Source organism: Leopardus geoffroyi, chromosome D2 (genome assembly GCF_018350155.1).
Source record: "Leopardus geoffroyi isolate Oge1 chromosome D2, O.geoffroyi_Oge1_pat1.0, whole genome shotgun sequence".
Lineage (NCBI taxonomy): Eukaryota > Metazoa > Chordata > Mammalia > Carnivora > Felidae > Leopardus > Leopardus geoffroyi.
In genome coordinates this window covers 20,439,735-20,504,240 of record NC_059334.1, presented here as the reverse complement: position 1 = coordinate 20,504,240, position 64,506 = coordinate 20,439,735, and the positions used below count along the sequence as shown (strand labels likewise).

The 64,506-nt window shown below is 37.6% G+C and overlaps 1 protein-coding gene across 2 annotated transcripts; it reads right to left on the bottom strand.

The window, feature by feature from the left end:
• Positions 1-13,420: 13,420 nt before the first annotated feature.
• Positions 13,421-49,565, bottom strand: UBE2D1 (ubiquitin conjugating enzyme E2 D1). 2 transcript variants are annotated; one of them, XM_045437450.1, is made up of 7 exons: positions 49,311-49,565; positions 21,567-21,630; positions 21,443-21,474; positions 19,303-19,380; positions 17,883-17,988; positions 15,048-15,141; positions 13,421-14,297 (listed from the first exon to the last, which is right to left on the bottom strand). In XM_045437450.1, the coding sequence occupies exons 1-7, from the start codon at positions 49,332-49,334 to the stop codon at positions 14,252-14,254; spliced, it is 444 nt and encodes a 147-aa protein (XP_045293406.1). In that variant the 5' UTR covers positions 49,335-49,565; the 3' UTR covers positions 13,421-14,251. The 2 variants fall into 2 exon arrangements, with proteins under 2 accessions (XP_045293406.1, XP_045293407.1); XM_045437451.1 differs by lacking the exon at positions 49,311-49,565 and adding an exon at positions 28,123-28,475.
• Positions 49,566-64,506: the final 14,941 nt, after the last annotated feature.

Sequence of the window (64,506 nt, the reverse complement as noted above, 5' to 3'; positions counted from 1 at the left end):
GGTGTACTTTAAAAATCTGTATGTATGTAGAAAGGAGTTATATGACACAAATCCAAAAGGTTGTGAAGGTCTGTGTGTAATATGCTAAGGAGTTTGTTAGCAAAAGATAAACAACTTTTTAGGTAGGTTAAACTTGTTTTTAGATAAATCTCTTTGGTAGGAGCACAGAAGGTGATGGGAATGAGGAAACTTTAAAAAAGAGGAGTGAGGAGATTATTGCTATAATCCAGGAAAGAGATTGAAATTCTGAACTAGCATGCTGCTACAACTCAAAATCCAAAGGCATTTCTCAGTACAACCAGCAAGCCAAGAATGACTTTGAGGATTCTGGTATGACAGACTGTTCCAATTTAAATCCTGTACTGTGGTAAATAAATATCCCTAAACAAATGCTCTTATTACATAAGTTTCTGGCTAAAAACTTACACTGACTTTTTATAGGCTATCAAATCAAGGTTTCACATCCAGTAGATCTGCCTTCTCCGCCTAATCTTTTCTCTCATTAATTGCACACAGACCTCCAAGGCCACTATTTATTTCTCTTATTTCTACTTCTACTTTATTATCTTTGCTTGGTTTCACTTATCTTAATTAATGCCTTCCCCATTTAAATATGCCATTAAAAATTGCAAGTATCTTCTGTTGCCTAATTTATTTATTTATTTATTCAATTAATAATTGAAATCTTATGTGCTAGATATTGTGCTAAGTGCCAGGGAGTAAAAAGTGGAAAACACAAGGTATTTCACAGTTAATGATACTGATAATATAGCATGGTAAGGGCAATTATAAAGATACACACTGGGGGTGGAGTGATGTCAGCATTATGGCTGAATAAGACATCCCTCATCTGTGTCCCCAACAATTTGACATCCATCCATGAATATAAGTGCCTAGGTGGGAGCTGTGGAATCTAGCACTATTTGCCAAGGGATTTGGGAGGAGTTCCACCCACCTGTGTGATGGGTAATAGGCATATTGACCTTAGTGTCAGCTGTGGACACTGCAGTGGCCTGTGAACCACTCCAGCCCCTCTAAGCCACAGTCTAGGAGTCCCTGCAAAACACTGCCTTAGACAATCAAGGCCAAAAGAGCCATTGTAGAAGTCCAGGTTTCCAGAAAAAAACTTCCAGCAAAAAAGCAAACAAACAAACAAAAAAAAAGTTTTGACACATTGGAAAAGGTAAGAGGAACAGAGTCATCACCTCTTTCTTAAGACAGCACAGCATAAGGCCAAGAGAAATCTGAGCCCACACTTTCTCCAACAAGGGAAAGTGACAGTATGTGAGTGAGCAATCCACTTCCCCAGCTGTGTAGAACACTGTTAAAGGAGCTCATTTTCCTCTCAGCCCATCCAGAACACTGAATCATAAACTTCAGGACTGGGGAGTAGGAAGAGGCTGAGGGAGTGTCAGATAGGATTCTCAGAGGGCATTAAAGGTATGTGAGTATTACCAATGGTGTTGTGGACTCCAGCAAGAAACCAGCCCATCAGCTATTGGGGATGCCTCACCCATGGATCCTCCCAACTGCCATGGGCACCCCCCAGCCCTCGTTGCAACACACACACACACACACACACACACACACACACACACACACTACACACACAAATTTATACCCTGTGTCCAACTTCCTGTGTGCACTTCTGATGACAGCAGTAAGAGCAAACTTTGACATATGGCTAGTGAGCACTCATGGAGAACCACGTGGAATCTACAGGCCAAAGAGAGTCCACAAACTTGAGCTTTAATGCCACCTTTGGGAAAACAAAACAGAAGCTATCAAGCACTCAACCTGGTGCATTACAGAATCAAGATAAGGCATATAAGTTTAAGAATTCTGCCACAAGAGGGAGCAAGAAGCATGGAACAGGTATATCCATAATCTAAGAAAGCCTCAGAATCCCTAGCAGGGCTGATGGAAGTTATTTCTCTCCTGAAGGTAGTTAAGTAAAGACTAGAGGAGGTACTATGTCAGATGTGAAGGTGGCAATGCAAAACTTTGAGGAACATAAAAAAAATCAAGGAAAACAATGCCACCAAGGATCACAATAATCATCCAGGAACTGATGATCCCCAAAACATAGAGATCTGCAATTTACCTGGTAAAGAATTCAAATAGCTATTTTAAGGAAACTGAATGAAGAATTCAATGAATGAAATGCAAAATGCTATGGAGAGCATCAACATCACAATGAACAAACAGAAGAAAGAACCTGTGAGTCAGAAGACAAGACCTTTGATGTTGTTTAGATGGAGAACAACAACAACCACAATAAAAACAATGGAAAAGAATGAAGAAAGCCTACATAATCTATGGGATATCATATGAAGAAACATTCTGAAAATTATCGAAGTTCCAAAAGGAGAAGAGAAGGAGAAGGGGAAGAAAGCTTAAAGAAATAATTGCTGAGAAATTTCTAAATCTGGGGATATTTGGATTTCCAAGTTCATGAAGCTCATAGATCACCAAAGACCTTGAGGTCTTTCATCCATTTTGAATTTATTTTTGTGTATGGTGTAAAAAAGTGGTCTAGTTTCATTCTTTTACATGTCATCATCCAGTTTTCCCAACACCATTTGTTGAAGAGACTGTCTTTTGTCCGTGGATAATCTTTCCTGCTTTGTTGAAGATGAGTTGGCCATAAAGTTATGGGTTCATTTTTCGGTTTTCTATTCTGTTCCATTGACCTATGTGTCTGTTTATGTGCCAATACCATACTTCCTTGATCACTACAGCTTTGTAATATAACTTGAAGTCCAAAATTGTGAAGCCTCCAGCTTTTTTTTTTTTCAAGATTGCTTTGGCTATTTGGGATCTTTTGTGGTTCCATATAAATTTTGGGATTGTTTGTTCTAACTCTGAGAAAAATGCTGGTGGTATTTTGATAGGGATTGCATTAGATATATAGATTGCTTTGGATAGTATGGGCATTTTAACAATATTTGTTCTTCCAATCCGTGAGCATAGAATATTTTCCCATTTCTTTTTTGTGTCATTTCCAATTCCTTTTATCAGTATTTTATAGTTTTCAGAATACAGATCTTTTATCTCTTTGGCTAGGTTTATTCCGAAGTATCTTAAGGTTTTTGGTGCAGTTGTAAGTGGGATTTATTTCTTGATTTCTCCTGCTGCTCACTATTGGTGTATAGAAATGCAACTGATTTCTGGATATTGAATGTGTCCTGTGACTTTAGTGAATTCGTTTATCAGTTCTAGCAATTATTTTGTGAAGTCTTTTGGATTTTCTGCAAATGTCATCTGCAAATAGTAAAAGTTTGACTTCTTCCTTGCTGATTTGGATGACTTTTCTTTATGTTGTCTGATTGCTGAGGCTAAGACTTCCAGTACTGTGTTAAATAAAGAGTGGGCATCCCTGTGTTGTTCCTGACAATAGAGGAAGAGCTCTGTTTTTCCCCACTGAGGATGGGTTTTTCATATGTGACCTTTATTATGTTGATGTATGTTCCCTTTTTCTCTACTTTTTTGAGGATTTCTGTCATGAATTGATGTTGTACTTTGCCAAATACTTCTGCATCCATTGAGAGGATCATATGGTTCTTTTATTTTCTTAATGTGGTATATCACATTGATTGATTTGTGAATATTGAACCACCCTCGCAAACCAGGAATAAATCCCACTTGATCATGGTGAATGATTATTTTAATGTACTATTGGATTGATTTGCTAGTATTTTGTTTAGAATTTTTGCATCTGTGTTCATCAGGGATATTGGCCTGTAATTCTCTTTGTTTTAGTGGGGTCTCTGTCTGATTTTGGACTCAGTATAATGTTGGCCTCTAGAATGACTTTGGAAGTTTTTCTTCCATATCTACTTTCTGGAATAGTTTGAAAGAATAGGTATTAACTCCTATCTATCTATTATCTATCTATCTATCTATCTATCTATCTATCTATCTATCTATCATCTAGCTAGCTAGCTATAATTAATTTTATTTATTTTTAAAGATCTTATTTTTAAATAATCTCTACACCCAACATGGGGCTCAAACTCATAACCTCAAATTCAAGAGTCACATGCTCCACTGACTGAGCCAGATACATGCCCCAGTATTGACTCTTCTTCAAATGTTTGGAAGAATTCCCCTGTGAAGCCATCTGGTCCTGGACTTTTGTTTGTTGGGAGATTTTTGATTACTGATTCAATTTCTTTGCTAGTTATTGATCTGTTCATATTTTCTATCTCTTCCTGTTTCAGTGTTTGTAATTTATACGTTTCTAGGAATTTATCCATTTCTTCTACATTGCCCAATATGTTGACATATAATTTTTCATAATATTCTCTTATAATTGTTCAGATCTCTGTGGTGTTGGTTGTTGTTTCTCCTCTCTCATTTGTGATCTTTTCTTTTTGATAAGTCTGGCTAGGAGGTTATCAATTTTATTTTTTCAAAGAATCAGCTCCTGGTTTCATTGATCTGTTCTGTTTTTTTTTTTTTTTAAGTAGTTTCGTTATCATTTATTTCTGCTCTAATCTTTATTATTTCCCTTATTCTGCTGGTTTTAGGCTTCATTTGGTGCTTTTTTTCTAGCTTCTTTAGTTGTAAGTTTAGGTTGTTTATTTGAGATTTTTCTTGCTTATTGATGTAGGACTGTATTGCTATATGCTTCCCTCTTATGACCCCCTTGCTAAAACCCTTAGGACCATCGTGTTTTCGTTTTCATTTGTGTCCATGTATTTTTTTTTATTTCTTCTTTAATTTCCTAGTTGACCCATTCATTCTTTAGTAGCATGTTGTTTAAGCTCCATGTATATGTGGTCTTTCCAATTTTTTTTGTGGTTGACTTCAATTTTCATAACATTGTGGTCAGAAAATACACATGGTATGATCTCCATCTTTTTGTCCTTGTTGAAGTCTGATATTTGACTTAGTATGTGACCTATTCTGGAGGACATCCCATGTGCACTTGAAAAGAATGTATATTATGCTGTTTTAGGATGAATTGTTCTGAATATATCTGTTAAGTCCATCTGGTTGAGTGTCTCATTCAAAGCCCTGTTTCCTTGTTGATTTTCTGTTTACATCATGTATCCTTGTTGTAAGATGGCTATTGAAGTCTCCTATTATTGTATTATTATCTATGAGTTCCTTTATGTTTGTTACTAATTATTTAATATATTTGGATGCTCTCATGTTGGTAGCATAAATATTTACAATTGTTAGAATCTTATTGGATAGTCCCCTTTATTATGATATAGTGCGCTTCTTCATCTCTTATTATATAGTCTTTGTTTTAAAATCTAGTTTGTCTGATATAAGTATTACTACTCTGGCTTTCTTTTGACATCCACTTGAATGGTAAGTGTTTCTCTATGCCCTCACTTTCAATCTGCAGGTGTCTTTAAGTCTAAAATGAGTCTCTTGTAGGCAGTATATAGATGGGTCTTGTTTTCTATCCAATATGATACCCTTGTCTTTTAATTTGAACATTTAGTCCATTTACATTGAGTAATTATTGGTAGATGTATATTTAGTGCCATTTTATTACTTGTTGTTTTGTTGTTTCTGGAGATTTTCTTTGTTCTTTTCTAGTCTTTGTCACTTTTGGTCTTTCCTTCCCATTAGTCCCAATTAGTCCGCTTTAATATTTCTTGTAGGGCTGGTTTAGTGGTCAAGAACTCCTTTAGTTTTTGTTTTTCTGGGAAACTATCTCTCCTTCTATTCTGAATAATAGACTTCCTGGATCGAGTATTCTTGGCTATAGATTTCCCCCATTCAGCATGTTGGATATATCATGCCACTCACTTCTGGCTTTCCTAGTTTCTATGGAGAGATCTGCACCTAGCCTTATGGGTCCTTCCTTGTAAGTTAGGGACTTCTTTTGTCTTGCTGCTTTAGGATCTTTTCTTTATCACTATATTTTGAAAATTTAAGTATGATATGTCTTGGTGTTGGCCTGCTTTTGTTGATCACGATGGGAGTTCTCTGTGCATCCTGGATTTGGATATCTGTTTCCTTCCCCAGATTAGGGAAGTTTTCTGCTATTATTTTTTCAAATAAACCTTCTGCCCCCCTTTTCTGTCTTGTTCTGGGACTTCTATGATACAAATGTTATTATGCTTGATGGAGTCAGAGTTCCCTTATTCTACTCTTGTGATCCGTCATTCTTCTTTCTCTCTTTTGTTCAGCTTTATTATTTTTCATAATTCTATCTTCTATATTACTTATTCATTCCTCCACTTCTTCCATGCTTGTATTTATTATGTCCATCTGTTTTGAATCTCAGCTATTGCATTTTTCTTTTCTGTTTTAATTCTATCTCTGCAGTAAGGGTCTCTCTGATGTTTTCCATGCTTTTCTCAAGCCCAGCAAGTATTCTTATGATTGTTGCTTTAAATTCTCCATCAGGCATATTACTTATATCTGTTTCACTTAGATCCTTGGCCCTGACCTTTTCTTGTTCTTTCTTTTGGGATGAATTCCTCCATTGTGGCATTTTATGTTTCTTGCTCCTGAGAATGATGTCTTTATAAAGGAGGGGTCATATAGTGTCCAGGGCCTGGTGCTTCAGAGAATGTCTGATGTGTGCTGTATGCACTCTGCTGATATGTTTTGGCAGCCTGTCCCTCAGGTCAGTCATATGCAGAGGTTCTCCTTGCCAGGAGTGGGTATTTTTGGACCTTGGCCAGAGTATGATGAGTTTTAACTAGGGGTACTATGTCTCCTTGTTAAATGACACCTGATGCTACTTCCACTAGAACTGAAGCCTTGTAGAACTCTATGGTTGGTAGGCAAGGTGCATGCATGGTTTGTTCTATTCTTCTGGAGAAGGGGTCTGCTGCTCTAGTCCCTAGGCACACTTGCCTGAAAAAAAGCAGTATCAGCAGAGCACAGCAGGGCAGGACTTGCTGTAAGCCAGTTAGGCAACCAGTGTTGGTGTTGTGCTGTTTATTGAAGTTGGTTGATGCTGAGGGGTGGGGAAGGGAAATGGCACCAGCCAGCTGCTTTGTCCCCTAGAGGGGAGCCCATGCTTCTTGCTCTCAGGGAAGCACTCCCAGAAGAGTGAATAATTTCCCCTCCTGCATCCCAGGCATTTTTCAGATCATTGTTTTCATGCTGTCTGTCTCTGGGTTGCTTGCCCACCTGAAGCAGAACAGTGCACTTTGGGCTCTATCCCAGCCAAGCCTGGTGACTTTATAACTCCAAACTTTAGGGTCCTTGAATGGCAGGGATACTTGCACTAGTCTTCTGGGGGTGGGTCTCACCATGCTGCAACTGATGCAGGTTTGACCAACAAGGGCAGTGGCACTCAAGTTCAGGGGTATGGGATTTGGAACAAAGCAGACTAAACAGCCAATATCTGGGTTAGTGGTCCTCAGCAGGTCTCTGCACCTATTCTGAGGGGCAGGGGAGGGAAATGGTGCCCCCCTCATTCTTTGGTCCCAGGAGAGGCTTCTCTGTGAATGCTGCCTCTCACAGATGCACTCCAAGCAGAGCAAACATTCTCTTCCCGCGCACCTTAGGAGATCTTCAGATCATGCCCTCTGCCCCGAGGTTGCTTGCATGCCTTCTCTCCTGGAGCAGGGCAACACCTTCAGTGATCTATCCCAGCCAAACCTGCTGACGTCTGAAACTCCAGTCTTTGACCCCACTGGTTGCAAAAACTCATGAAAATACCAGTGCCTCTCGTTTTCCCAGCCACTGGCTTTGGGGAGGTGTTCTCCTTATGCATATCCCTGTGCACTCCATTCTGTCTTGCCTTTCTCCTTGACCAGGGCTCCCTCCCCTCCGCAGCACTTACAATTTGTTTCTTCTCCCACTTCCTTCCTGTGGCTGACCTCTTCTCTCTGTCTAGTTGTGCAGTTTGTTCTGTCAGTCCTCAGGTCAATCTTGGATATTCAGCATTATTTGATAGTTATCTAGCTGTGTTTGAGGATGAGCCAAGCCTAGGGTCCTCCTCCTATGCCGCCATCTAGCTCCCACCAGAAGTCAGCGGTTTTAGAAGAGGATAATGCATCTCAAAGGGGGTTTAGTCCAGAAATGTAGAGATAACTTAACATTTGAACATCAGTTAATGTAATTCATACTACATTGAGAAAAGGGATAAAAAGCACAATAATAATCTTGATTGATGTAGAAAAAGTACTCAATAAACTTAACATGTAACTCAACAGTGGTAAAAATGATCCATAAATTAGGAATAGATGGTAATTTAGTAATAAACAGACACCATACTTAATACTGAAAAGATGAAAGCATTCCCTCAGAAATCAAGAAAGGATGCTTGCTGTCATCATTTTTATTCAGCATGATACTGGAGGTCATAGCTAATGCAACAAGGAAAGAAAAGGAAATAAGAGACATATATATATTAGAAATGAGGAAGTTATCACTATTGACAGGTTACATAAATATAATTGCAGAAAACCTTAAAATTCTACAAACCATTAAAAAGGAATTTAACAAGGTTGCCAGATACAAGGAAAATATTATAAATTGATCTCTATACAGTAAGAACATAGAAAATGAGAAACATTTTAATACATTTTAAAAATCAGATACTAGGAATAAATCCAGTGAAAAATATGCAAGACCTCTATGCATAAAACTATAAAACATTCAACCATTAAACATGAATATATATTCATGGAATGGAGGAATTCATAAGATGTGGTAGTGACCCCAGATTTTCTCATGGAAAGGTAGGAGTGTATGTCACCTTCCCTTTGAGAGGGCTTATAACTGCTTCAACCAATGAAGTACAGCAGAAGTGACACTGTAACTTCAAAGGTTAGATCATAAAAGGTCATGCAGCTTTCTCCTTGTTCTCTTGGAACACTGCTCCCCAGATGCTCCCTCTTAGAGCTGAGCTGTCATATTGTGAGAAGCTCAAGTCACATAGAAAGTCTTTTAATAAGTGCTCTAGTAGACAATACTTGTCCAGATGCCAACATCTGAGTGAAGAAACCTCCTGATGGTTTAAGCCTCCAGTCCCTAGTTGCCCCCAACTGAGGCCTAAGTATCATGGAATAGATAAGCCATCCCTACTGTGCCCCCATCCCAAATCCTTACCAACAGAATCCATGAGCATAATAAAAAAAGATTTTTCCTTTACACTACTTAATTTGGGGTTATTTGTCATTCAACAATAAATAACCAGAACAAAAGATGTCTTTACTAAAACCTCTCTATAGATTCAATACAATCCCAATTAAAATCTCAGCAAAAGTGGAAAAGCTGACCCTGAGATGCATTTGGAATCACAAGGGACGTGAAGAGTCAAACTATCACAAAAGAACAAATTTGGAAGACCCATAATTCCTGATTTCAGAAGTTACTACAAAGCTACAGTAATCAATATAGTATGGTACTAACATAAAGCATGTAGATCTGTAGAATATAGAGTCCAGAAATAAACCTGTGTCTAGTTGATTTTCAACAAGAGTACCATGACCATTCAAAGGGAAAGAAAAGTCTTTTCAACAAACGGTGCAGGCCTGATCTTTAGAAGGGCTTGCTTACAAGATTGACCCTCAGCAGGCATCTAGAACTTGGTTTTGAAATTTTCTTTATGTGCAAAGGTTGTATAGGCTGTGCTAGCCTGATAAAACTGTTTAAAAAACAATATGATTTATGGTGAATACTTGCTTTTCTTTTGGGAGATTAGGATTTTGGAGGGCAAAATGTGCCTATATGATTTAGTCTCCAATAAAAACCCTGGACTTTGAATTTTAAACAGGTTTCCCTGGGGAGAAACAGTGTGCCCAGGTTAATGCATTGTTGGAGGGCGTGCACTCAATGTGGCCCCTTCAAGGACAGCATAGGAAGCCTGCACATGGATTCCTCTAGACTCTAGTCTTTTCCTCTTTCTGATCCAGCTGTGTATCTTCACTGTGTCACTATAATAAATTTTAGCTAGGAGTATGACCACATGCTTAGTCTTATGAATTACATTGACACGTTGAATGTGTGGGTGCTCATGGGACTGCTAAAATGAGTGGGTCAGAAGTGCTAACACAAGTGGTGTCACAACTGTTTCTCATAATGTGTATATTAAGAATTTACAATATTGTATTTCATACACAACTCATCGTGATCCTTTGCACTAAAGAGATCGTCACACAAATAAATTATATGGGGAAAGCATAACTCAGAATAATAAAGGCAACTTCCTCCTGAGGTAAAAAAGGCACATCCCTTCCTCTACAAGTAGAACCTAATAGAGTGCTAAAGTAAGTTTTTAAATTTTTTTTTTTCAACGTTTATTTATTTTTGGGACAGAGAGAGACAGAGCATGAACGGGGGAGGGGCAGAGAGAGAGGGAGACACAGAATCGGAAACAGGCTCCAGGCTCTGAGCCATCAGCCCAGAGCCCGACGCGGGGCTCGAACTCACGGACCGCGAGATCGTGACCTGGCTGAAGTCGGACGCTTAACCGACTGCGCCACCCAGGCGCCCCTAAAGTAAGTTTTTAAAGAAATATATCTTCTTATATAAAAATGCCTCCAAATGCTAATATTTTAGGTGAATATTCCCTCCTCCTATTAGTTCAATTCATTTATAATTTAAAACTACATTTTATATATAACAGGATAATGGCAGCAGAAATTTAAATGTAATATAATACAACTAAGTGATTTAACACTCAGGTTGTCCTGAAGATACTTTTACACTAGATTATTTCTACAACCAAAAACATCAGCTGTCCACAAATTTTTAATTATCACTACTACTGAAAAAACTTCTGGTGAAAGCACATCAATTGTGTAGGAAGTTTGCCAACATCACTCAACGCACACACACACACATGACTAGTTATCTATACATAGCAATTTTTACAAGTGAAATCAGATGAATCTTCTCTCATCTGTGCAACTATTAGAACTATTAGAGAAGCACTATTAAAAAAATGAGAAAGGGGCACCTGGGTGGCTCAGTCGGTTGAGCAACTGATTTCTGCTCAGGTTATGACCTCACAGTTCGTGGGTTCGAGCCCCGCGTCAGGCTGTGCTGACAGCTCAAAGCCTGGAGCCTGCTTTGGATTCTGTGTCTCCCTCTCTCTCTGTTCCTCCCCTGCTCGTTCTCTGTCTCTCAAAAATAGATAAACGTTAAAAAAAAAATGAGAACTTTAGGGGTGTTTGGTGGCTCAGTCGGTTAAGTGTCAGACTTCAGCTCAGGTCATGATCTCCTGGCTTCTGAGTTCGAGCCCGTGTTGGGTCTATTCTGACAGGCTCAGAGCCTGGAGCCTGCTTGGATTCTGTCTCCCTCTCTCTGCCTCTCCCCCACTCACACTCTGTCTCTCTCAAATTAAATAAACATAATAAAAAAAATTTTTTTTAAATGAGAACTTTCACAAGTTATTAGTCCTTTAGGGCTAATGAATTGCATTTAAGCCTCTGTTTTAAGCAAACATTTTTTGAAAATCCTACTTTGATAGAGTAGGATACTCTATCAAACCAACAATCTCTTTCATGACCAACAATCTCTTTTAATCTAAGAGGAAAATTAATATCCCCAATCTTTCCATCTTAAAAATACAGAACTGTGAGAGCAGGATCCTGCATAACATCAATGACTGAATCATATACAAAGATAAACAGATCACTGTGATAAAGTAATAAAAGAAATGAAAAACTACGTGACATTTTTTTCAAGTTTTTTTAAAAGCTACTCTTTTGAATATTAACTTTCAGGGTTCATCTTGTTTCTGTTTCTTTCTCACCTGATGCCTTATGATCCTTTGCAATTTATAAGTAGTTGATCTACAAAGTAAATTTTTCACTTTCCTTAAATAGTTTAAGGATGGGGGGCAAGGGGATAACTTAAAGCAAAAATGAATAATCATATATGGTTTACATAGGTTGGTGTAAAACCTGTACCGCAGGAACCACATGCTTTTGAGTTAGTTGGGGGATGCAAGTCAGGTTACCCTTACAACTTGTATTACTGATTTACTATATGTGGCAGTTACAAGTGTCCAGAATCCAATTTGAATATGGTTTCCAACTGTCTTGGACCACCCAAGACTTCAAAAGGTTAAAATCTTAAATCTCCAAAGACTATTCATTTTCCTCACTCCAAAGCAGTCCCTAAATTAATGGTTAATCCATGGAGGAAGTTCCCTGCTTTGAACTTGCAGTTGTACAAGGTAATTGATGCACTCTTTGTCAGAATTAAGCAAAAACAACATAACCAAAATGGTGACCTGGCTAATCATTATGCCACTATTGAACTCTTAAGGTTTTTATTTAATTATGGTAACTTGTGTTCACTCTTCCAGAATCTGGTCGTATAATTCAGATGTAAGCAAAGGCAAACAAGAGTTAGACGACTTTCAAAAACTTTAATAAAGAAAAAAAAAAGCCACTTCCAAAAATAAATGCCACACAAATCAAAGTTTTAAAAAAGTGGAAGATATTCAAGAAACAAAATCCTTTACTATCAAAATACACTGAATACTGAAATCTAATGATGTTGAGTGTTCAAATTCTGGGTGAATGTAGCTTATAATCATATAGGTAGTAAAGCAGTGTTTTTCATGATATGTCTGTTTCAAGACATTACTTAATAGTACTTTTTAAGCCTCTATTTTCTTAAACATCCACTTCACAATTCATTTAATTATTTTTACATTCATTTATAAAAACACATTTTCTAACAACAGGTTATTTTGTGCTTTAATAATAATGATCCATGATAAAATACTTAAGTGATTTAAATGCTTCGCTAATGACTACATCAATCACAGATTCTGGTACACTTACACAGCTACTGCAATAATCCAAAGAGCTACAACTCTTCTTAAAAATGACACCCACTCAAGTTTGGTAAGCATGCTAAATAATTAGAAATGTATTTTTTTCAAGTTAAAACATTAAACTTTCTAGCTTTCTTTAAAATCTGCAAAGATAACCTGTTTATTTAAATCACTTTTTAACTGGAAATTTATAAAAACAGAGGAAAGCATCATTTGAGAATTTTCTTTATAACATCTTTAGTAAAAAATGGATGTCCTCTTTTAAACTGTGATGACACCAAATGATAAAAATTCTAGCTTTTAAAATGTTAAGAAATACAATGTCCATTTCATCTAGAGGGGCATTTTAATGAATTAAACTAATGTATTTTTCAGGTCTATACTTTCTTCAATGTGGGTGACACTGCCTTATACTCATCACAGTACTTTAGTAAATAATCCATTTAAAATGTGATCCAAGACAAACCTCAGCGTATTCTAAATTCTCTTCTATAACAAGGGACCAATGTATATCATCCTCTAGACTTTTAATACAGTAAACAGATACAAACCTAAAGAAATAGAATTTTAAAAATCAATGGTAATTAATGCTAAACACAACAGACCTCATTCCCACAATTTGGAATTAATTTTCATGCAAAATTTTATAGTTTTTATCCTTACTTATAATTTATTTCTTTAAGTAATCAAGACAAATAGTAGAAAAAGCATTTTATTTATATGGAAAAAGCTACATTAATATCTGTAAAAGATGTCAATATAATATTGCCTATACAGAAAAAAAAAATTCAAATGTGAATAGCAACAAATAAAAGTTACACATCTTCCTACTTAGCAGTGCAATTAATTCACATTGCAATAAAGTTAAGTCAAGTATAACAAAATCAAAACAAGTGTTTCTCCATAATCAGGATACTGAGAATTACAGTGTAAAGATCATTTCAGGTTTAAGAAATCTGCACTCAATCTACAGAATACCCTAAAACAAGGGAGACAGACAGTTAATTCATTTAATTACCAGTTGTTGGGTTTTTTCAATACTGTTCACAGGAAAAAGGTAACGAGTTTAGGTACATGTACATAGAATATATTTAGTCTATACAGTAAAAAAATACAAATTATAAAGTGAGCTAACAAAGAATGAAATCTGAATACAGATTTATAAAACTGATAACATCTTAGACAACACATACAGTATTTCTCATGTAAAAACATCTAGTTTCAGCAAAAAATAATTTGGTTGCTTTTCAGATGCACTGCAGATCTTGTAAGCTGAAGATGCAGATGTCCAAGTATCTTAAAAACCATAATAAATGTCTTTCTCAATGCATACAAAATGACAAATGCTCTCATCACAGTCTTAAGGGTATTTTTGGAAGTCTGTCTTGCTTCAGAAATACATGTAAAATGGATAAAAATCAAAGATTTCATGGTACAATGAAACAGTAAACAGTGCTCAATTTACTGCTAATGTTGAAAAAACCTAGATTTACAGTACTCTGGTATATATGAAAATTTTTTTTGTTTTTACATTGCATATTTCTGAGTCCATTCTCTTGCATGTCTGTTGTATCTGTGGGCATACAAAAGGGATATAGTAAAAACATACAAATTGAACCTTTTAGAAGACCTATTTATATAAAACTGTATATTCTACCATCTTACACTTAATTGCAAAAATCATTCATATGCCAATTATTGGGTCAATGTGAGTTAGACCATACATTAAATAAAACAGAAAACAAGTGATTTTTTAACTGATGGATTTCTCTACAACCAATATAAAAAAATGCCTAAGTTATAAACAAAAAAATGAAGAAACCAATTTCTAACAAATCTATAAAAGCCAACCCTGAATGGGCATTAATCTGTAAACTGTAAATGAATCAATGGTACCAGCAAAATGAGGCAGCTTGAAAATTAGGTCAGGGTGGAGGCAGTTAGGGATATCTTCTCTTCTGGGGAGAAGATAAGGAATATAGTATTCAATGCTTTCCAATTATCAAATACTTTTATTTTAAATTTATTACCTAGAACTATGTATAGTTCTTTCTATCAAAAAACATGACATATCATGCAAATATAAACATGTACTATTAAATAGTAAAGGATTAAACACTATGTAGGAAGGAACAATATTTTTTATAAAAATATTTTTAAAGGATTTAAAAAAGATTTTTAAAAAATTTTAAAAGGAACAATATCTTCCATTGGAAAGATAATAAGCACAATTAAATGGACTTAAATATATTAATAATACTTATGTTTTGGCAGACTACCTAGAAATACTTCTAAACAGAAACTAATATCAGTAAACACTTACTTTTCTTTGTCTGATTTATAGATTTGTGCAATATCTGGTACTAAGGGGTCATCGGGATTAGGATCACAAAGTAGAGAACATATGGACAATAAAACTAGATTGAAAAGAGAACATCACATTAGATAATGATCTATTTTATACAATCACATGTATGAAAATGACTTTACTGAATACAGACAATGAACTTACAAAGAAAACAAAATAAAATAAACATATTAAATTACATTTTAGATTATCTTTGGTTAGGAGCAAGTATTTTTAATATTTAAAATTATAAAATTACCATACAATGTATATAATAAAAAATTACTAAAACTTTTGAAGTTTTAAATTCTATTTGAATTTATACTTATTTAAAAAATGTGCATCTCTAAAGTAACTATTAACAACATTTAAACTCAAGAGTTCTCTACAAAAATATTTTTAGGTAATACATATACACCCCAAATATGGTACCCAATCAAAACATTGTTAGATCGTATCCTAACTTTAGATATTTCTTAGAGATATTTTTGTATTTTAATGAGAAAATTATCTAATGCAGAAGATCTATGTTCTAATCAATTCAAATTAAAGCAATCAAATTACAGTTAACAGTCCAAAAACCATTTCGGACTCATGTTTATGCACTTTTTTACTTTGACTTGGTGCTATAGTTTGCCTACCAAGAAGAAACATTTGTCAGATTTTTTAATGAATCTTTTATTCCATACACATTTGTATCACTCATTTAAACATAATGTGAACAGTTATCAATACATAGCTTGTATAGTATATTAAAATATAAGTGAAAATTGAAAAAGTAGTTGTTTACTGCCATGTCAAAATACAAATTCAAATAGCTACATTTAAAAAAAAAATCTAAGTATCTGAAAAAGTAAGGAACAAGGACTCTGGTTCCTCATTTGTCTGCTTCAATTGCATGCTACCACTTCTGAGGGGGTACAAGGAGTCTTTGGAACAATATTTCATCTTCACCCACCTCTATGTTCCTTTACCTTTTCCTACTCTTACAAATCCACAAGTGAATGTATAAAGCAGAGTTAATTCTTAAATGATACAGACAAGGGGTTGCTCAGGGCTAATGAGAAAACTAATATTTTATTCATCTTCCTTATCTGCCCAGTGAAATTTTATGCCTTGTATATTAAACCAATAGGGTAGATTATCTGGGCCCACATCCCTAGAAAGTTTCCATACTAAACTCATGATAAAAAGCAACATAAACCATTTAAAATATTAAAAAGTGAAAAATGCACAAATGAGCAAAAGTATAAGCTACCCTATAAAATAACCAAGAGGGAAGTTCTTCATTCCCCACTCTTGCTGTCAAGAGCCAGGTGCCCTGATTTCATGATCATGCACACAAATCAAATGTTTTAAGATAAGGAAAAAGGTAGTAATAGTTAACATTCATTTGAGTGCTTACTATGTGCCAGATGAATAGTGACCTTATATGGTTAATACTATTATAATCCCCATTTTACAGATGAGGAAACTGAGGCTATTAGAAATTCTTCTTAAAGGATAGTTTCCAGAAGCCAACCATACTAATTAATATTTATAAAAAGCTGCAAGAGTTAGGAGATAAATGCTTAACATCTGGCAGTCTGCCATTTCTTTTATATGTGTAAGTACTTAAGCACTTATGCCAAATGAATTTCATTTTGTGATACCATTCCAGGAAAAGAGTATATTCATTTGAATAACCCTTCGACAGAAAATTTTTCCTACATCTACTGCATAACAGTTACACTATGTGAGATTTTTTAAAAAGACACTAGAATCGACATGAACATTTTAAACAAATATTTTAGGTCAGAAAAGCTGCCAGTCATAATAACTAGCTGACCTGAAGGGCTACTACTTACCTAATATTTAAAATAACTATGGCTGTGGATGCTGCTTCCTATAATCCTTATCACTTTTATAAAAAATAAGTTAAACATTCAGGTAGCATTTATTTAAAAGACATTTTAAATGACCATAGATTCCTCCCCTGAATCCTTCAAGAGAAGTAAGTTTTCCTAAATTTTAAAAAAATTTTACGAAAAGGGAAAACTACCAAATTACTTCAGGGGCAGATGCTTGTAACTCAAAACAATATTTTGAACAGTCAGGTTCTCTTCTGCTAGAGAAACAAGACATGAATTAAGAGGGCTGGCACAGCAAATAGTATTGGCTAATAACAAAAAGGCTTCAGATAGTCTAGGGTACATATCTGATAATTTAGCAAAGAACAAAACTATATATCTGTGAAAGATGAGAATCCGCAGGGATTATGTTATCAGTCATTACAATAATGTTATTGATTATTCAAAGTTTAGACTAACATGCTAAATGTAGTGCATTATTCTAAAGAGTGAAATGTGTCATTCATTTTAAATCAGTTATCAGCCTAATCAGGTATTTCCTAGATGAAGTAAAAGATACAAAGCTTTACTCATTACATCAACAATCCCACATAATAAATGAGGCAGCTGGTCCCAAAATCTTATTTTTACTCTATCTCTGTCTCTCTCTTTAAAGCCCAAACTAAAGGGGCAAAATGTCAACAGGCTTATCCAAATTTCTAGCTCTAACATTTAAGATTTCTCTCATTTTATCATTTATATTTGCCCATCAACCCCTCCCCATAAGTTAACTGCTAAAAGCAAAAGAGTAATAGAAGAACTAGGTAAGAAAAGCAAAATCAAAGCAGGAGAAAACACAGATTTTTTTTTTTTAACTTTAGTCCCTGAATACTTCTGCTAATACTTCCCTAAATATTTAGTCCCTAAATATTTTTTCTGTCTCACTGTTATCAGCTGTTATAAATCTGATAAATGAAATTACCTTTTGATACAGTCAGAGCTGGTGACCATTGTGACCTCAGGATATCAAGACAAATACTTCCATTACTGTTTATGTTTGGATGGTAAATTTTTGTTGTGAAAGCAATCTAAAAACAAAACAAAAATGTGACAATCCATTATCTATGAACAAAGAGAACCAATTTGCTCTAGAATTTTATATGACCTTAGAGGAGAAATGTATTCAACACAAATTGAGCATCTACTTTGTGCATACATAGCTACTGGGAGTATGAAAGCAAAAAGAGTCAGTATCCCCTCCCCCCCCCCCCCCCCCCCCCCCCCCCCCCCGGGAATTGAGAACTATTTTTGGAATATAATAAATAAGCCTATAATAGCTGGTATGACTGGCTGAGTAGTACCTGAATAATTAACCATGGCTTCCATCATCCCTCAAAGTAATCCTTTTCTTAATTTGAAAATCACTGATACTTACAAGTGACGCCTGGATCTACAAATAGAGTGCTGACATTGTTCCAGAGGGAAGTTGAGGGGCCTCAGCCTGTTACTTATCCTAAGGAATCTGCTAACAATTCTAATCTTCCACAAGAGTTATTGTCATACTGTTTCATAAATATAATGTTAATCAGGTGTTCTTAAAAATATAAAATAATTATTTCAAGTGACAGAATTTGTTAACAAATCTGTCCCTCCTTGATGTCACCATCATTTATTTTCTCTTCAGGTCTAGTCTAAATTTAATTTAATAAGAACATGTTTTTATTTTCCCTACCATACTTAATAAAAGGGCTGTGTCATATTTACTTTTGTAGTCCCCAATGTAACAGAACATTGGAGGTGCTCAATAAATTTTTGTTGAATACTTAAGAACTGAGAAATAAGGTCAACTTTGGAAAGATAATCCTCTGAACAGAAAAGTCTGATTTTTGGGGGCACCTGGGTGGCTCAGTCGGTTGAGTGTCCGACTTCGGCTCAGGTCATGATCTCACGGTCTGTGAGTTCGAGCCCCGCGTCGGGCTCTATGCTAACATCTCAGAGCCTGGAGCCTGCTTCGGATTCTGTGTCTCCCTCTCTCTTTGCCCCTCCCCCGCTCATGCTCTGTCTCTCTCTCTCTGTCAAAAATAAATAAACATTAAAAATAAAAATTAAAAAAAAAAAAAGTCTGATTTTTGACCATTAAAAATTTCCCAAACTACATATATATCTAATGAGGAGGGGGGAAAAAAGGTAAAGAAGCTAATTTATAGTATATCAGATACCACCTTTTGTTTTACAGATATAGTCCAATATTTGAGTAAGAAAGCATATTTTAGATTCAGTGATTTTACAGAATAGTTTGAACATGCTAATCTACCCAAAGTCTCTGACATCATGAACATATCTTGGGGTAGAAAGTAAAATCCCTGATAAAGGAGTCACACCAATCATAAAACTAAAAATACCTTTGGTGGCTTAAAAGGATAGTCTGTCGGAAAATGTACAGTGAGAAAGAAGACTCCACCTTGATAGGCGCTATCAGGCTGAAATTACAAATATTTGCATCAGTGTTTGGTTATTATATTTATTTAATAACCTAAGATGATTTCCCCCCAAATATATTTGAAAAAAAATGCCATCATTTTGTCATAAGTTCAAATCATTTACCTTGAAAACAGGTTTCCCTTTGCAGGTATGAAGGAAGACAACAATCATGATGGTTAAACATAAAAATCGCATACACACAGTGGTGTGACTTACTCAAACAGGTCTGTTTGTGAGTAAAGATTTTTAAAGATCAGTATACACGCAAGATTGCTTTGAGAAAAGAAGAATTTTCTGCAACAGTAATCAGTATGGGAAAAAAGGTTAGGGCTATGTTTACCTTTTTATTTATAAAACTTAAGTTCTGATAGTCCTATAAGAAAGGGGCAAGAATAGAGATAAACTAAAAAGACCAAGTTATAAAAAGGAAAGGCTAAGTAACACACAATGCAGACCTCCAATCTTCACTTAGTAACAGTTAAACCCTAAAATTCTGTTTTGAGTCCTTTATATTTAATTAAATTTATCATGTTAAACTACCACTTTGGTAATAACAGCAAGACTATCATTACTTCCTTAAGTTTCTGCATATACATTAGAGAACTGTACAGTGTAATTATTCTTACTAGTTTAATTCTAGTTCATCAAAAATTATAAGGAATGTGGAAAATGTAAGTAATTACAATCAACAGATATGGTCTGCTCAGATATTCAAATCATATTATAGAGTGGCATGTATGCATTACTAAAATAAAGGGGGGATGAGTAACATCATTTGTAACCATTTGCTACATGTGATTCACCTAAGAAATATCTGTGAAGGGCTATAATTCAAGTGGTTAGGGTGGGCCTTTTAATAATAGTATTTTGAAGGTTCTTAGTAAGCAATGAAAAACAAATACCTAGATTCTTACTGTTGTTATTTAAATAAATATGTTGCATTTTACCCTTTGGTAAGCTAACTTAATATAACAATTTAGTAATTTGAGACATTTTCCTAGGACTCCAGCTCTGAAAATTCAGTAATTGCTATTGTTTTTAAAAGTGAAACACAAGGCAATATGATTAAAACCTCTATGGCTTACTAGATACAGCTCTTTCAGGGGAGGGAAGAGAGAATGATGTTCATGGAAACATGCTACTAGTATACTCTCACCCAGAAGGTTGTCAATGCCCATTCTTATGCAATCAGTTTTTTGTGCACGAAAGAAAAGCCTGTTTCAAGTCATAACTGCCTCTTAGGTATAGAAAGAAATAATCTTAACAAAGGTGGTTAAGTGTTAAGAAAAGCCAATCATAAAATCACAGGTAATTCTGAGTTCAGTACAATACACCAAAACTAAAAACAACCAATCGTGAGGTGGCAAAGACAGATCCATTGCAGTATCTCATCCGTTCTCTCACACATGCGAACAGTGAAGAAAGTTATTGTAAACTGGTGCTTGTTACTTGCAGGTATTCCATTACTGAGTTAATAAGACTCATTTCTAACCTACAAAACTTGGTGATGTGAGAATAATGCTTAGTTCTGAACAACTGACTTTTGTGTTTAAAAACAGATGGGGCGCCTGGGTGGCTCAGTTGGTTAAGCAGCCGACTTCGGCTCAGGTCATGATCTCGCGGTCCGTGAGTTTGAGCCCCGCGTTGGGCTCTGTGCTGACAGCTCAGAGCCTGGAGCCTGTTTCAGATTCTGTGTCTCCCTCTCTCTGCCCCTCCCCCGTTCATGCTTTGTCTCTCTTTGTCTCAAAAATAAACAAACGTTAAAAAAAAATTTTTTTTTAAACAGATAAAGCAAACACACAGCCTGGTTGCACTATGCATGATCCATGACTATGTGTAATGATCAAGGATGTGGCAAAGGAAAAAGCACAGTGATCCTAGCAAGTATTTGCCACCATTGCTTTAGAAAATTATCATAAATCCTTTAACCGTATTTTTCTTCCTGAGTGATTCAGAGTACAAAAAAACTCCACCTTAGCTACAAACATCTGATCAAAGGTGAAATGGCAAGAATGAAGTATGGCTGAGAGAATTAATTTCATATTTGTGAATCATACTTACAGGTCCCATAATAGTTGCTTGCCAGTGGAACACTGAAAAAATAAACGAGATTTGGAGTCATTAACAAGTGTTCAAACCTATATCATTAATGGTAGCAAAATCCTAGCAAGAAAGCAATGCTTACAGTCATCTCCCACAGGTCCAGCTGAACAATGAGCAGGTGGGTCACGTTGTAGATCACTTAATTCCTGTAGCAAAGCAAAAATACTTAAGGTTAATTGTTTTTCCAGTGACACAATCATAATAATTCATGAAGACACAAACTATTGTCTTTGTATAGAATAGACACAAACTATTTACTTCAAAATAATTTTAGGCAGTTCTATTCAAAATATGAAACAGTCAATGTACTGTTACTGATTGGTAGAAGAGGATGGGAGGTATGAAATTCCTTCGTGAGATAGCTCCAAACCTTGAAAAAATTAAATTGATTACAATAGTTTTTCTCTAATATTCCTAAGTCAAAAATATTTATGAGTATCTACTGTATGCAAAGTAATTTATGTAAGTGCTAGATATATAAGAATGCTATAGAGGTGTCTTGGTAGCTCAGTCTGTTAAGCATTCAACTTTTTTTTTTTTTTTAATTTTTTTTCAACGTTTATTTATTTTTGGGACAGAGAGAGACAGAGCATGAACGGGGGAGGGGCAGAGAGAGAGGGAGACACAGAATCGGAAACAGGCTCCAGGCTCTGAGCCATCAGCCCAGTGCCTGACGCGGGGCTCGAACTCACGGACTGTGAGATCGTGACCTGGCTGAAGTCGGACGCCCAACCGACTGCGCCACCCAGGCGCCCCTAGCATTCAACTCTTGATACCAGCTCAGGTCATGATCTCATGGTCATGAAATTGAGCCCCATCCCTGCTTGGGATTCGCTCTCTGCCCCTCCCTTACTCATGCAAATGTTCTCTCATGTAAAAAAAAAAAAAAAAAAGCGCCTATACTATAAGAATATATGAAGAATGACTTCAGTAGGTTTACAATCTACTTTGGGATGGCTGACAGCCAAATGGATATTGAAAGAACAACCTGAAGATTAAATGGAAAGAAAGGAGAGAAGTCAGGCCATATTTGAAAGCCTGGCACATTGATTCATATGCTCTTTTCTGCTCTCAAGGAAGCAAATGAAGGATCATGGAAATGACAGTTGGCCAGTCCTGGGTTGACATTCTAGTTCTGCCATAACTAGCATCACAAGCCTTGGAGAAATCATTTAACTTCCTTACCTTCACCCCAAATTTGAAAGGTATAAATTCAATATAAAAGATTATACATTAGGACTGAAGTACCCACTTCAACTTTGGAAGATCAGAATGTCTTTGAGGAAGTGGCATCTAAGTTGAAAAATAAGGATGGCTGATCAAAAAGGATTTAAATAATATAACAGAAAGTGAATTTAGAATAATAGTCATAAAATTAATCGCCGGGCTTGAAAACAGTATACAGGACAGCAGAGAATCCCTTGCTACAGAGATCAAGGGACTAAGGAACAGTCATGAGGAGCTGAAAAACGCTTTAAATGAAATGCAAAACAAAATGGAGACCACCACAGCTCGGATTGAAGAGGCAGAGGAGAGAATAGGTGAACTAGAAGATAAAGTTATGGAAAAAGAGGAAGCTGAGAGAAAGAGAGATAAAAAAATCCAGGAGTATGAGGGGAAAATTAGAGAACTAAGTGATACACTAAAAAGAAATAATATACGCATAATTGGTATCCCAGAGGAGGAAGAGAGAGGGAAAGGTGCTGAAGGGGTACTTGAAGAAATAATAGCTGAGAACTTCCCTGAACTGGGGAAGGAAAAAGGCATTGAAATCCAAGAAGCACAGAGAACTCCCTCCAGACGGAACCTGAATCGATCTTCTGCACGACATATCATAGTGAAACTGGCAAAATACAAGGATAAAGAGAAAATTCTGAAAGCAGCAAGGGGTAAACGTGCCCTCACATATAAAGGGAGACCTATAAGACTCGTGACTGATCTCTCTTTTGAAACTTGGCAGGCCAGAAAGAATTGGCACGAGATTTTCAGTGTGCTAGACAGAAAAAATATGCAGCCGAGAATCCTTTATCCAGCAAGTCTGTCATTTAGAATAGAAGGAGAGATAAAGGTCTTCCCAAACAAACAAAAACTGAAGGAATTTGTCACCACTAAACCAGCCCTACAAGAGATCCTAAGGGGGACCCTGTGAGACAAAATACCAGAGACATCACTACAAGCATAAAACATACAGACATCACAATGACTCTAAACCCATATCTTTCTATAATAACACTGAATGTAAATGGATTAAATGCGCCAACCAAAAGACATAGGGTATCAGGATGGATAAAAAAACAAGACCCATCTATTTGCTGTCTACAAGAGACTCATTTTAGACCTGAGGACACCTTTAGATTGAGAGTGAGGGGATGGAGAACTATTTATCATGCTACTGGAAGCCAAAAGAAAGCTGGAGTAGCCATACTTATATCAGACAATCTAGACTTTAAATTAAAGGCTGTAACAAGAGATGAAGAAGGACATTATATAATAGTTACAGGGTCTATCCATCAGGAAGAGCTAACAATTATAAATGTCTATGCGCCGAATACCGGAGCCCCCAAATATATAAAACAACTACTCATAAACCTAAGCAACCTTATTGATAAGAATGTGGTAATTGCAGGGGACTTTAACACCCCACTTACAGAAATGGATAGATCATCTAGACACACGGTCAATAAAGAAACAAGGGCCCTGAATGAGACATTGGATCAGATGGACTTGACAGATATATTTAGAACTCTGCATCCCAAAGCAACAGAATATACTTTCTTCTCGAGTGCACATGGAACATTCTCCAAGATAGATCATATACTGGGTCACAAAACAGCCCTCCATAAGTTTACCAGAATTGAAATTATACCATGCATACTTTCAGACCACAATGCTATGAAGCTTGAAATCAACCACAGAAAAAAGTCTGGAAAACCTCCAAAAGCATGGAGGTTAAAGAGCACCCTACTAACGAATGAGTGGGTCAACCAGGCAATTAGAGAAGAAATAAAAAAATATATGGAAACAAACGAAAATGAAAATACAACAATCCAAACGCTTTGGGACGCAGCGAAGGCAGTCCTGAGAGGAAAATACATTGCAATCCAGGCCTATCTCAAGAAACAAGAAAAATCCCAAATACAAAATCTAACAGCACACCTAAAGGAAATGGAAGCAGAACAGCAAAGGCAGCCTAAACCCAGCAGAAGAAGAGAAATAATAAAGATCAGAGCAGAAATAAACAATATAGAGTCTAAAAAAACTGTAGAGCAGATCAACGAAACCAAGAGTTGGTTTTTTGAAAAAATAAACAAAATTGACAAACCTCTAGCCAGGCTTCTCAAAAAGAAAAGGGAGATGACCCAAATAGATAAAATCATGAATGAAAATGGAATTATTACAACCAATCCCTCAGAGATACAAACAATTATCAGGGAATACTATGAAAAATTATATGCCAACAAATTGGACAACCTGGAAGAAATGGACAAATTCCTGAACACCCACACTCTTCCAAAACTCAACCAGGAGGAAATAGAAAGCTTGAACAGACCCATAACCAGCGAAGAAATTGAATCGGTTATTAAAAATCTCCCAACAAATAAGAGTCCAGGACCAGATGGCTTCCCAGGGGAGTTCTACCAGACGTTTAAAGCAGAGATAATACCTATCCTTCTCAAGCTATTCCAAGAAATAGAAAGGGAAGGAAAACTTCCAGACTCATTCTATGAAGCCAGTATTACTTTGATTCCTAAACCAGACAGAGACCCAGTAAAAAAAGAGAACTACCGGCCAATATCCCTGATGAATACGGATGCAAAAATTCTCAATAAGATACTAGCAAATCGAATTCAACGGCATATAAAAAGAATTATTCACCATGATCAAGTGGGATTCATTCCTGGGATGCAGGGCTGGTTCAACATTCGCAAATCAATCAACGTGATACATCACATTAACAAAAAAAAAGAGAAGAACCATATGATCCTGTCAATCGATGCAGAAAAGACCTTTGACAAAATCCAGCACCCTTTCTTAATAAAAACCCTTGAGAAAGTCGGGATAGAAGGAACATACTTAAAGATCATAAGAGCCATTTATGAAAAGCCCACAGCTAACATCATCCTCAACGGGGAAAAACTGAGAGCTTTTTCCCTGAGATCAGGAACACGACAGGGATGCCCACTCTCACCGCTGTTGTTTAACATAGTGCTGGAAGTTCTAGCATCAGCAATCAGACAACAAAAGGAAATCAAAGGCATCAAAATTGGCAAAGATGAAGTCAAGCTTTCGCTCTTTGCAGATGACATGATATTATACATGGAAAATCCGATAGACTCCACCAAAAGTCTGCTAGAATTGATACATGAATTCAGCAAAGTTGCAGGATACAAAATCAATGTACAGAAATCAGTTGCATTCTTATACACTAACAATGAAGCAACAGAAAGACAAATAAAGAAACTGATCCCATTCACAATTGCACCAAGAAGCATAAAATACCTAGGAATAAATCTAACCAAAGATGTAAAGGATCTGTATGCTGAAAACTATAGAAACCTTACGAAGGAAATTGAAGAAGATTTAAAGAAATGGAAAGACATTCCCTGCTCATGGATTGGAAAAATAAATATTGTCAAAATGTCAATACTACCCAAAGCTATCTACACATTCAATGCAATCCCAATCAAAATTGCACCAGCATTCTTCTCGAAACTAGAACAAGCAATCCTAAAATTCATATGGAACCACAAAAAGCCCCGAATAGCCAAAGGAATTTTGAAGAAGAAGACCAAAGCAGGAGGCATCACAATCCCAGACTTTAGCCTCTACTACAAAGCTGTCATCATCAAGACAGCATGGTATTGGCACAAAAACAGACACATGGACCAATGGAATAGAATAGAAACCCCAGAACTAGACCCACAAACGTATGGTCAACTCATCTTTGACAAAGCAGGAAAGAACATCCAATGGAAAAAAGACAGCCTCTTTAACAAATGGTGCTGGGAGAACTGGACAGCAACATGCAGAAGGTTGAAACTAGACCACTTTCTCACACCATTCACAAAAATAAACTCAAAATGGATAAAGGACCTGAATGTGAGACAGGAAACCATCAAAACCTTAGAGGAGAAAGCAGGAAAAGACCTCTCTGACCTCAGCCGTAGCAATCTCTTACTCGACACATCCCCAAAGGCAAGGGAATTAAAAGCAAAAGTGAATTACTGGGACCTTATGAAGATAAAAAGCTTCTGCACAGCAAAGGAAACAACCAACAAAACTAAAAGGCAACCAACGGAATGGGAAAAGATATTTGCAAATGACATATCAGACAAAGGGCTAGTATCCAGAATCTATAAAGAGCTCACCAAACTCCACACCCGAAAAACAAATAACCCAGTGAAGAAATGGGCAGAAAACATGAATAGACACTTGTCTAAAGAAGACATCCGGATGGCCAACAGGCACATGAAAAGATGTTCAGCGTCGCTCCTTATCAGGGAAATACAAATCAAAACCACACTCAGGTATCACCTCACGCCAGTCAGAGTGGCCAAAATGAACAAATCAGGAGACTATAGATGCTGGCGAGGATGTGGAGAAACGGGAACCCTCTTGCACTGTTGGTGGGAATGCAAATTGGTGCAGCCGCTCTGGAAAACAGTGTGGAGGTTCCTCAGAAAATTAAAAATAGACCTACCCTATGACCCAGCAATAGCACTGCTGGGAATTTATCCAAGGGATACAGGAGTACTGATGCATAGGGGCACTTGTACCCCAATGTTCATAGCAGCACTCTCAACAATAGCCAAATTATGGAAAGAGCCTAAATGTCCACCAACTGATGAATGGATAAAGAAATTGTGGTTTATATACACAATGGAATACTACGTGGCAATGAGAAAAAATGAAATATGGCCTTTTGTAGCAACGTGGATGGAACTGGAGAGTGTGATGCTAAGTGAAATAAGCCATACAGAGAAAGACAGATACCATATGATTTCACTCTTATGTGGACCCTGAGAAACGTAACAGGAACCCGTGGGGGAGGGGGAGGAAAAAAGGAAAAAAAAAAAAAAAAAGAGGTTAGAGTGGGAGAGAGCCAAAGCATAAGAGACTGTTAAAAACTGAGAACAAACTGAGGGTTGATGGGGGGTGGGAGGGAGGAGAGGGTGGGTGATGGGTATTGAGGAGGGCACCTTTTGGGATGAGCACTGGGTGTTTTATGGAAACCAATTTGGACAATAAATTTCATATATTATAAAAAAAAAAAATAAAAAAAAATAAAATAAAACACCAATGCCATAAAAAAAAAAAAAAAAAAAAAGAAAAATAAGGATGAATGGGAATTTGTTTTGGGAGAAATGATTGACACTGTGAGGTAGAGTGGCAAAAGATGAGGCTGAAAATGTAGGCCAGGCAGACAACTGAGAACAATACACATCATACCAAGGATTGGGGGTTTTAAGAAGCTGCATGATCTGATTTGAAAGATGGCTGACTGGTCTTTGTATAGAACAGATTAGAGATGCAAAAGAGGAGAAGCTATTAGTATAGGTGAGAAAAATGAGGGCTTGGGGTGGAGAAGTAGCAATGAGATAAAATTGGATAGAAATGAGATGTTTTGAAGAGCTTACCTCTCACAGGGTTTCATGATGAAATTACATGTATAGAATTAAGGAGAGAGGTCACAGATATTTATCATGAAGATTAGTGGCAGCTAACATGTACTCCATGTTTTATTGTCCTAACCACTTCAGGGGGTAGGTGTACCCATTTTACAGGTGAAGAATAAAGGCAAACGTTTCACTGTGTCTCTTTATAACTAGTATAGGGTAGAAGTAGGATTCAAAACCTGGCAAACTTCTAGCTTTTTAGCTTCACAAATGTAGATTCCATTACTGAGATGGAATACTAAAAGACAAGTTTGTTTGGAAAGTACACATATTGAAACAGGGATCCCTGTGGTATCAAAGGGAGATTCAGTTAATCATGCATGCAGACCTGGACTTTAAAAGAGAACTAGAGGGGCGCCTGGGTGGCGCAGTCGGTTAAGCGTCCGACTTCAGCCAGGTCACGATCTCGCGGTCCGTGAGTTCGAGCCCCGCGTCGGGCTCTGGGCTGATGGCTCAGAGCCTGGAGCCTGTTTCCAATTCTGTGTCTCCCGCTCTCTCTGCCCCTCCCCCATTCATGCTCTGTCTCTCTCTGTCCCAAAAATAAATAAAAAACGTTGAAAAAAAAAAAATTTTTAAAAAAAAATAAAAGAGAACTAGAGGGGCGCCTGGGTGGCGCAGTCGGTTAAGCGTCCGACTTCAGCCAGGTCACGATCTCGCGGTCCGTGAGTTCGAGCCCCGCGTCGGGCTCTGGGCTGATGGCTCAGAGCCTGGAGCCTGTTTCCAATTCTGTGTCTCCCGCTCTCTCTGCCCCTCCCCCATTCATGCTCTGTCTCTCTCTGTCCCAAAAATAAATAAAAAACGTTGAAAAAAAAAAATTTTTTAAAAAAAATAAAAGAGAACTAGAGGGGCGCCTGGGTGGCGCAGTCGGTTAAGCGTCCGACTTCAGCCAGGTCACGATCTCGCGGTCCGTGAGTTCGAGCCCCGCGTCAGGCTCTGGGCTGATGGCTCAGAGCCTGGAGCCTGTTTCCGATTCTGTGTCTCCCTCTCTCTCTGCCCCTCCCCCGTTCATGCTCTGTCTCTCTGTGTCCCAAAAATAAATAAACGTTGAAAAAAAAAAAATTTAAAAGAGAACTAGGTTAGAAACTGGAAAATCGTTGTCTCTACCTGGTACTTAAAACTGCTGGAATGATATAAACCTTTCCATGGGAACACATTTAAATACTGTGTTTCATCAAATCTAAGATGCCATCGAACATAAATTACATCCTTATTTTCTGTACCAACAATTAAGGAGAAATGCTACCAATTAAGATACCATCAATTATAAGATGAATCCAGATTTTAGACATGCTATAATGAAAAATATGTGCACCTTAGAATCATTGTATAATTACAGAAATGAGTTCAGTGTTCTAACAGAGACAAATATGGAAGAGGATGTGGTAGGAAAGGCCTTCCTAAGAAAGTGACATATGAGCTTAAAACTGAGCCAAATGCAAACTCTGGTCTCCTTCTTTCAAATCTTCTCCAGTATATCCTGGTACTCTCATTTTGTTTTTGTTGCTGTTATCTTCACAGCTGGTGCTATATTCTTCTTCCTGATAAGAATTTAACACAGTTAGCAGCTTCTTTGCTCCAGGTATAGTTGAACAATAAAGAGGAAGATTTCAGTCTTTGACTTAGCAAAAATGGTCAAAAAGCAAGGCTTGGAACTTCAGGTCCAGGTGCCATTACTCACTTGCCATATGATCTTGGGCAAAACTTTTTTTTTTCCTCTCTAAACCTTAGTTTTCTTCAATGTAAAGTGGCATTTGTACCTTTATCCATAGTTTCTATAACAAACAAGAGAAATGATACATGTGAAATGTACAGCAATCCCTGACATGTAGTAAGCATTCAAGTAAATGTTACATTAATATGGAATGGATAACTGTACAATTCTCTAGTAGCAGAATGCAATTATTGAACAGTTTAAATGACTGGGGGAGGGGTGTTCCCAAGTCACAGATCCATTTTAGATGACTGTGCTTTATTTAATAGTTTTCTAATCTGGGCTTTTAGGAGATTACTTCTGAAAATATTAATCACGTTGAGTTTTCTAAACATTAGTGTAAATGGATAAATACGACTAGTTTGCCCTTATCTTAACTACAAAACTACTTGTTTAGAAAATGAGTTTCCATAGTTAAAAAACTGGAAGTTATAAATAACTTCCATACAGCTTTTATAGAACTATTGTATGTGTGAATATATCAAATATACATAAATACATAAATTTATTTTGTATACTAACAACTCCATATTAATTTTATTTGTAATAGCCTTGAATCATGTTCAAATTTTAAATGTTAAACTGTTGTTCAAATCTCCTTAACATATTATAGAAAAATAAAGGTTATCTTGTTTTTATATTTTTGTGCCCTGATTCTACCTCCTGTTAGGAGCAGTTAGAGCTCAGGACAAGAGAGAAAATCTCACAACTGAACTGTAAAGGTTACGTTCTTAAGTTGTCTATTTAAAGCTCACTTATTATAGGAAAGAAGCAGCTGACAGTACATCAAACATTCTTAACAGTGAGATTGATCATTACTTACTAATAATGACACTAATGCTTAGGTGAGGAGACTAACACATCCTAGACTTTTTAGGCGTCTAAATATCTAAGGTTCTATACCTTTCTTAAACCACATCTCTAGAAATATGCCCTGATATATTTGGAAATATATAAATGAAACTATTTTGTCTAGGTACAGACAGAACCAACAGAAAACAAAAGGCTCAAAATATACTCTCCCTCACCCAGAAAACTACAGATTCCTAAAACTGAATAAAGAAAAATGAGGAATTCTGAGACTTGCTAAGGGGGTGAAATATGTAACAAACAAAAACTAAAACCAAAGAAACCAAAACCCCACCCTTTTGTTCTTAGTCTATTCAGCAGCCAGTGTACTTTTAAGATAGGACACACAAACACACACACACACACACACACACACACACACACACACACACACACAAAACAAGAACCACTTATCCTTGTTGAATTGTCTCTTCTGATTTAGTTTACTCCAAGTTTTTCAAAAACTGTCTTATTATTGATTTATAGTTTTTCTGATTTAATTGGCATTCTTACTTATCTACTTCTATCATCACAGCCACATAAATTTTCTATTAAAAATAATTTAGTGATTCTTATGTTATTTCAAAAGGAAATTCTAGGATTAGTAATCTCTTCCTTTGCTCCTCTCTCCACTGTCTCTGTAAGAATCATCACTGAATTATACAAATTGCTCAAGTCCATAAGATCCTCATGTAAGAGCCAAAACCTAACTTCACATTTCTTACTGCTCATGGAAGCCACTCTAAAATACAGTTCACAACCCGACCCTGGCTCTGACTTCCTGAACACTTCTTCCTATTCCACCAAACCTCGAAATCTAGGATGTACACTATAGGTAGTCTCCAAATAACTGTTTCATTTTAATCCCTTGCCTAGGCCTCCTCATGGCCATGCTTTTACCTCACACTGACTAAAGGTAAAAGGTCTCAAAGACAAAGCATTTAAAACCATTTATTTTTTTAAAATATTTTTATTATTTATTTTTGAGAGACAGAGAGACAGACTGAGAGCAGGGGAGGGGCAGAGAGAGAGAGGGAGGGGCACAGAATCCAAAGCAGGCTCCAGGCTCTGAGCTGTCAGCACAGAGCCCAACCCAGGGCTCGAACTCACAAACTGCAAGATCATGACCTGAGCCGAAGTCGGACGCTTAACTGGCTGAGCCACCCAGGCGCCCACTTTTGTAACTTTTTAAAGAAAAAATAGTGAAATTTTACTCAGGTTCTTAGGCATTTTTAAAAAGATGAAGGGGCGCCTGGGTGGCGCAGTTGGTTAAGCGTCCGACTTCAGCCAGGTCACGATCTCGCGGTCCGTGAGTTCGAGCCCCGCGTCAGGCTCTGTGCTGATAGCTCAGAGCCTGGAGCCTGTTTCAGATTCTGTGTCTCCCTCTCTCTCTGCCCCTCCCCCGTTCATGCTCTGTCTCTCTCTGTCCCAAAAATAAATAAACGTTGAAAAAAAAAATTAAAAAAAAAAAAAAAAGATGAAAAGACACTTTTTTCCACTACACTTATAATAAACATCTTCTCTTTTCACTAATTAATTTTTATAAGAGGAAAACCGAGGAGCTATCTCAGTACATATCTTAGTACATATACAACATATGTACTAAGGAGACATAACAAATAAATTCAGTGTGGGGTCCCAGAATGGATCCTCAAATAGGAAAAGAACAGTAGAAAAACTGGTGAAATCTGAGTTAGGTCAGGAGTTTAGTTTATAGTATTGTATTTAATGTTACTTTCTTCATTTTGATAGATGTACTATGGTTATGTAAGTTGTAGATAATAGGGAAAAATAGGTGAAGGATACATATGAATTTTTTGTATCATTTTTTGTAACTTTTCTCTAAGACTAAATTTATTTCAACGTAATAATAACGTAAAACATTTTTTTTGTAGATTTTGTACATTTTTCTAAAACTTAATCCACTACTTTCCTTCTCAAGCTTACTTCTTCTCCTGTGTTTCCTAGATCTACTAATAGAGTATTAGTCTCCCAGTCACAAGGCTCAAAAATCTCAGCATCATTTTGACTCTTTCTCTTGTCCTTCATGTATAGTCAGATAAAGAGTACAATATATTCTCAATATCTGTTACACTGCTTATCACAGTTACCTCAACAACCAATTATAGTACAACTGTAATTGCTTCCCAAATCTATGCATTATGTGTAGAATAATCTTCTAAAAGCACAGCTCTATTTCATCTTCCCTTAGAAAATTTCAGTGGCTCCCACATTGTTTATTAAAACCAAACATAACCAATGAACTCAACCCTACATACTCAATTGGGTTCTCTTTCACCAGCTTGCCCAATAATACTCCAAAGAAGTCCCATGGGTTTTCTAAAACACCTTCAGGTCTATGCAGACAGCATTAATTTCATGATAAAACTAACATGTTATTTACCTTTTTTCACTCTCAATACCTCATGAGTATACAGTGGAGTTTTCCAGTTATATGGCATGTGATATTGTAACAGACTGAATTCCTCAGCAGATATGAGGATTCAACTATCATCTAATTCTTAGATTTTGATTTTTTTAATTCTTATTTATTTTGAGAGAGAGAGCACAAGCGGGGGTGGGGCAGAGAGAAAGACAGAGACCGAATCCTAAGCAGGCTCTGCACTGACAGTGTAGCTCCAATGTGGGGCTCAAACTCATGAACCATTAGATCATGACCTGAGCCGAAGTCAAGAGTTGGATGCTTAACCAACTGAGCCACTCAGGTGCCCCTGGAAAAGTTATTTTTAATAAAAATGTTACTTGATGTTAATATGTAATGGTTTTGTTATTTCTAAATTACTATTTTTAAATTTGTTTTTGTTTCTCATATGGTAAATATTAATAGATATAACCCATACAAACAAAAAAGCTCTTTGAAGCCCTCAATGCTTTTAATACAAGGAGGTCCTAAGAACCAAAAGTTTGCGAGCATCTAGTCAGGTTTCACCTGATTACTTGGTTGTAACAAGGCTAAATTTTCTGGCCTTCACAATTTTCTTTCTCCTAAAATAATCTTCTTTCTGTTTCCCTATGCCCAAAATTTACCCATTCTCCTTAATAGTGGCCATCTTCTCAACAGTCACTGACCACGAGTTTTGGGGTCAGACTTGGATGAAATCTGGCCTTGCACTAACCTTTACTAGCTGTGTGACTCTGGGCAACTTAACCTCTTTGAGTATCAAGTGCCTCATCTGGGGACATCACTGGTAACCCTGAAGAACTATATTGAAAATTGAATGAAAATGCAAAAGTACCTAAATATTTGGCATCTATAATAATAAGAACTTATTTCTTCCCTCCTTTTCCTCTTCTACCAGAATGTTTTTTTTTTTTTAACTAGGGTTTTTTTGTTTTTTTGTTTTTTGTTTTTAATTTTTTTTTTAACGTTTATTTATTTTTGAGACAGAGAGAGACAGAGCATGAACGGGGGAGGGTCAGAGAGAGGGAGACACAGAATCTGAAACAGGCTCCAGGCTCTGAGTTGTCAGCACAGAGCCCGACGCGGGGCTCGAACTCACGGACCGCGAGATCATGACCTGAGCCGAAGTCGGACGCTCAACCGACTGAGCCACCCAGGCACCCCTAAACTAGGGTTTTAATGCATTTTATTCATGGATTCCTCCATAACCCTTAGCACAATGCCTTTCATATAGGGTGTGTGATATGATTTCAGCTAACCAATAAAATTTAAGGAAAAACATGATCAGCAGGGAATAGACAACTCAAATTTGAATCTTTTAGAAATACAAATGATTAGGGTGCTTGGGTGGCTCAGTCAGTTAAGCGTCCAACTTTGGCTCCATTCATGATCTCATCTCCAGTTCGAGCCCTGCATCATGCTCTGTGCTGACAGCTTGGAGCCTGGAGCTTGTTTCAGATTCTGAGTCTTGCTCACTCTCTGCCCCTCCCCCGCTCATGATCTGTCTCTCTGTGTCTCTTTCTCAAAAATAAATAAAAACATTAAAGAAATGCAAATAATTAGACTTGGCAACAGAATCAGAATCAATTATTCCCTTAGGTAGCCATGTAGACTACATATAATAAAAAGAGTATTGTAATAACAGGTGTTAAGAGAGAAGAGTGCAGTTCACTTAAAAACACCGAGGTGGCCTTTTAAGTAACATATAATCATACCTAAAAATGAATCTCAAAAGAATATTAATCATTAAAGTATTAAAAATCATACTACTGCTGCAACTATTTTCAATTTACAGAATGTATGATATTCTAGTAAAATAGCCAAAGCCACACAAAATTCTCATTAGTAATTTTTGGGTTTTTTTCTGGTTTAAAAGACCTCATAACTCTAAATATTCCATCCTTATTGTTTATTTAGGATGCTGCTGACCTAATGTCAGGATACAGCTTTTGGTTGCTTTTCTGACAGGAGTTAGGGGTTTGTGCTGAGTTGACCAGGCTCAAAGTAAGGTATCTTCCAACCACTGGCAATCCTTGGTGACAGAGCTGCCCAGGGATAGGGTCGCAGTTTGTAGCAATGACAGAGTTTTTTGTTTTTTGTTGTTTTTTGTCCCATGATTAATTTAACCAGTGGACTAATTATAGCAAACGTTTATTAAGCAGTTCCACATCCTATCTAATAGGGATTATGATTCTGTTTTTATACTATTATCCCACCTTTACCCTCCCAATGTTTTAAAGACTTAATGATATCAGGTTATGATGCTAATAAAAATCCTCTTAAGTCACCAGTCAGGCATATTTGTTGATGATTAAACTGAGGCATGAAATTCAAGGAGAACTGATTTGTGGAAAAAAATAACTTCATAAGACACAGTTTAAAAGCTATAGTAAAGAGGGCCTCTAGATTCTTAGAAACTTAAAAATGGTTCTGTCTCCAAGCAAATACATTTAAGAGTAGCCATACACCTCAAGAGTCATCTTCTGAATGTGTTTACTCAAGTTTAGAACATTCTAAGGATCTTAGAAAGTTTCTTCCTAGGACAGAAGTGTGATCTAGTAAGGAACTGGCATAGAATATCTGGACTGACACTAACTACCTTTTAAATAAAAAATAAGTACAAGTATGAAACATTAATAAATAAGGTTATATGATCTAGTAAATTCGGGAAAGCCACATATACTACCTCAAAGACTATCTCCTACTCTACCCCTTTAAACCTGTGGCACACTACAATACTATACTTAAATAAAAATAACCCTTATTTGCAAAAGGTGGATTGCTACAGCACAGAAAACTTAATGTATTTTGTTTTTGTATTAGCCAGTTATTACAAGTAGCAGTTAGGGCTGCCTCATTTTGCCACACAGGGCATCAAGCCAAATCCAGGGGGTATCTTTCACACACTTTAATGGGGTGGTATCTCCCTAGGGCTCTATAAAGTTTAACTGCAGAGAGTTGCACATGAAAGAAATGGACAATATATCCTTTAAACCCAACTTAGGATATTATCACTATTTCTGATAAACAAATAGCACTTTTGATGTAGAAGCAAAAGTGATGGTGTTTGACATGAGTGGGACCATGAGTATTTATTTTATTTATCAATGTATTTCAAATGGAAAGACAACAATGGCAAACCTAGCCTTCAAAAATTAAAAGTGAAGTCAGCAGCATTCTAGTGGAGGAAAAGAAAAATTTTTTCAATAGATGGTCATCTGGGTATCCATATGGGAAAAAAATAAACCTTGACCTCTCCCACTTCAAACCATATCCAAAAGTCAATTCTAAATAGATCATAGGTTTACATTTAAAAGATAAAATAATGCTTTTAAAAGGAAACATAAAATTTCTTCATGACCTTGGAGGAGACAGAAACTTCTTAAGCAGGACACAAACAAAGAGCACTACCCATAAGGGAAAAAATAAAAAATTTGGACTGGACTAAAATCAAGAACATTTGTTCATCGAAAGACACGTTAAAAGTATTAAAGGGCAAGCAAACCATCAAACAGAAGAAAATATTTGTAATATACATATCTGACAAAAGAACCACACCCAGAATACGTAAAATCTTTATCTACAGATCAATTTTTAAAAGACAGATTCGAATAGGCACTTTATGAAAGAAGGAAAGAAAGAAAGAAAGAAAGAAAGAAAGAAAGAAAGAAAGAAAGGAAAGGAGGGAAGAAGGAAGGAAGAAAAAAGAGAAGAGAAAAGGAAAGGAAAAGACAAGATAAGACAAGACTATCCAAACAGCCAATACATATACGAGAAGGGGCTTGGCTTCATTAGGCATCAACGAAAAATGTAATTAAAACCAAAATGTGATGCCACCACAAACCCAGCAGAATAGTTAAAGTGAAAAAGCCAGAAAAAATTTAAGTGTTGGCAAAGATGGTAGGCAACTGGAACTCTCATGCTGCTGGTGAATGAGGCAAAGTTTGACATTAACTACCAAAGGTAAACACAGGAATACTTAATGACCCAGCAAGTTTACTGTCAGGTATATACCTAACAGAAATATGTAGAAATCTTCTAATGTTAACAGATGTCTATCAAACAATGAGACTAGTTATGAATCCATATATGAAAAGAAATTCATTATAGTCAACACACTATGTGTTGTGTGTGTGTGTGTGTGTGTGTGTGTGTGTGTGTCTAATGTATGGGTGTATCTTCCAATTTCATTTCCAGTGACTTTTAAAATCTAAAATTGAAATACATAGTTGATCCAATTTCCTTCTTCTCCTTTGAGACAAAGTAAGCTTAAAACAAACTAACCTTATACCTAAACACAGATCAGGCAATAAATACCATCAAACTGGTGAAAGATGCTCCAGACAAAAGTAATCTGTCAGTGAAGCAATTTTCTATTCCAATGTGATTAACATTCAAATAAAAAAACTAATTAGTGTATCTAAATTTAAAGATAAAAATATAAGATATTGTATATGAAAGGCAGATTTTGACTGGAACTATAGAAGCATTATACGTCCACAAAAATGTGTACTTAATGGATTTATATAGCCTTACGGGCTAAGCACCTCTATTCCAGTTCAGATTTCTATAACCAAGTAGACACAAAGGAAAGTACTAAGAGGTCTGAAACTGAATTTTAAATTGATACAGATGGCATGTTTATAACACCCCCACAATATGCTGAGTGTTCTCCATAAAACCAACCTAGACACAGTCCCTGCCTCTAGGGAATTTAAAAATCTAAAAGTAGATGAGGCAGCCTAATTCAAAGAAAGTAAACAAATAAAAGGAAACAAAGAAGGGAATCTAAGAGAAGAGAGGCTTGCATTAATCTCTCAGTTCCCAGAAGGCTAACAGTCCAACCTGAACAGTGGAGAATGAAAGCTAACAAGTCAGAGCTGCCTTATTTATTTACCATCAAACTTAATATGACACTATGCAGTAAATATTCTCTAAAAAATTATGCTGACCAGACTGAAAAAGCTTGGTTGTTCTCTAGCTTCAATGTTCAGAAGGTCTAAATCTCTGTAATAGATACAATATATACCCCACTGGATGTGTGTAAAGGACATTAATGCACAGCCTGTTCATAGGGACTGATTTACAGTCCAAAATCTAAAATACTGAAACCAAAGCATATGAAAACATTATTTCATAAACCCTGGCTCAACAGGCAATTAATTCATGTGACACAACTATCTTTACCTGAAAACTCCTAAAACAAGACAGTGATTCTTACCACATTGTATTTTTGATGTTGTCTCTAAAGAGATATATGAGCTATATTTGATTTGTCTGTAAATAAACATTTCACAGGCTTACAGTTCAGACTCTGGTCTCCTTATCCAGCTGACTAGAGCTATTTCAATAGAGATATCAAACAATTGTCAGAAAGGTCTCCATATACAGAACCTCCTTAAACTCTTGAATTAAAGAACAGCTTTATTATTAACCATGCAGATTTTTCCTGGAAGACTTCAAAACGCTGATGGCATCCAACTGATTAAGTCATAGGAACTACTCATTTCAACACAATGGTCCTAGCTGCTTCACTGTCTCTGGATCAGATATCTCTGGTAAAGGCTATTTATTAAAAAATCAGTCAATCAATCAATAATAATAATGCAGCCAAATTCCACACAAAAAAAGATGAAGAAAGCAGTTATGCTACTGACTTTGTTACATCAAAATAGTATTTATTGAACCAGAGTTATAAAGAGCATAATTTGGAATAAATGTTTGAGGTCAAGATTAGGGACATCTTCCACCCAATATCTCAGATCTGCAACCACTTTTTCCCAGTGATTTCTACAGCAGTCATAATGACTTTCAATTTCCCACAATATTATCTTGCCTGTAGTTTAAAACATAGCTTCCTCTTAAAGAGAAGACTCCCAGTCACCTCCTTTACATATATTTCCATCATAGGAATTACATAAATAAAAATGCATCTCAGATAAATCTAAGATATCCCAGTAGAAACTGTATTTCAGTCTTCTTTATGAAGTATTATGATAAAAATATACTTTTTCCAGTAATCCAAACTCTAAACTTTAGAATCACCATCTGATTCCTTCATCATATCCCACCCAACTCTCCCATCCCTCATATTAATCAGTACAAGTTGTTCAGATTCTCCTTCAGTCCAAATCCCTCCCACTGAAAGGGTCCCAGAATATAAAAAACTGAGGTCCAATGGACAAAAAAAATCTGAGAAGAGCAAGATGAGACATTTCAGCATAAGAAGCCAAAGGTTCAAATCAGGAGACACTATTAAAGTATCTGAGAACAGATTGGGTAGTAGGGGTCTGAAGAGACTGCCTTGACCACTGAGCCTTGGAGATCTGATCTGAAAGGCCAAGTAGGCATGGGTGGGTCAGACCAACTCAAAAAGGCAAGGGTTTCTCATATAACCCTCTTTCCAAATGTCTTCTGCCACCATCCTAGCTCAGACCCTCTTTGGATCTCACTTAAACAAGTGTAGTGGGTTAACTGACTTGTCCTATTTCTCTACAAAGACACTGTAGTTAAAATCATCTTCTCAAAATACCAAGTTGAACCCTTTCAATATTTTTCATTAGCTTTAACATAAAATTTATAAATCCTTAAAATGGCTTATTACCAGGCCTTCTAGCATCTGACTCCTCTCTGCAACCATTTTCCCCCAATGCTCTCCATACCAATCATAACTTTAAAGTCCCCCAAATGCTATTTTGTCCCTTGTTTCCTTTTAGATAGAAGACTCCTAAGCACCTCCCCACCAACACACACTCATTCACTTTACCTACTTTCCTTTTACCTTTAAAGTCTCATCTTAAACACATTTTCTTAAGGTTTTGCTTGAACACTTCAAAGGGTCCCTGCTATATTCCCAGAGAACTCTATACTATGACATTCATCAGATTTGTAATTACAAATGGTAAACAATCCTATGTTCTATGAGGGCAAGAATGGATACCTAAGAATATGATTAAGAATGTTACTTCCTTACTCAAAAAACTTCAATGGCTTCCCAAACTTTCCCAAATTTGAAGCATTAAGTACACATTTCTCATGATGAGTCTTCAAGGCCCTCCACTGTATGAACTTGTATGTCTACTATTCCCCAAATGCTTCCCAAAGGCAGGATTATCTGTTCCTTCCTAAACAAGACAAGTACTTTCTGGTGCTTTCATTTCTGTAGCTTCCTTTATGAACCTCATGTTTAAAAATGCTACCCATTCTTCCAAACCTATATCTAATTCCATCTGCATAATATTTTTCCTGATCTTCCCTAAATAAATTTGGTCTCTCCCACCTTCAACTCTCTTTCTGTTCAAATATGTTACATTTTCCTTATTGTACTTTCATAAGTCTACCTAATAATTATGGTATCTTTCTCACTATTAATAGTTTTAAATTTCTTAGGTTCATGCTAGCTATACATCACTTTTCCATGTATCTCCTTATTTCATTTTGTATATGCCTTATATACAGAAGGTGCTCCATAAATGCATTAACTAGAATCCAAAAAAATCTACTACATGGAAGGTAGCTGTATAAGGCAGTTTTCTAAATATGTGGATAAAACGATCTCTATACTTTAAAGATACCTGTGAAACAGATGGAAGCTAAATGGAATTAGAAAAGCTTGTTATGATACTGGTACAAAAACAGAAATATATCTTATTTGCATCACAAATAACTGCTTTTTAATCAAAGAGTAAGACATCTTAAAAGACTCATTATAAATCAGAAAGGACCACGGAAATGATCTAGTTCAATGCATCATTTCTAGATAAAGAAAATAAAGACTATGAGTATCTTGGCCAAGGTCATAAAGCCAAAGTTAGAACAAAGGCTCAGACCATCTGATTTCCACTCCAGCACTCTCCCCACCCTGAAACAGTACTCACCTCAAGGCTACAGTAACTACAGCCCATTATTCTCAATCAATATTGGAGCCAACAATACTCTGGTACTTGAATTAAGGCCATTTGTACAGTTTCAGCCATACTCAAGAAACACAAAAGTGTGACAAGTGAGGAAATGAAAAGGGATCCTTTTTATCTTTTCCCAGGAACTCTAATTTTACAAAAGGTTAGAAATGAACACTACTCCGTAAGCTTTGAGGAGTGTTTTTGTTTAAAGATACTCTGAGAGGCAAGAAAAACATGATAGAAAATTACAGACAACTTTTCAAAATGCATAATACAATTCTAACACATAATGTAACATGCAACATAGAGCATTTTCAATGCTACATTATTAAAAGTTACTATTTACTTCATAGTAACCAAGAAAGGTGCTTCAGGAAAAAAAGAAAGAAAAAAAATGAAAGAATAAAAGCTAGCAGCCTATTTCTTAAAAACTACTTAAAAGACCAACATATCTTTCAATATTTGCCAAATATTTATTATGTATCACTTCTTACAGTTCTATCCCAAATAACTGTTATACAGCAGGCACTTAATAAGTATTTGCATAATAAATCAATTAATCAGTATCACTCAGCACTATTCTTGAATACTGTGGTTATATATCACAAATGCTACAACTTTTAGTAGAAAACAATGAGCATTGGCGGTTTGTAGCAAATAGAATGGTTTCCAAGGCTACAGTACTTTATACTGTGTATGTGAATATATATATACATATATATATGTATATGTGTTTCTATGTGTATGTATGTCCATTTGCTCTCTCTATATATACACACATACGAATGTGTGGCATATATTTCTGATAATATTAATTTTACCTAAGGATCTTATGCTATTGAACAATGATTTTCATACTTTTCTTACAGCAATTCATAACAAGAAAAATATGATACATATAGTACAACCTAGCACACATACACACAGGCACAGGGCACAGGCACAAATATATAATTAAAAAAAAAAAGTTTCATGAAACACTACCACTCTTACTATACCTAAAGCATTAGTATTCCATTTTCTATTCCATTTTTTAAAATGATGTTTATGACCCACTAAATTGGTTTCATCACTCCTGTTCTGGAAGCTCATAAAAGTGCAAGAAGACATCGGGAAGGTTTGGCATTCATTCCTTAGAAATAAGCTAGGCTCTACAGACACCAACCAGAAACTGGCAAAATGAAATCTGGAATTCATTAAATATTTTCATTCAAAAGCTATGTTGGGCATCTGAAGGGCATCACTATTATGGAAGGATAAAGTACAGACCATACACTGGGCCATAAAACAAATCCCAAATATTGAAAAGGAGTCAAATAACAATTTATTTGTTCATAACGGAATTAACTCAGAATCAATAACAGAAAGCTATCTGGGGGCGCCTGGGTGGCTCAGTAGGTTAAGGGTCTGACTTCGGCTCAGGTCAGGTCCTGGCAGTTTGTCATTCTGAGCCCCACCTTGGGCTCTGCTGTCAGCCCACTTCAGATCCTCTGTCCCCGTCTCTGCATGCATCCCTGCCCCTCCCATGCAGGCTCTGTTTCTCTCAATAATAAACATTAAAAAAAAAAAAAAAAAAGACCGAAAAGAGAAGAAAACTATCTGTAAAATCACAAGTATTGGGAGAATAAATAATATACTTCTAAATAACTCAAGGGTTGAAGAATCAAAAGGGAAATTAGGAAATATTTTTAACTAAATGAAAATACAACACATCAAAATTTAGGGGAAGCAAAAACACAGGCCAGAATTTTACTGGTTTAGAGAAGAACAATGAGCACAGGCCATCAGGTCTTTTTGGTTTCCTCTAAACAAAATCCAGACTCCGCTCACATAAGGAGGGTAGTCATTTGCACTGAGAATCATCAGATTGTTTGCACTACTAAGTTTAAAGTGAAGGAAGCAACACACCAACCTTATCCCTGTTGGAAAGGTTTTCATAAATCCGAAAGGATACTAGGCATCTAATAAGCAATGTGGTACACTGAAGGGAAAGAGCCACAAAACAAAATAAAACAAAACAAAAAACAGAATAATATGAATAGAGAGCAGTGGAGGAAACATCCAGAAACACGATGGGTAGCACTAAACTAAAGGGAAAGAGCCACAAAACAAAATAAAACAAAACAAAAAACAGAATAATATGAATAGAGAGCAGTGGAGGAAACATCCAGAAACACGATGGGTAGCACTAAGCTTCAGGATGGTAGCTTCCTCCCCATACAAAGGACAACTCCAGAACATAGTAGCCTCTAATACTGTGTAATGTGTTTAACAGAACCTTCAAATTCATCCCAGAACCAATTAAATGCAGAAAAAGTTCAGCTTTTCAGAGGCCATCTTGACCAAGAGTGGCTAGAAATAGAACCTGTTTTGCCTTCAGACAGATGTTCTGAGGTAGCCTGAGGATCCCTCCAATTCCCTGAAAATCTGGATTGTATATTCTAGCATCTTTTATTCCAGCATCACAAGGTTAAGAGGAGACAGGACAAGTATCTCAATACCTGTTTTTAATTAATGTAATATCAGTTCACCCACTGTTAAAAAGAAGGTGGGAAGACAGGAGAGCTAATACATTATAGACAACCATTAATTCAGTTTGATGGAAAGTATCAGGCTTATTATTTTGATTAGTAGCACTCATTAAATATGCTTTCTATGTGTATTTCAGGGAACTAAAGCATGTAAGGATGCTACTCTGCTTTAGTGGGGGCAATCCCACATCCTGCTAACTTGGTTTTTATAATATATGTTTGGCTTCCTAAAACAGGCATAAACAGCTTCATTTAGATCTATGCTATTTATTTCCACAGAGAAGGACCTCAGAACTCTTTACCTATAATAGGTTATCTTGTTTTTTTACACTTTTGTTGTGATTAAGAAAGAAAAATACATGATACCCAGGGTAAAAGGAAGATTGAGCTTAATTGCAAAGATTTAGAAGCCAAAAAAACTGACATTGTGGCTTTTTAGAAAAAGAACACTTTCTTCCTTTCATCTCAAGGAAAACCACTTCATCTACCAAGAAGCATAAATACTGTGTTCTTCCTTTCTAAAATTTTTGTTAAAGTTATATCCTTCTTTTTTTTAATGTTTATTTATTTTTGAGAGACAGAGACAGAACATGAGTGGGGGAGGGGCAGAGAGAGGGAGACAGAATCCAAAGCAGGCTCCAGGCTCTGAGCTTCTAGCTCAGACCCTGACGTGGAGTTCAAACCCACGAACTGTGAGATCATGACCTGAGCCAAAGTGTATGCTTAACAGACTGAGCCACCCGGGTGCCCCAAAGTTGTATCCTTCTTTACTGAAAGAATCTGGAGTCCTAGACTTAATCTTGTAATCTGCAAGTCTTCCTAACATATTTGTGTCATCTGAACAGTCGACTGCTACTCAAAGCCACTAGAGGGACTAAACAGCTGTATCAGTTCATAAATAGTTTTCTCAAATGAAAACTTCACAATGAAATGATACTTTGACAGAATATTTATAAATTCCAAACAATTATTCTAAATTCCTTTGGAGGAGAAAAATTTTAAGTGATAGAACAAGAATAAACAAAGATATTACTCATTTACCATGTTAAATGATTCAGCATATGTTGAGACCAGAGATTTAAAATGCACAACAACACAGTGTGATGCATCAGTGAAAATGATTAAATATGCCAAGGTTTAAATACCACTTTACATATGTATAGAATTGTCCAGTTTGCAAATCATGACCATAAACTCACTTGACTCTATATGTCTATCAATTAAAAAAAAATTTTTTTTTTCAATGTTTATTTATTTTTGGGACAGAGAGAGACAGAGCATGAACGGGGGAGGGGCAGAGAGAGAGGGAGACACAGAATCGGAAACAGGCTCCAGGCTCTGAGCCATCAGCCCAGAGCCTGACGCGGGACTCGAACTCACGGACCGCGAGATCGTGACCTGGCTGAAGTCGGACGCTTAACCGACTGCGCCACCCAGGCGCCCCTCAATTTAAATACAATAGATATAATTCCATTTGGATAAGAAAAGCCATGTACTAAAATGGTTAATAGCATGGAATCTGAAGCCAACTGCCTGGTTTTGAACCCTAGCACTGCCACTTATTAGATATGTGATTCTCAGTACATTACTCAACTTTCTGTGCCTCTGCTGCATCATCTGCAAAACAGGGATAATAATTATTTCAACTTCTTGGATTCACTAATGGTTAAATCAATTAATATATGTCAAACACTTAGAACAGCATCTATCACAGAGTAATCATTATATATTACATGCTGGTTGTACTTAGCTACAGTATCATTATATGGATAGGGAAACAGACTAGTAAGTCACAGAACGAGAAATAAAAAAACAGATCTTCTTCTCTTTGATGCTCTGTCCACAAAGGGCTTGGTTGTTTTTTTAAGTATCCTAAGATCTCCCAGACTGATATAAAGAGTGTATTGTGGAATTGTACAAATAAAAAAGTTCAGCAGCTCAAAACATTTATAAAGTTGTTGGGGCGCCTGGGTGGCGCAGTCGGTTAAGCGTCCGACTTCAGCCAGGTCAGGATCTCGCGGTCCGTGAGTTCGAGCCCCGCGTCAGGCTCTGGGCTGATGGCTCAGAGCCTGGAGCCTGTTTCCGATTCTGTGTCTCCCTCTCTCTCTGCCCCTCCCCCGTTCATGCTCTGTCTCTCTCTGTCCCAAAAATAAATAAAAACGTTGGAAAAAAAAAAAAAAAAACATTTATAAAGTTGTATTTTAATCTTCTTACATAAGAAGTTTAAGTCAAATTACTATTAAAAAAGCAAATATTCCATTTTGAGGATAGAACTATACACTAAGGAGTAGTTATCTGTGTTGCTATATTTGCAAAACAAAACTTCTTTGTTTCACTTTTCAAAAGACCAAAAAAGCAATAATATCATATCATGATAGTATGATGATCATAACTTCAATTTATCAAATAAAAAAAATCTAGAAAAAAATATACTAAGATGATAATAATGACTATATTAGGATCTCCTGTTTTTCTTCTGGTTTTCAAAACATGCAGTATTATGACATAACATTCATAATTTTAAAAGTGATTTCCAACAAAAGCTTATCAAGGATTAAACATAGTATTGATAAGAGAAACACCTAGAAATAATTCTAGAAAATAATAGATGCCCAGCTAAAAAACTATCCTCTTTTTTCAAATATATCTTAGGTATCTTTCCTCAGACTTTGTCCAAACTTTCTCCCTTTAGTGATTTAGGTGACTGTGATAACATCTTCTACTGTATCAAAAAATAGGGCATGGGTGTGTAAATTTATGAGCTGAAATGCAAAACTGGCACTGGATGTCTAAATAAGAGTATTAAGTCATTTAGCATACTTTACTATAAAAATATATTTTAAGCATTGATATCTACATGCTTCCTATATACATACAATTTTAATTCAACCATCTTTAATCTTTTCACATGAGGTAAAGAAATGTGAAGTCATGGGGCGCCTGGGTGGCGCAGTCGGTTAAGCGTCCGACTTCAGCCAGGTCACGATCTCGCGGTCCATGAGTTTGAGCCCCGCGTCAGGCTCTGGGCTGATGGCTCAGAGCCTGGAGCCTGTTTCCGATTCTGTGTCTCCCTCTCTCTCTGCCCCTCCCCCGTTCATGCTCTGTCTCTCTCTGTCCCAAAAATAAATAAACGTTGAAAAAAAAAATTAAAAAAAAAAAAAAAAAAAAGAAAGAAATGTGAAGTCATGACTTTTTCAACATTCTCAAGTCACTTCTTCAGAGATTAACTTAAACAAAGCATTCCTTCACTCCTGGCCTCAGGTTCCTTCTCTGAATAATAATTCTCAACCTTCTTTCCACCCCAGCCTATCTGAGGGATTCAACATCTTTCCATTTACAACAGTGGGGACAGTCTGAAAACGTCCCACAGTTATTTCTAATACGCTACCCTAGAAGCAGTTCCAAAGCTATTCTGAAGCTGCCCCTACCCTCCATTCAACTCCAAAATGCAGAGTTCTCAGTAGTTCTACACAACTTTAAGGTCTGCCACTTTAGGAAAGGAAAATCACAACCCAATGACCTGGAAGGTATTGGATAGTGTTATTTTCATACACTTACAGAGAAAGGCCAAAAGTTAATATTCATCTTCTTTAATATTCATCTTCTTTGGTTGGAACATGCCAAGATTCAAATATAAATTTATATACTGATGATATAAATAAAGGCTTTGTTACTGTTCATAAGGCAAACAGCACACCTTACCTGGAACTGGTTTCTAATCAAGGTGTGAAAAGTAAGAAAAGTGGGAAATCAAACAAAATAACACCCCTTAAAGTTTGAGGGAATGGAACATGTGACTAGTGGAAAGGGAGACTTGTGCAAGTCAACTTTTCTGATAACAAAAAAGGAAAGCCAAAGACTGACACATAGAGATGCGACATTATGTGATCCCCAATTTATTCTCCAAAATATCAATTTGTTACAGGCCTAACATCAATTTTATGTGATTTTATTTTTTACCAGGCAACTCTGTTATAAATTAAAAATATGATTTGGGTGTATTCCATATTCTAAATATAAGCCAAATACATTGGTTCAGCATGGTGACTGACAACTGCCCAATAAAGTATTCACAAATAGTGTCCATTTTCTTTGTCTACTTGCTATGGACAAATTCTACATTATTTAAAAGCTTTGGTATATGCAAAGTCTTATGAAGAATTGTCATAAGTAGGAAAGGAGGAAATGGAATTTTAAAACTTCCTTGGAACATGTGTGTTGTTTAATTCAAATGTAAGCCAATATTACATCATCATTTGTAAGTATACAAGGCATGGCAAAGATGCTGATTAGGGCTTCAAAACTAGGATAATTTTGAATGTATAACTGCATTATCTTCAAATCAGAAAACATTAATCAATAGATGTGGAGTGTTAGCTTTTATAGTGAAAGTTAATTAGTTAGTTTTAATGATGTTAGTTTTATAGTGAAAGACCCTCAAATGGCACGCGCACACACACAAACACACACAGTATTTTACAGATTCAGTGTTTGAACAACAAAAAAGTCTGGACCTGAAAGTTGCTGTCCTCTGTACTAGAAGATGACAGCACAATGTATATATATCTCTATCACTTCATGCCTGAAAAACCTAATAAAAATTTTCTGTAGCACTGATTTCTTCTAAAATTATTTACAAGGCATGCTGTCTGTTGTTGGCTTAACTTGCTGAAACACTCCCCATTTAAGATATAAATTCTCAGTGTTCTCCACATAAACTATAGCTATAAAACCTTTTTAAAACTTGTGTCAGTGAACAGACCAATATCCCAACAAAAAATAAAATTGAACAGAAAAAAAAAATGCCCCAACCCCAATTTTGTGGGATGTTCACATCTGAAACAGTAGCAATAAATACAGTATTATGCAAGAGAAGATAATTCCTTACACAGAGTTGGAATGGATAAATATTTGTCGAATGAACATACACATTTCTTCTTCATTCTATACTCATGTGTCAAAGCATCAAACAACTTAAACTGTGGCAGTTTCTTTGTGTTTCGAACTTTACATGTAAGTTTATCATAAGGGGGAAAAAACCTGTTTGGCTTGACTCACGATGAATCACAGCCAGGAGGTCATCTTGTTGTGTATCAGCAACTATGTTTTCACTACAGCTATGTGACCTGAAGTGGCAGCAGAAGAGGTACCAAAATAGAAGAGGCAAAGAGGCTTCTCCTGGCTTCTGGGCCCCAAATGGGCTTTTCCAGCCCGTTCGGGGATCTGAGCAGGAGCCAACCGCAGAGGAGAAAAAGAACAAACCCACAGTACCGAGGAGAAAGGCTGCAGGCCCACCACACCTTCCTTGCCCTCTCCCGGAGCCCGGGAAGCAAGAACATAAGAGAACGCGCTTAAGAAACAGCGTGGAGGAAACAGCATGACAGGGGCCAAAACTAGACTGGTATAGGGCAAAATCCAGTGGTGACCGTGAAGCACAGATTTCGGGAAGGTCTGAAGCCCGAGAAGGATCTCCACCCTAGGGCTCCCCGGCTCAGCTCCTGCGCGAGCCCGCAGCGGGGCCCCCGCCTCCAAGCACCTCCGGCCACCCGGGACCAGCTCCTGCTCCCACCTCACCTATCCAGTGCCCTCTGGCCGGGCCGTCATCTCTGGCCGGATCCCCGCCCACCCTCCCATCTCGTGCCCTCTCAGCGCGTCTTTCGGGACCATCGCCCGGGTGAGTGTGGACAGGGAGCCGAAGCGCACACCGCCGCTCCAGGCCTGGCCTCCGCACTCACTTTCTGAATCCTCTTCAGCGCCATGGGTCAGGGAGGGCGGCGGGGACACCGGCCGGTTGGGGGCGGCTGAAGGGTTCGGGGACGTAGGGTCGTCGTGGGCTCTGTTCGCTCTCCGCTCGGCTGGATCAACCCTGCAGGTCCCCGGCTCGCTGCTCGCCAACTCGCTCCGGCAGCCGGTGCCTGCTCCGAGTGCGCCCGAGCGCGAGTGTGCGCGAGTGTGCGGGAGGGGACGCCGGCGAGACTCTTTTGTTTCCGCTTTTGCTTCTGGGAAGGAGCCTGCGCCCTCCCCGCTCGCGCCCGCCCAGCTTGGCACACTGGGAAGTGTAGTTCCAGCCGTGTCCCGGGCCGCCGGCCGCTGGCGAGGTCGAGTTACTGCTGACTTCAACCTAGGTTAAGAACTTCGCGGTCATGAGTTGGTCTTTGCAATTTGATTTTGATCAAGTTACTGAACCTGAAGTACCCAATCTGTAAAAGAGGGATAACAAATTAGGAATTTGTAAGCTTACAGGGATTTCCAATATGTGCTGCAGCTGATCCTTTATTTTTACTTTTGTAGATTTCACTTTCAACCGTATAAACTGCCCAAATTTCTCACACATGCACAGACCTACCAATTATGACTCCTTTCTTACCTCCTTAGTTCCTATTTCAAAAGGCGCCCACTCTATCCTGCTCTATCCACTGCTAATCCCTCATGCCTGCTCCTCCTTGGAACTCCAAATTCTGAGGTATGCCATCACTATTGGCTCCTTCCCTTGTTGTCCCAGCCCATACTCAATACGGTCTACTGACACTCCTCACTCCCTCAATTCTTGTGAACTTGTGTGCTCATTAAAACCTGGCTTATACTGGGGCGCCTGGTGGCTAAATCGGTTAAGCGTCTGACTTCCAGCTCAGGTCATGATCTCAGGTTTGTGAGGATTTGTAGTTGGAGCCCCTGGTCCGGCTCTGTGCAGACAGCTTAGAGCCTGGAGCCTACTTCAGATTCTGTGTCTCCCCTTCTCTCTGCCCCTCCCATGCTCATGCTCAGTCTCTCTCTGTTTCTCAATAATAAATAAACATTAAAAAAAAATTAAACTTGGCTTCTACTTTCAGCACCAGCAGAATTGGTTTTCACTAAGGTCACACTTGAGCTTCTAATTACCAGATCCAATTCACTCCTCATCCTTCCTGATGTTTTTGAACCATTTGACGGCTGAACACCCTTTTGCTTTTCAAAGTACTCACCCACACCCATAGCACCATGGTGGGTCTTTCCCTTTTCTTTGGCTAGCTCCTCTTCTCAAGAGCTGGAGTGCCCCAGAATTCCAACTCTTGATCTCATCATTAATATCTTCCTAGAAGATAGACCTCCTGAACTCCCATAAACTGGGAGGCACCCCAGGGTTGATGGAGGGGCATGGGCTTTGTAGACTGATCACTCTGACCCCTACCCATTGCATGACAGTGGCTAAGCCACTTTAAACTCTTTAAACTTCAGTTCCCTCCTCTGTCAATACATCCCTGGATGTATCAAAATTAATTGGTATTGATATATATAATGTGCCAGTACCTAATATGTTGGAAGTTTTCTATAAAAATTACTTCCCTTCGGGGAGCACCTGGGTGGCTCATTTGGTGAAGCGTGGGGCTCTTGATTTTGGCTCAGGTCACGATTTCATGGTTTGTGAGGTCGAGCCCCACATCTATGCTGTCAGCATAGAGCCTTCTTAGAATTTTCTCTCTCCCTCTCTCTGTCTCTCTCTCTCTCTTGCTTTCTCAAAATAAACTTAAAAACCTTACTTTGCAATACAAAGCAATCTGTACATTTAATGCAATCCCTATCAAAATACAAACAGCATTTTTTTCAGAGAGCTAGAACAAACAATCCTAAAATTTATATGAAACCAACAAAAAAACTTGAATAGCCAAAGAAAACTTAAAAAAGAAAAGCAAAGCTGGAGGCAGCACAATTCTGGGCTTCAAGTTGTATTACTTGAAGCTATAGTAGTGAAAACAGTATGGTACTGGTACAAAAAAAGACACACAGATCAATACTACAGAATAGAAAATCCAGAAATAAACCACAGTTATATGGTCAATTAATCTTTGACAAAGCAGGAAAGAATATCCAATGGGAAAATGATAGTCTCTTCGCCAAATGGTATTGGGAAAACTGGATAGCAACATGCAAAAGAATGAAACTGGACCACTTTTTTACACTATACACAAAAATAAATTCAAAATGGATGAAAGACCTAATTGTGAGACATGAAGCCCTAAAAGTCCTAGAACACAGGCAGTAACCTCTTTGACATTGGCTGTAGTAACTTTTTTCTAGTTGTGTCTCCTGAAGCAAGGGAAACAAAAGCAAAAATAAACCATTGAGACTATATCAAAATAAAAAGTTTCTGCACAGCAAAGGAAACAATCACCAAAATTAAAAGGCAACATACAGAATGGGAGAAGTCATTTGCAAATGACATATTCGATAAAGAGTTAGTATCCAAATATATAGAGAAGTTATAAAACTCAACACACACACAAATAATCCAATTAAAAGTGAGCAGAAGACATGAACAGACATTTCTCCAAAGAAGACATCCAGATGGCCAACAGTACATGAAAGATGCTCAACATCACTCATCATTAGGGAAATGCAAATCCAAACTATAATGAGGCATCAACTTATACCTGTCAGGATGGCTAAAATCAAAAATACAAGAAACAACAAAGAAACAAGAAACAACAGATGTTGGTAAGGATACAGAGAAAGGGGAACCCTTTTGCACTGCAAACTGGTGCAGCCACTGTGGAAAACAGTATGGAGGTTCCTCAAAAAGTTAAAAATAGAACTACCTTATGATCTATTAATTGCACTACTGGGTATTTTTACCCAAAGAATACAAGAACACTAATTCAAAGGGATACATGCACCCCTATGTTTATAGCAGCATTATTTGCAATAGCCAAGACATGGAAGCAGCCCACGTATCCATTAATTGATGAATGAATAAAGAAGAGGTGATTACACACACACACACACACACACACACACACACACACACACACACACAGTGGAGTATTATTCAGCCATAAAAAAGAATGAAATGTTGCCATTTGCAATGACATGGATGGAGCGAGAGAGTATAATGCTAAGCAAAATAAGTCAGTCAGAGAAAATGAATACCATATAATTCCACTCATGTAGAATTTAAGAAACAAAACAAATAAGCAAAGGGAAAAGTAAGACAGAGAGAGAGGAAAAAAAATCAAGAAACGGACTCTTAATTACAGAGAACAAATTGATAGTTACCGGAGGGGAGGTGTGTAGGGGGATGGGTTAAATAGGTTATGGGGATTAAGGTGTGCACCTGTCATCATGAACATATGGTGATATATGGAAGTATTGATTCACTATATTGTACATTTGAAACTAAGATAACATTGTATGTTAACTAACTAGAATTAAAATAAAAACTAATAGAAAAAAATTACTTCCTTGTTTTTATCTATATGATGATGATCTCTTTCCAGCCCAAACTCTCACTCCAGTTTCTGTCTTATATTTCTAAAAGCCTATTTGACATGTCCACCTTTCTTCCCTGTGGCCAGGGATCAGACTATTTTACTACAAGGTAAGGGTGGTGGAAAGCTTTTCAGGAAGCCCAAAACAATAGCTACCATAGCATTCTAAAGGCTTACAAAGAGTAAAGAACAGAATTCTACTCATGTAACTTAAAGGAAAATGTCCAAGGGAATAGGCTAGTGGAAAAATGATAGAAATAATTTATGGGACTTTAAAGTTAATTTGGAATTCCTCCATGTAACCTCGCCCCCCCCCCCTCAAAAAAAGACCTAAGACAGGTATGGAGGCTGAGTACTCTTACTTTCCCTTTCCTGGGGTCTCCATTCTCTCTGCACATTGGCCCATTCTCCTTTTTTCATCTCCTTCTTAGCTTCTATTACACTTGGCTTGGGTTTGCACTTTTTGACACTCATTTTTTGACACTCTTCCAAAAACTGCTCCTGCTGCTAAATGGTCAAGTACCTTTTAGTACTCCCTATTTCATTGCCCCAAAAGGAAGAATGTCAATGATACAAATCACCTTGTTACTCTAGGCTATGAATTGTAGCTAGTGAACAAAGTATGGGTTGACCTACCCCTGGTCCAATCAGGTGTGTAGAGTTTGAAATATTTTTGGACAAAGAGACTTCTGAAACACACCAGCAAGATCTCATCCTGCAGAGAGATATATTTGGGCTATTTTGATGCACCATTTTTGTGCTTTAGAAAGTGGGATCCTACCCCCATATTACTCTTCCTTTTTATAGGGAAAGTATGGTAGTGTCTTTGTAAATAAGGGAGAAACAGTCTGGAATTGGTCACCAGTTACTTTGGGAAGTTGCTCTCCCAAGCTGATAGCATTTGTGTACCATGTCAGAAGTGAGGCTATGTTTAGATGCTACCACTATGGAGAAGCACTAGTTGCAGGTAGCTCATTGCAAGGAAACCCAGAGAAAACCTTTAGGGTCATTCAGTGTACAGTCCTGATCATTTGACAGATAACTAAAATACACACTCAAGCAGGGGATATGCTCAGAGCAATTTCATTCAAAAGGCATTGAGAGTCCAGGACACGGGCATCAATTTCTTCCTATTCCAGGATATCCTACATACTACTAAAAGACACATTAATCATATCATTCCATTGCTTTAAAACCTCTATAGGTTTGTGTTATGGAAGCCCAATGCTTCAGCTTACTCCAAAATGCCCATTGCAATTTGTCTTTGAACCCCTCCTTTCCATCTTTAGCTTACACTCTATAGTCAATGTCATGTGCCTTTGCACAATGCATTCTGTCTGCATAGAATGACCTCCCACCATTCACCTGAAAAACTGCTACACAACCTTCAAGATCCATTTCAAATGATACATGCTTTATGAGATCTTCTTCTACTTCTATTCACTGAGGTGGTTTTATTAATATTTATATTATTCTTTTAATTCCAGAAGCAACATATTTGTAATTTAGAGATATCATTTACCTTATTCATGACTGATTATCTCAGTAGAACATGAATTCTAGGAATATATGGAACAATATCTTTTCAAAAATGAGTTAAAATTTACACACAATGAGACACATACATCTAAGTGTACAATTTTATGAGTTTTGACAAGTGAATATACCTGTATAACAACATCACAATCAAGACATAAAACACTTCTATCACTTCAGAAAATTCCCTAGACACCCCTTCTGGTCCCATAGGGAACCACTTTTCTGATTTCTATCACCATAGATTGGTTTTGTCTGTTTTTCAATGTCATGTGCATAGAAAAATACAATACATACTCTACTGTTTTAATTTTTAAGCTTACATAATGTTTTTGAGGTTTTCCCATGTTATATGATCAGCAGTTCATTCTTTTTCATTGCTGAGTAATAATTATGGCATGAATATGCTATTTTTTTTCCTCCTGTCTCAGGTTGATGAACATTTGGGTTGTTTCCAGTTTGGATTTATTATAAATAAAGTTGCTATGAATATTCATGTACATCTTGTTTTATAGACAAATTGTTGACATTTCTCTAGGACAAAATCTTAGGATTGGAATTGCTGGGCGATAGAACAGTGTATATGTTATGGAAAAAAAAAAAGGAGACAATAGTATATATGTATATAAGAAACCACCAAAAAGTTTTCCAAAGTGGTTGGATAATTTTTAGTTTTCACTTGTGCTCTTCTTCAACCTTTCTATGTGTTATTTGGAGTTATAATGTTTTGCTTTGTTGTTGTTTTTAATTTAAATTCAAGTTAATCAACATACAGTGTAGTATGGTTTAATTTCTAAATATTTAGGCTTTTCTAGACATCATATTGTTACTAATTTCTAAGTTGTTGTGGTCAGAGAATATACTCTGTAATATTCAATCTTTTGAAGGTGATTCTTATTTCATGCCCCCGCTGGGAGAACATTCCATATACACTTGCAAAAAATGTAACTTTTGCAAGTGTTGGGTACAGACTTGAAGAACTATCAATCAGGTCAAATCTTCTTTGTCCTTAGTAATTTTTGTCCAGTTCTTCCCATTACCAAGAAGAATGATAAAAATCTCCAACTGACTATAGATTTGTCTATTTCTCCCCTCAGTTCTTTCAAATTTTGCTTCATATATTTTGAAGCTCCAGTATCAGATGCATATATATCTATGATTATTAAGTCTACTTAATGACTATTTTATATTTCCAATAAGGTCCTTCTTATTTGGGGTTGTACACTTTGTCTTGAAGTCTAATTGTGTGATATTAATATAGTCCATTTTTGTGATACTTACTTGGTATATTTTTTTCTATCCATTTACTTTTCATTTATTTGTGTCTTTATATTTAAAGTTAGTTTCTTTTAGACACATACAGTTGGGCTCTCTTTCCAATCAGTCTGGCAATCTATGCTTTTTAACTTGAATGTTTAACTCATTTATATTTGATATCACTGAGTTTAGGTCTACCATTTTGCTATTTGTTTACAATTTACGTTGTCTTTTCTTTCCCTGTTCTTTCCTTCCTAATTTTTTAAATAGCTAAATATTTGTTAATATCAATTATAATTCTTTGAATAGTTTTTTTTGAAGTCTTACTTGTATTATCTCATTTAATCCTGTAACAAACCTATCTTTTATAAATAATTAAAATGCAATACAACAATAGCCAAATTATGGAAAGAGCCTAAATGTTCATCAACTGACGAATGGATAAAGAAATTGTGGTTTATATACACAATGGAATACTACATGGCAATGAGAAAGAATGAAATATGGCCTTTTGTAGCAACATGGATGGAACTGGAGAATGTGATGCTAAGTGAGATAAGTCATACAGAGAAAGAGAGATACCATATGTTTTCACTCTTATGTGGATCCTGAGAACCTTAACAGAAGACCATGGGGGAGGGGAAGGAGTAAAAAAAAAAAGTTAGATAGGGAGGGAGCCACCATAAGACTCTTAAAAACTGAGAACAGAGGGCTGATGGGGGGGTGGGAGGGAGGGGAGGGCAGGCGATGGGTATTGAGGAGGGCACCTGTTGGGATGAGCACTGGGTGTTGTATGGAAACCGATTTGACAATTAATTTCATATAAAATAAAATAAAATAAAATAAAATGCAATACATAGAATTTGGCTCATAAATGGTGGAGCTGGTATTAGGAAATGGGCAGACTAGCTAGACTACAGAGTTTCTAATTTAAAAAACAAAATCTTAGGCTTCAATGAAAGTTGAAAGTAGTATAAAATACTTTTTCTTGAACAATATCAGAGTAAGTTGCCTACATGATACTCTATCACCCATGAATACACTAGTTTGTAATTTCAATAAAGAAGGATATTTTCCTTCATAACCACAATACAAAGATCAGGGAACTAAAATTGACATAAACTACCATCTAATTCTCAGATCCCAATCAAATTTTTCCAGTTTGTTCCAAGAATCTTTTTTACAGAAAAAGAATCCATATCAGGATTTTGTGTTGCCATTAAATTTTTTTAACATTTATTTTTGAAAGACAGAGAGAGAGAGAGCACCAGAAGGGGAGGAGCAGAGAGAGAGACACAGAATCTGAAGCAGGCTCCAGGCTCTGAGCTGTCAGCACAGACATGGGGCTCAAACTCATGAACTGCAAGATCATGACCTGAGCCAAAGTCGGATGCCTAACCAACTGAGCCTCCCAGGCGCCATTGTGTTGCCTTTAGTTGTCATGTCTTCTAGCCTTCTTCAAACTGGAATTGTTCTTCAGTCTTTCCTAACTTTATTGACCTTTACTCTTTTGAAGATTATAGGTCATTTACTTTGTAGGATGTTCCTTAATTTGATATCTTGTCATGATTAGATCCAAGTTATGAAATTTGGGCAAGAATACTAGGGAAGCAATGCTGTAACACTTCTCAACTATTTTGAAATTCAATCTGACCCACTAATGATGGTGTTCCTTTTGATCATTTGATTTAAGGTGCTGTCTAGGGGATTCTACCAGAAAAGTTACCCTTTTTTGTTTTGTTTAATAAGTATTTTATGAGTGAGGATTTCCAAGATGGCGAAGCAGTATAGAAATTCTCAGCTTGTCTCTTTCCTTTTTTTTTTTATTTATTATATGAAATTTATTGTCAAATTGGTTTCCATACAACACCCAGTGCTCATCCCAAAAGGTGCCCTCCTCAATACCCATCACCCACCCTCTCCTCCCTCCCACCCCCCATCAACCCTCAGTTTGTTCTCAGTTTTTAACAGTCTCTTATGCTTTGGCTCTCTCCCACTCTAACCTCTTTTTTTTTTTCTTTTTTCCTCCCCCTCCACCATGGGTTCCTGTTAAGTTTCTCAGGACCCACATAAGAGTGAAACCATATGGTATCTGTCTTTCTCTGTACGGCTTATTTCACTTAGCATCACACTCTCCAGTTCCATCCACGTTGCTACAAAAGGCCATATTTCATTTTTTCTCATTACCACGTAGTATTCCATTGTGTATATAAACCACAATTTCTTTATCCATTCATCAGTTGATGGACATTTAGGCTCTTTCCATAATTTGGCTATTGTTGAGAGTGCTGCTATGAACATTGGGGTACAAGTGCCCCTATGCATCAGTACTCCTGTATCCCTTGGATAAATTCCTAGCAGTGCTATTGCTGGGTCATAGGGTAGGTCTATTTTTAATTTTCTGAGGAACCTCCACACTGCTTTCCAGAGCGGCTGCACCAATTTGCATTCCCACTACAGTGCAAGAGGGTTCCCGTTTCTCCACATCCTCTCCAGCATCTATAGTCTCCTGATTTGTTCATTTTGGCCACGCTGACTGGCATGAGGTGATACCTGAGTGTGGTTTTGATTTGTATTTCCCTGATAAGGAGCGACGCTGAACATCTTTTCATGTGCCTGTTGGCCATCCGGATGTCTTCTTTAGACAAGTGTCTATTCATGTTTTCTGCCCATTTCTTCACAAGGTTATTTGTTTTTCGGGTGTGGAGTTTGGTGAGCTCTTTATAGATTTTGGATACTAGCCCTTTGTCCGATATGTCATTTGCAAATATCTTTTCCCATTCCGTTGGTTGCCTTTTAGTTTTGTTGGTTGTTTCCATGGTGTGCAGAAGCTTTTTATCTTCATAAGGTCCCAGTAATTCACTTTTGCTTTTAATTCCCTTGCCTTTGGGGATGTGTCAAGTAAGAGATTGCTATGGCTGAGGTCAGAGAGGTCTTTTCCTGCTTTCTCCCCTAAGGTTTTGATGGTTTCCTGTCTCACATTCAGGTCCTTTATCCATTTTGAGTTTATTTTTGTGAATGGTGTGAGAAAGTGGTCTAGTTTCAACCTTCTGCATGTTGCTGTCCAGTTCTCCCAGCACCATTTGTTAAAGAGGCTGTCTTTTTTCCATTGGATGTTCTTTCCTGCTTTGTCAAAGATGAGTTGGCCATACGTTTGTGGGTCTAGTTCTGGGGTTTCTATTCTATTCCATTGGTCTATGTGTCTGTTTTTGTGCCAATACCATGCTGTCTTGATGATGACAGCTTTGTAGTAGAGGCTAAAGTCTGGGATTGTGATGCCTCCTGCTTTGGTCTTCTTCTTCAAAATTCCTTTGGCTATTCGGGGCCTTTTGTGGTTCCATATGAATTTTAGGATTGCTTGTTCTAGTTTCGAGAAGAATGCTGGTGCAATTTTGATTGGGATTGCATTGAATGTGTAGATAGCTTTGGGTAGTATTGACATTTTGACAATATTTATTTTTCCAATCCATGAGCAGGGAATGTCTTTCCATTTCTTTAAATCTTCTTCAATTTCCTTCGTAAGCTTTCTATACTTTTCAGCATACAGATCCTTTACATCTTTGGTTAGATTTATTCCTAGGTATTTTATGCTTCTTGGTGCAATTGTGAATGGGATCAGTTTCTTTATTTGTCTTTCTGTTGTTTCATTGTTAGTGTATAAGAATGCAACTGATTTCTGTACATTGATTTTGTATCCTGCAACTTTGCTGAATTCATGTATCAATTCTAGCAGACTTTTGGTGGAGTCTATCGGATTTTCCACGTATAATATCATGTCATCTGCAAAAAGCGAAAGCTTGATTTCATCTTTGCCAATTTTGATGCCTTCGATTTCCTTTTGTTGTCTGATTGCTGATGCTAGAACTTCCAGCACTATGTTAAACAACAGCGGTGAGAGTGGGCATCCCTGTCGGGTTCCTGATCTCAGGGAAAAAGCTCTCAGTTTTTCCCTGTTGAGGATAATGTTAGCTGTGGGCTTTTCATAAATGGCTTTTATGATCTTTAAGTATGTTCCTTCTATCCCGACTTTCTCAAGGGTTTTTATTAAGAAAGGGTGCTGGATTTTGTCAAAGGCCTTTTCCGCATCGATTGACAGGATCATATGGTTCTTCTCTTTTTTTTTGTTAATGTGATGTATCACGTTGATTGATTTGCGAATGTTGAACCAGCCCTGCATCCCAGGAATGAATCCCACTTGATCATGGTGAATAATTCTTTTTATATGCCATTGAATTCGATTTGCTAGTATCTTATTGAGAATTTTTGCATCCATATTCATCAGGGATATTGGCCGGTAGTTCTCTTTTTTTACTGGGTCTTTGTCTGGTTTAGGAATCAAAGTAATACTGGCTTCATAGAATGAGTCTGGAAGTTTTCCTTCCCTTTCTATTTCTTGGAATAGCTTGAGAAGGATAGGTATTATCTCTGCTTTAAACGTCTGGTAGAACTCCCCTGGGAAGCCATCTGGTCCTGGACTCTTATTTGTTGGGAGATTTTTGATAACCGATTTGATTTCTTCGCTGGTTATGGGTCTGTTCAAGCTTTCTATTTGCTCCTGATTGAGTTTTGGAAGAGTGTGGGTGTTCAGGAATTTGTCCATTTCTTCCAGGTTGTCCAATTTGTTGGCATATAATTTTTCATAGTATTCCCTGATAATTGTTTGTATCTCTGAGGGATTGGTTGTAATAATTCCATTTTCATTCATGATTTTATCTATTTGGGTCATCTCCCTTTTCTTTTTGAGAAGCCTGGCTAGAGGTTTGTCAATTTTGTTTATTTTTTCAAAAAACCAACTCTTGGTTTCGTTGATCTGCTCTACAGTTTTTTTAGACTCTATATTGTTTATTTCTGCTCTGATCTTTATTATTTCTCTTCTTCTGCTGGGTTTAGGCTGCCTTTGCTGTTCTGCTTCTATTTCCTTTAGGTGTGCTGTTAGATTTTGTATTTGGGATTTTTCTTGTTTCTTGAGATAGGCCTGGATTGCAATGTATTTTCCTCTCAGGACTGCCTTCGCTGCGTCCCAAAGCGTTTGGATTGTTGTATTTTCATTTTCGTTTGTTTCCATATATTTTTTAATTTCTTCTCTAATTGCCTGGTTGACCCACTCATTCGTTAGTAGGGTGTTCTTTAACCTCCATGCTTTTGGAGGGTTTCCAGACTCTTTCCTGTGGTTGATTTCAAGCTTCATAGCATTGTGGTCTGAAAGTATGCATGGTATAATTTCAATTCTTGTGAACTTATGAAGGGCTGTTTTGTGACCCAGTATATGATCTATCTTGGAGAATGTTCCATGTGCACTCGAGAAGAAAGTATATTCTGTTGCTTTGGGATGCAGAGTTCTAAATATATCTGTCAAGTCCATCTGATTCAATGTCTCATTCAGGGCCCTTGTTTCTTTATTGACCGTGTGTCTAGATGATCTATCCATTTCTGTAAGTGGAGTGTTAAAGTCCCCTGCAATTACCACATTCTTATCAATAAGGTTGCTTATGTTTATGAGTAGTTGTTGTATATATTGGGTGGCTCCGGTATTCGGAGCAAAGACATTTATAATTGTTAGCTCTTCCTGATGGATAGACCCTGTAATGATTATATAATGCCCTTCTTCATCTCTTGTTACAGACTTTAATTTAAAGTCTAGTTTGTCTGATATAAGTATGGCTACTCCAGCTTTCTTTTGGCTTCCAGTAGCATGATAAATAGTTCTCCATCCCCTCACTCTCAATCTAAAGGTGTCCTCAGGTCTAAAATGAGTCTCTTGTAGACAGCAAATAGATGGGTCTTGTTTTTTTATCCATTCTGATACCCTGTGTCTTTTGGTTGGCGCATTTAATCCATTTACATTCAGTGTTATTATAGAAAGATACGGGTTTAGAGTCATTGTGATGTCTGTATGTTTTATGCTTGTAGTATTGTCTCTGGTACTTTGTCTCACAGGGTCCCCCTTAGGATCTCTTGTAGGGCTGGTTTAGTGGTGACAAACTCCTTCAGTTTTTGTTTGTTTGGGAAGACCTTTATCTCTCCTTCTATTCTAAATGACAGACTTGCTGGATAAAGGATTCTCGGCTGCATATTTTTTCTGTCTAGCACACTGAAAATCTCGTGCCAATTCTTTCTGGCCTGCCAAGTTTCAAAAGAGAGATCAGTCATGAGTCTTATAGGTCTCCCTTTATATGTGAGGGCGCGTTTACCCCTTGCTGCTTTCAGAATATTCTCTTTATCCTTGTATTTTGCCAGTTTCACTATGATATGTCGTGCAGAAGATCGATTCAAGTTACGACTGAAGGGAGTTCTCTGTGCTTCTTGGATTTCAATGCCTTTTTCCTTCCCCAGTTCAGGGAAGTTCTCAGCTATTATTTCTTCAAGTACCCCTTCAGCACCTTTCCCTCTCTCTTCCTCCTCTGGGATACCAATTATGCGTATATTATTTCTTTTTAGCGTATCACTTAGTTCTCTAATTTTCCCCTCATACTCCTGGATTTTTTTATCTCTCTTTTTCTCACCTTCCTCTTTTTCCATAACTTTATCTTCTAGTTCACCTATTCTCTCCTCTGCCTCTTCAATCCGAGCCGTGGTGGTTTCCATTTTGTTTTGCATTTCATTTAAAGCGTTTTTCAGCTCCTCGTGACTGTTCCTTAGTCCCTTGATCTCTGTAGCAAGAGATTCTCTGCTGTCCTCTATACTGTTTTCAAGCCCAGCGATTAATTTTATGACTATTATTCTAAATTCACTTTCTGTTATATTATTTAAATCCTTTTTGATCAGCTCATTAGCTGTTGTTATTTCCTGGAGATTCTTCTGAGGGGAATTCTTCCGCTTGGTCATTTTGGATAGTCCCTGGCGTGGTGAGGACCTGCAGGGCACTTCCCCTGTGCTGTGGTGTATAACTGGAGTTGGTGGGCGGAGTAGCAGTCAGACCTGATGTCTGCCCCCGGCCCACTGCTGGGGCCACAGTCAGACTGGTGTGTGCCTTCTCTTCCCCTCTTCTAGGGGCGGGATTCACTGTGGGGTGGCGTGGCCCGTCTGGGCTACTTGCAAACTGCCAGGCTTGTGATGCTGGGGATCTGGCATATTAGCTGAGGTGGGTAGGCAAGGTGCACGGGGGCAGGAGGGGCAGGCTTAGCTCGCTTTTCCTTAGGTGATCCACTTTGGGAGGGGCCCTGTGGCAGAGGGAGGGAGTCAGATCCGCTGCCGGAGGTTTGGCTCCTCCGCAGAAGCACAGAGTTGGGTGTTTGCGCGAGCGAGGAAGTTCCCTGGTAGGAACTGGTTCTCTTTGGGATTTTGGCTGGGGGATGGGCAGGGGAGATGGCGCTGGCAAGCGCCTTTGTTCCCCACCAAACTGAGCTTTGTCATCCGGGGGCTCAGCAGCTCTCCCTCCCTTTGTCCTCCAGCCTTCCCGCTTTCCGAGCAGAGCTGTTAACTTATGACCTCCCAGACGCTAAGTCGCGCTTGCTGTCGGAACACAGTCTGTCAGGCCCCTCTGCTTTTGCCCGCCAGACTCAGGAGCTCTGCTTTGCTGGCGAGCCGCCCCTCCGCGCCGGCTCCCTCCCGCCAGTCCGTGGAGCGCGCACCGCCTTGCCGCCCTTCCTACCGTCTTCCGTGGGCCTCTCATCTGCGCTTGGCTCCGGCGACTCCGTTCTGCTAATCCTCTGGCAGTTTTCTGGGTTATTTAGGCAGGTGTAGGTGGAATCTAAGTGATCAGCAGGACGCGCGGTGAGCCCAGCGTCCTCCTACGCCGCCATCTTCCCTCCTCCTCCCTCCAACTCCTCAGCTTGTCTCTTTCCTTAAGCACAACTAGATCAATACCAAACCATTTTGCACACCTAGGAAATTGATCTTAGAATTAACACAATAATATGCATAAGTTGAGCCAAAGAACTCAGCAAGCATACAGTGCAGAGAGGTGAACTGGAGGAGAAAAAGCTGCAGAGAGAAGGGAGCTGTTTTTGGAGAGAGGACAGAGAGAGAGAGGGAGAGTGCAGCACACTGGGATCATGCAGGAAAAGCACTCCCCCTGAAAGTAGCAGGAGAGAAAGAGAAAGAGTGGAAACACTCACAAGGAACTGAACAAGAAATATATTCCCTAAAACCATTGATAGGGAAAAAGGAGAAGATTTCAATTACCATTAGGATTCTATAAAGAGTGAAGCCCAGAGTCAGAAATTCTGAAGCTCAATACCTGGCAGTGCTCTGGTGAGGACTGAATCCCCAGGAGCAGGCAGTGAGGTATGAGGAGTCTGTGTATCACACAGGGAGAAGCGGTTCCCCTGCTTGGAGTGCATTAGGTAGAGGCCATATGGCCTCCCCACAGGCAAAAGTCCCATTGGAAACTGGAGAGCTGCCATGTTTGCTGGTAGTGGGACAAAGGTGCCAGAGTGTGGTGAAACCTGGAGCTGGCTATGTGTTATGATTTGTCATAATCTCTGAATCTCTGCCACTGGGTAACTACATGAACATATCCTGGGGCAAACCAGGACCCAGCCGTTGTGGGTCCAAGCCACAGGGTTCTCTGAAGTAAGGAGTTTGGAAACATAGCCCCATCTGAGATAAAATTCGGGAGGGAGGTGCCACCAGACAGACTGATGGCTTGGACACAGGGTACGGGTGCTTGACTGCAGATCAATGAGAGCACAAATTTCCTGTGGCAGACACTAGGAAGTTGGATGAAGCCATTACCACCCCTCCCATACACACACATACATGAGAACATACACGTGCCAGACAGATCCATCCCAGTAAGCCAGACAGTGCCACCAGGTGGAGAATGGAGCCATTACACCAAGCTCCACCCATCTGTGCCCTCCAAGTACATCGCACTAGAAGACCAGCACAAGTCACTCTTCCTGCTTAGTGTACAGACTATAGAGTTCTTCATAGTTTGAGTTCTAGGGGAAAT

What these genes read in the sequence shown, in the direction of transcription:
- UBE2D1 (XM_045437450.1), bottom strand. Translation starts at nt 49,334, where the DNA reads ATGGCGCTGAAGAGGATTCAGAAA. An exon ending in TGGACCTGTGGGAGATGACT is followed by an intron (nt 21,475 to 21,566) that starts GTAAGCATTGCT and finishes TTATTTTTTCAG; the next exon opens with TGTTCCACTGGCAAGCAACT. An exon ending in AGCTCTGACTGTATCAAAAG is followed by an intron (nt 15,142 to 17,882) that starts GTAATTTCATTT and finishes TTTTCAATCTAG; the next exon opens with TTTTATTGTCCATATGTTCT.